The following is a 71,142-nucleotide window of genomic DNA, read 5'->3' as shown; positions in this document are numbered from 1 at the left end:
GGTGCGTGCCTGTAATCCTGGCTACTCGGGCAGGCTGAGGCAAGAGAATTGCTTGAACCCAGAGGGAGAGATTGCAGTGAGCTGAGAACATGCCATTGCTCTCCTGCCTGGACAACAGGAGTGAAACCGTCACACACACAAAAACTAAGATTCCCTTCACAGATTCTAGAGAGATTAAAATTTGGTCATATATTTTAGGAGAAAATAATGCACCTCACTACACCTTCTAATCATCATATTTTATCCACAGAATTGGCTGACAAATTAGGGGCATCTTTTAGTGTTCACAGCAGCAAAACCTGTCTGTATATAATAAAGGCAACCTCCAATATCCCAGAGCAGAAATTAATCTAAGAAATGCACCTGAACTTATTTTAAATATGCCTAGAATTCATAACTTCCTGATTATATGAAACCTCTGTTCAAGTAGTTATGTCAAGATATATATATATATATATTGAGACAGAGTTTAGCTCTTGTTACCCAGGCTGGAATGCAATGGCGCAATCTTGGCTCACTGCAACCTCCGCCTTCTGGGTTCAGGCAATTCTCCTGCCTCAGCCTCCCGAGTAGCTGGGATTACAGGCGTGTGCCACCATGCCCAGCTAATTTTTGTATTTTTATTAGAGACAGGGTTTCACCATGTTGACCAGGATGGTCTCGATCTGTCGACCTCGTGATCCACCCGCCTCGGCCTCCCAAAGTGCTGGCATTACAGGGATGAGGATATTTATAGTTAATAAATCTCTAAACCCATATCAGAGGCAATAACTTTCCTTTCCCAAACAATACACTTCAGCATCTCTGTGTATAAATAACCTTCGTAATTCAGGACCGTGAACGTAGCGGCAGGGATGGGATAATTCAATCTGAAGCACTGGAAGAGAAGAAAATGAAAAATGTTAAGTTTTGAAGTTTAGACACTGAAAAGAAAAACTGAATTGATATATTCTGACCACAGAAGAAACTGTGAGTGTCTACCGTCTGTTGAACAGAATATCAGAACACCAGCATAGTAGAGACGACACAGCTGAGTCTGAGCCTCATGAGAGCATGAGGAGAGAAGACGGCCAGCCTCCACCCCCACTAGCTCCCTGACAGGGGGCTGCAGCCTTCTTGAGTCTGTCACCCTTCCCTGGATGATACGTGAACTGGGAATTGGATGTAGAGATGGATGCCCGAAGCTGCTTGCCAGACACATCTTCTTCCTTGGTTTCTTTTGGGAATAGAATCTACCAATTCAATTATTTTCTTTCCTTCTAGTTCCTGAACTTTGAAAGCTGCATCTTTCAGCTGGACGTGTTGGCTCACGCCTGTAACCCCAGCACTTTGGGAGCCTGAGGCAGATGGATTCCCTGAGGTCAGGAGGTCAAGACCAGCCTGACCAACATGAAGAAACCCCATTTCTACTTAAAATACAGAATTAGCCGAGCGTGCTGGCAGGTGCCTCTAATCCCAGCTACTCAGGAGGCTGAGGCAGGAGAATCGCTTGAACCCGGGAGGTTGTGGTGAGCCGATATCATGCCACTGCACTCCAGCCTGGGCAACAAAAACCAAACTCCATCTCAAAAAAAAAAAAAAAAAAAAAAGGTAGAAAAGAAAAGAAACCTGCATCTTTCATGTTATCCTGGTTCGGCGTTTCTGTCTGAATTATTCCATCTCTGCTGCTGTTTTCCCTTTCGTAAATAAAGAAGGTTATTGATATTCTGAAATGCTGAAGTGTGTTCTTTGCAAACCCCAAGGATTGTTGATTTTCTAGAATTCACAGAAGTCAGTGTGTAGTCACACTCACAGCTATGATGTATTGTAGCCAAAGGACATGAAACAAAATGAACGAAGGGAAAATGCATATGGGGGAAAGCTGGGAGAACCGAGGTACAGTCTTCAGAGTCTCCGAGTGGAATCACACAGGATACAGCCAATCGTCCCAGCACCAGTCCTGATTCCCTAAGTCCAGTGCTGTCTAGCAGGGAAGCTCACTGGAGACTCAGCTTAGTTAGGGGCTGTTTATTACGGGCTGATCCCATAGGAAGCCACTGCCAAGCACCTCCCCAAATTCCAGGGTCCCTCCCACAAGGAAAGCAGGTGTTTGGGATAAGTCACGTTGTTTGGGATAAGTCACGTTGTTTGTGAAAATGTGACTCACTAGTTTACACGTAGTGAGGCACTCTTATCATTCAGGATGGTGAAACTTCTACATGAAAGTTCCCAGAAGCCAGCCCAGCCAAACTACCATGCTGCTCTATCCAAACAAAGCAGTTTTCCATTTACCGAAGCAACCCGATTACTACGTGCATACCCAGAGGATTACAAATCGCTCCATTATAAAGACACCTGCACACGTATGTTCATTGTGGCACTGTTTGCAATAGCAAAGACTTGGCACAGCCCAAATGCCCATCGATGATAGACTGGACAGGGAAAACGAGGCACACAGACACCACGGAATACTATGCAGCCCTGAAAAGGAAGAGTTCATGTTCTTTGTAGGGACATGGATGAATCTGGAAACCATCATTCTCAGCAAACTGACACAAGAACAGAAAACCAAACACCGCATATTCTCACTCACAGGTGGGTGTTGAACAATGAGAACACACGGACACAGGGAGGGGAGCATTGCACACTGGGGTCAGTTGGGGAAGGGGCTAAGGGAGGGACAGCAGGGGTGGGGAGCGGGGAGGGATAACATGGGGAGAAATGCCAGATATAGGTGATGGGGATGAAGGCAGCAAACCACCTTGCCATGTACGTGCCTATGCAACAATCCTGCATGATCTGCACATGTACCCCACAACCTAAAGTACAATTTAAAAAAAGAAAGCAGTTTTCTATATTAATTGATTAGTTTTTGAGACAAGACTGATCAGACAGACTCTTTGTAGCAGTAAGATACCAAATTCCCACCCAACTCACCACAGATAGCAGGACCTTAAAGAATCCACATTTTTCTGCAAAATGTACTCTCTTTTGCAATATCTTGGAACATGTCTGCAAAGCTGTCTCTTGCGGGGGAAATTTGCATTCTGTAGAGAATCCCTGTACTAATCTGTTCCCATGCTGCTAATAAAGACATAGCCAAGACTGGGGAATTGATAAAGAAAAAAGTTGAATGGACTCACAGTTTCACATGGCTGAGGAGACCTCACCATCATGGCTGAATTTGAAGGACGAGCAAAGGCACATCTTACATGGCGGCTGGCAGGAGAGAGCGTGTGTAGGGGAACTCCCCTTCATAAAACCATAAGATCTCACGAGATTTATTCACTATCATGAGAAAGGCATGGGAAACACCTGAGCCCATTATTCAATTACCTTCCACCAGGACTGTCCCATGACACCTGGGAATTATGGGAGCTGTGATTCAGGCTAAGATGTGTGTGGGGACACAATAAAACTATATCAACCCCTTTCCCATATCAGGTCTTCTCTGGAGAGTCCCACACATTTTGTGGTCTGCTAAGAGAGTCTTGGAAACTCAAACATTTCTCTCTGCTAAATGGAACAGAATATCCGAAAGTCCTTGAATCCACATATGACCCGGAGGTTGGAGCTGTATTGATGTATCTCTTTGTCACAGCTTATCTCTCCCTAAAATGTATGAACTCACTTTGGGCAATGTTGGAAACAGATGGTCAGTGCTACAAAGAAAAATCAGCACTGAGTTAAAATATCTCTCAGCAACACAGTTTTTACCTCTGGGCTGCAGGGAGGGGACCCTCACTAGCCATCGTGCCACGAGAGTACAATGAACAAAGGAAAACACACACATTTATCCCTGATGCATGTGGGGTCCTTCCTGCCGTGTCTGAGCTCCATGGGCTGGACCCAGACCTCACCATCTAAACTAAAACCTTACTGGCTGACAAGTTAAAACTTTTCTAAACAGGTGACAGCCACAGAGAGCTGGGGCACGCCTGTGAGCACGCCCAGCACTGATATCTTGGTGAAAGTACAAGGACGTAGAATGTCCTACGTGCCTGTGAGCTCGGCGTGTCTAACAGCTACTTAGGATGAGACTTCAGAAAGTTATCAGCACACTTATGATTTAACAAGAAAGGAAACTTTAAAAAGGAACTTTTCTACTTCCCACAACACATTTGTTTCGAAACCTCCTGAGACCGTATAACCAGTCATGCTCCTGAACCTCTGCACAATAAATGTCAATATTGATGAAACCTGTCTCTGATTGTTTTTGATTGACTGTTTCTACATGGCTGCCTTCTCTTTATATCTTCATGGGATTATCCCTCTGTGTGTGTCTGTTTCACAATCCCTGCTTTTTTTTTTTTTTTTTTGATACATAGTCTGGCTCTGTTGCCCAGCCTAGAGTGCAATGGTGCCATCTCATCTCACAGCAACCTCCGCCTCCCGGGTTCAAGCGATTCTCTGCCTCAGCCTCCCGAGTAGCTGGGATTACAGGTACCTGCCACCATCCCCGGCTAATTTTTGTATTTTTAGTAGAGACAGGCTTTCGCCATGCTGGCCAGGCTGGTCTCAAACTCCCGACCTCAAGTGATCCTCCCACCTCGGCATCCCAAAGTGCTGGGATTACAGGCGTGAACAGCCGCACACGGCCATGGGTGTCCTTTTCAGCAGAGGCAGTTGAAAGCTCCCAGCCTCCCATCGGAAGAAAACGCTCATGATTCCTTCTCTACTTCTTCATTGAGTCCTGCTCACCCCTCCTGGAATACAGGCACCCCCAGGTTGTCTATGACCCTTAAACTCACCCCAGAAACCCAAGGGGACCTATTATTCTCTCTGCTTGGGTGGTGCATCAAACAGGGAAACAGACGTATAAGTACACACGTAGACACCTTACAGAAAAACAGATTTAAAATAACTGGCTATGGCTTTTGTACATACATATAGATATTACATACATACATACACACACACACAAGGTAAAATTTAAGGAGTTGTCCATACAAGAGGTACGTATTGGCTTTATTCACACTTATATAGATACAGTTATTTATATACATATAGATAAATTGTAGAGAGAGAGAGACAAAGAGGCTTTTTGGTTTTTGTGTTTTTTTGAGATGGAGTCTCACTCTGTTGCCAGGCAGGAATGCAGTGGCGCAATTTCGGCTCACGCCAACCTCCGCTGCCTGGGTTCAAGCAATTCTCCTGCCTCAGCCTCCGAAGTAGCTGGGACTACAGGCACGCACCACCACACCCGGCTAATTTTTGTATTTTTAGTAGAGACAGGGTTTCACCACATTGGCCAGGCTGGTCTCTGACTCTTGACCTAGTGATCCACCCACCTCGGCCTCCCAAAGTGCTGGGATGACAGGTGTGAGCCACCGCGGCCGGCCAGGGAGGCGGAATCCCTTTGTCCTTGGAAAACTTCAGTCTTTGCTCTTAAGACCTTCAACTGATTGGATAAGGCCCACCCATGTTGTACGAGATGCTTCCCATTTCCCAGCACCATGTAGCCCAGTGTCTGACCAAATTTCAGGGACGGTGGACACAAAATTCACCCTTCCAGGCAATTCACTCTTGAAGATGTTGTGCCTGGCTGGCCCCTCACCACCGTCACCTGATGTTCCTTGAGAAGACTACACCCAGGAATCCACCCGTTCCCATCATACATTTCAAAGCATTTGCAAATTCCAAGATCTGAGTCTCAGCCTGAGCCCGAATACTGGAGTGCAGATTGTGAATTCCCTTTGGAAACGAAGTGAGGGGAGAGGTGAGGCATCTCTGAGGGTTCTACAAGAATGATTCTTATGAAAGGCCGGGCACAGTGGCTCATGCCGGTGATCGCACAGCTTTGGGAGGCCGAGGCCGGTGGATCAGGAGATCAGGAGTTCGAGACATGCCTGGCCAAGGTGGTGAAACCCCGTCTGTACTAAAAATACAAAAAATTAGCCACGTGTGGTGGTGCACACCTGTAATCCCAACTACTCGGGAGGCTGAGGCAGAGAATTGCTCACCCCTGGGAAGCAGAGGTTGCAGTGAGCTGAGATCACGCCACTGCACCCCAGCCTGGGTGCCAGAGTGAGATTCCATCTTAAGAATTAAAAATAAATAAAAATACAAAAAATCAGCTGCAGGTGGCGACGCACACCTGTAATCTCAGCTACTCAAGAGGCTGAGGCAGGAGAATCTCTTGACCTCAGGAGGCAGAGGTTGCAGTGAACGGAGGTGGTGCTACTGCAGTCCAGCCTGGGAAAGAGTGAGACTCCATCTCACACACACACACACACACACGCACATGCACACACACGCACGCACGCACACACGCGCGCACACATGCACACGCACACACGCACGCGCACGCACGCACACACACGCACACGCGCGCGCGCACACGCACACACACGCGCGCACACGCACACACATGCACTCACGCACGCACACACGCGCACACACGCACGCACACGCACGCACACGCACACGCACGCACACACACACGAATTGTTCTTGTGAAAGTTAGGACTCGGGGCCAGTACAGAGGCTCATGCCTGTAATCTCAGCACTTCGGGAGGCTGAGGAGGGAGGATCACTTGAACTCCAAGAGAGTTTGAGACAGCATGGGCAACATAGCAAGATCCTGTCTATTAAAAATTATTTTATTTTATGTATTTAGATTTCACGTCAGACAGGGTCTTGTTCTGTCACCCAGCCTGGAGGGCAATGCGACAATCCCGGCTCACCGCAGCCTCAACTTCCCAGGCTCAGGTGACCTCCCAGCTCAGCCTCCCTGAGTAGCCTGGACCACAGGTGTGCAGCAGCTCCCCCAGCTAAGTTCTGTATTTCTTGTACACATAAGGCTCTGCCACGTTGCCCGGGCTGGCCTCAAACCCTTGAGCTCAAGTGATGCTCCCACCTCGGCCTCCCAAAGTGCTGGGAATACAGGCGTGAGCCACTGCACCCAGTCCAAAAACTTTTAAAAACACCCAGCCAGGCATCTGTTTTATAATCGCAACTGCTGAGATGGCTGAGGCAGGAGGATTGCCTGAGCCCAGGGGTTTGAGACTGCAGTCAGCTAGGATTGTACCACTACACTGCAGCCGGGGCAACACAGCAAGATCCTGTGTCTGAAACAAATAAATCAATAAAAGTCAGCCATCAGTGTTTGCAAGACATTTAGAGTCTTCATTCATTCATTCATTAATTCATTTTCCCAATTATCAAATGTCCACCAAGAGATAGGGGCCACGCTGATGGGACCCCAAAAAATAATAATCAGTGCTCACGGAAATACCAAGTTCTCAGCTTCCCTCTCTCCTGCCTCTTATTTCGTCTCCAAATCTCTCACTCACATACCTCAGTCCACAGAAAGACTTACGGAAATTGTAAAGACTAGTGTTGGGTCTTTGGCTGTGATAGACACATGGAGACATATGAAAGGGACAGAGTTTCGCTCTTTTTGCCCAGGTTGGAGTGCAATGGCGTGATCTCGGCTCACCGCAACCTCCGCCTCCCAGATTCAAACGATTCTCCTGCCTCAACCTCCCAAGTAGCTGGGATTACAGGCTCCCGCCACCACACCCAGCTAGTTTTTGTATTTTTGGTAGAGACGGAATTTCACCATGTTGGCCAGGTTGGTCTCGAACTCCTGACCTCAGGTGATCCGCCTACCTCACCCTCCCAGGTGCTGTGGCTCACGCCTGTAATCCCAGCCCTTTGGGAGGCCTAGGCTGGCAGATTACGTGAGGCTGGGAGTTCGATACCAGCCTGACCAACATAGAGAAACCCCGGCAAAAATATAAAATCAGCCGGGCGTGGTGCTGCGTGTCTGTAGTCTCAGCTACTCAGGAGGCTGACACAGGAGAATCACTTGAACCCAGGAGGTGGAGGCTGCAGGGAGCTGAGATTGGGCCGTTGCACTGCAGCCTAGGCTACAAGAGCCAAACTCCATCAAAAAAAAAAAAAAGCATTTACTATCTTCATAAACTGATCATAAATTTGAAAAGTTGTTAATCAAACCATCATAAGTTGGAAAGCATCGGTATATATGCATGTGTACATACACTGTCATTACTAAAATATTGCAGTTGGCTGGGCACGGTGGCTCACGCCTGTAATCCCAGCACTTTGGGAGGCCGAGGCGTGTGGATCACGAGGTCAAGAGAACGAGACCATCCTGGTCAACATGGTGAAACCCCGTCTCTACTAAACATACAAAAAATTAGCCGGGCACGGTGGTGCATGCCTGTAATTCCAGCTACTCAGGAGGCTGAGGCAGGAGAACTGCTTGAACCCAGGAGGCAGAGGTTACCGTCTTACACAGTGGTTGAACTAATTGACACTCCTAGCAACAGTGTAAAAGCGTTCCTATTTCTCCACGTGCTCTCCAGCCTCTGTTGTTTTTTGATGTCTTTTTCTTTTCTTTTTTTTCTTTTTTTTTTTTTTTTTTTTGAGACGGAGTTTCGCTCTTATTTCCCAGGCTGGAGTGCAATGGCACCATCTCGGCTCACTGCAACCTCCACCTCCTGGGTTCAGGCAATTCTCCTGCCTCAGCCTCCCGAGTAGCTGGGATTACAGGCACGCGCCACCGTGCCCGGCTAATTTTTTGTATGTTTAGTAGAGACAGGGTTTCACCATGTTGACCGGGATGGTCTCGATCTCTTGACCTTGTGATCCACCCGCCTCGGCCTCCCAAAGTGCTGGGATTACAGGCGTGAGCCACCGCGCCCGGCCCGTTTTTTGAATTCTTAATGTTCAGCATTGTAACAGGCACCCAAGTCCTTCTGTAAGGAACGTGTGAGAGACTGGGCGGACCCCATCATCCAGAATCACGTCCCATCTCAAGGGCCTTAGTCCATCGCACGTGCAACATTCATTTTGCCCTGTGAGGTCACAGGTTCACAGCTGCAGGGACTCAGGAATCAGGAGGTGAACGTCGCCAGGGCTATGACTTTTCCTACCACCCTACCCCAACTCGAGGAATGAATGCCAGCTCCAAAGTGACGGTGAGAAGATTACCACCTGCCCTTGAAAACATCCAAAGTATTGAGTTTTAGAGCTTGCGAAGGATTCTTACCCACTTTGGGAGGCCAAGGTGGGCAGATCACCTGAGGTGTGGGGTTCGAGACCAGCCTGGCCGACATAGTGAAAGCCCGTCTCCACTAAAAATACAAAAATTAGCCAGGCGTGGTGGCACATGGTTACAGTCCCAGCTACTCAGGAGGCTGAGGCAGGAGAATCACTTGAACCTGGGAGGCAGAGGTTGCAGTGAGCCGAGATGGCACCATTGCATTCCAGTCTGGGTGACAGAAAAAGACTCCATCTCAAAAAAAAAAAAAAAAAAGAGGAATAAGGAAAAGAGAGTCATAAGACACACTCTCAAGTGGGTGGTTTTATTGTTTCTTTGTTTTGAGCCAGGGTCTCAGTCTGTCACCCAGGCTGGAATGCAGTGGCCTGCTCACCCTCACTGCAGCCTCAGCCTTTCAAGCCTCAGGTGATCCTCCTGCCTCAGCCTCCAGAATAGCCGGGACTACAGCTGTGCACCACCGCACTCAGCTGATTTTTGTGTTTTTAGTAGAGATGGGGTTTCGCCCTGTTGTCCGAGCTGCTGTTGAGTCCCTGACCTCAAGCGCTCCACCCACATTGGCCTCCCAAAGTGCGAACCACCATCCCCTGCCAGCTTTCACGTGAATAGCTATATTTGTAGGATTTGAATATGTGCTTTTGTTAACCTGACCTGCAATTCCCCAGAGCATATTTTAAATGCCTGCTTTATAAAATCTGAAGCCGAACGGAGAACTGCGTTGTATTTTTTTTATGTCTCTGAAACTGCCACACAAATGCACCACTTTAAAAGGCTTGAATCGTCAAATGCCCATGAAAACAAAATACAAAAACTCCTTGACCTAAAATGGCTCATGTTCTGATAACCCCATTGTAAGTTGAAAATATCTTTACTTGAAATGGCATTTAATACAGCCAGCAAACATCACAGCTTAGACTGCCTTAAACAAAGCACACACATATGTCTACAGTTGGGCAAAATCACCTAACACAGACTATTTTAGAATACAGTGTCGTCTGTGGCTGGAAATACACACTCGGTGCCACAAAGAAAAACCAGCACTGAGACTATGGATTTCTCAGCAAAGCAATTTTACTTCCTGGACAGCAGGAAGGGTCCCTTCTCTAGCCATCTTGCCAAAAGAGTACAATGAACAAAGGAAAACACTAACAAACATACGCACTCATACATATCCATGTCTACACACACACACACACACACACACACACACAGGCACACATACACCCCCAAATATACACAAGAACAAACAGAGTCACACAAATTCATACGAACACTAACAGGCACACACACTCATGCATATCCATAGCTACACACATGCACACACACACATGCACACATATATACACGCATACACAAATACACACATGCACAAATGCATTCACACAAATGCACACAACTGCTAACAAGCACACACATTCATGCACATCCATACCTACACACACATGCACAAATACATACACAAATAAGTGCATACACACTAGCATGCATGCACACACATGCACATGCACACACGCACACCCAAATGCACACATGCACCAACACATTCACACAAATGCATACAACTGCTAACAGGCACACACACTCATGCACATCCATACCTACACACACATGCACAAATACAAAAATAAGTGCATACACACTAGCATGCATACACACATGCACACATGCACACACCCACCCAAATACACACATGCACAAACTCATTCACACAAATGCATACAACTGCTAACAGGCACACACACTCATGCACATCCATACCTACACACACATGCACAAATACACAAGTGCATACACACTAGCATGCATACACACATGCACAGATACACACACACACCCAAATATACACATGCACAAACTCATTTGTGTACAAACACGTAATACACATACACACACAGACACAAATATAAAAATATAAACACATTCACACGCATACACACAAGCAGGCCAACACACAGCCAGTCATACATACACAAGCACACATACACAAAGACACATGCCTATGTACATACACAGTCAGAAGCAGAAGCACAGATAACACACCCAGAAATACACACACACTCATGAAGCCCTGCCCCGCTCCTAGCCAGACAAGCCTATGCAGACACATACACATTTCTTAGTTAAGAAAAATAGAGGGCGGGAGCCATGGCTGACACCTGTCATCCCAGCACTTTGGGAGGCTGAGGCAGGTGAATCACCTGAGGTCAGCAGTTCGAGACCGCTTGGCCAGCATGGTGAAACCCCATCTCTACTAAAAATACCAAAAAATTAGCCGGGCTTGGTGGCAGGTGCCTGTAATCCCAGCTACTCTGGAGGCTGAGGCAGAAGAGTTGCGGGAACCCGGGAGGTGGAGGTTTCAGTGAGCTGAGATCACACCACTGCACTCCAGCCTGGGCGACGGGCTGAGACTCCATTTGGGGCTTGCAGACCACACTGGACAACATAAATTATTGGGGTTTTCTACCCAGAAGACATAGAGATTTCTGGCTCTGAGATCAGGGCCCCGCCGCCGTGAGAGGCACCGCCTGCCCTGTTTGATAGTTTCATTGGGCACATCCGTTTGGGACTGTCACGCAGTTCCCAGGGCTCTCTGTAATCTCATTAACCTTCTCCACGTGTCCTCCCGGAGTGCGAGCTAATCTTCCTTAATGCAAGAGGACAGTGCAGCTTTGGAAAGGCCAGGGCAGCCGCACAGTGTAGTCTAATTCTGATGAACCATTTTAAAGGGAGCACGGGTACGAGCCGGCGTGTGGAGTGGGTAGTTTGGCAGGAAGGACAGTGATGGGCAGGTCAGAGCAGGTAAACGGGGGTCGGAGCAGGTGACCAGAGCATGTGAGCAGAGCAGGTGAGCGGACCAGGTGAGCAGACTAGGTGAGCAGACCAGGTGAGCAGAGCAGGTGAGCGGAGCAGGTGAGCACAGCAGGTGAGCGGACCAGGTGAGAGGAGCAGGTGAGCACAGCTGGTGAGCGGACCAGGTGAGCACAGCTGGTGAGCGGACCAGGTGAGTGGAGCAGGTGAGCGGAGCAGGTGAGCACAGCAGGTGAGCGGACCAGGTGAGCGGAGCAGGTGAGCGGAGCAGGTGAGCGGACCAGGTGAGCAGAGCAGGTGAGCGCAGCAGGTGAGCGGACCAGGTGAGCGGAGCAGGTGAGCGGAGCAGGTGAGCGGAGCAGGTGAGCGCAGCAGGTGAGCGGACCAGGTGAGCGGAGCAGGTGAGCGGAGCAGGTGAGCGGAGCAGGTGAGCGGACCAGGTGAGCGGAGCAGGTGAACGCAGCAGGTGAGCGGAGCAGGTGAACGCAGCAGGTGAGTGGACCAGGTGAGCGGAGCAGGTGAGCAGAGCAGGTGAGCGGACCAGGTGAGCGGAGCAGGTGAACACAGCAGGTGAGCGAACCAGGTGAGCGGAGCAGGTGAGCGGAGCAGGTGAACACAGCAGGTGAGCGAAGCAGGTGAGTGGAGCAGGTGAGCGGAGCAGGTGAGCGTACCAGGTGAGCGGAGCAGGTGAGCGGACCAGGTGAGCGGAGCAGGTGAACACAGCAGGTGAGCGGACCAGGTGAGCGGAGCAGGTGAGCAGAGCAGGTGAGTGGAGCAGGTGAGTGGAGCAGGTGAGCAGAGCAGGTGGCCAGGATCAGTCAGCACGGGGCAGGGGACAGGGGGAACAGACGTGAACTACCGATTCGAACCGGCGGGAAGGGTTGTCTACGGAAAGCACAAGGCACTAAACTTTAAGATACATAACTAAGAAACAAGAGAGGTGAACACACCAACACACGGATTATTTGAAGAGAATCCTGGGGTTCACCGTGGCTAACAGAAAAGGCAGCAGATGCCGCGTGTGACTTTTATAGGGAAACTTCCTTTTATAGGCTTACAGTGCTGAAGGGGAAACTGAGGTGGAACTACGTCACTGTCCATTGACTGGACTTCCGACCTCACAGTCCTTTGGGTTCATTGATTTGCTAGTTCCTATGCAGTGTTAGCGGGTACCCGCAGGGGAGGGGGCTTACAGAGACAGAACGAAAGCAATGAATTATTAGCTGGCAGAGGCGTTTCCAGGAGGGACCCTGGGCGGTGCAGACGTGGGGCCTGACCCAGAGCCGCTGGGCTCCAGCCGGCAGGGACAACCTTCATTTGTACCCCTTCCAAGGCTTACAGATCGCAGAGACACTGGGAACCACAATGGGAGTCATCTTCCCAGCTCCTTTTATTATTTTTTTAAATAAAGATGGGGTTTCTCCATGATGGCCAGGCTGGTCTTGAACTCCTGATCTCAGGTGATCCACCCACCTCGGCCCTGGTGGAGGGGAGGGGAGGGAGGAAAGGACGGAGGGAGTCTCCTCCCTCACTCTCTCTCTGACACCTGCGGGTGAAGACCAGCCAGGCAGCACACCCTGCTGTGAGAGAATTCAGCACACCCTGCTGTGAGAGAATTCAGCACACCCTGCTGTGAGAGAATTCAGCACACCCTGCTGTGAGTGAATTCGTGATGCCACCGCAGGCATGTGGGGACTTAGCTCACGGCTGAGGCTCTGACGTTCCAGCCAGAGTTAATGACCTCAAACACCCCCAGGACAGGAAGGCCAGGGGACCAGGGGACGGCTGCCTGGGCTTGTCTCAGACCCGGGAGAGGGAGGAGGCGATGAGAGGGAGGAGGAAGAAGGATGCCGCCCGCAGGGTGTGAGAGGACCTGAGTTACCACCTCTGTTCGTGCTCCCGTTGTTTCTGACTTTGGGGAACTTCACATCACACACAGTTTCCCATTTTATTTATTGATTTATTTATTTCAGACAAGCCTTCCCTCTTGCTGTATGGCTTGCAATGTTATGTATTTATGTATTTATTTATTTGAGACAAAGTTTCGCCCTTGTTGCCCAGACTGGCATGCAATGGTGCGATCTCCGCTCACCCCAACCTCCGCACCCCCCCGCCCCGGTTCAAGCGATTCTCCTGCCTCAGCCTCCGAAGTAGTTCCGACGGCAGGCACCCACCGCCACACCTGGCTAATTTTAGTATTTTTAGTAGCGATGGGGTCTCATCATATTGGCCAGGCTGGTCTCGAACTCCTGACCTCATGATCCACCCACCTCAGTCTCCCAAAGGACTGGGATTACGGGCATGACCCACGTGAGCCACGGCGCCCAGCCTATTTATTTATTTCAGACAAAGTTTTACTCTCGTTGCTCATGTTGCTCATGTAATTAATTAATCAATTTGAGATAAAGTTTCATTCTTGTTGCCCAGGCTGCAGTGCAATGGCACGATCTCGGCTCACCACAACCTCTGCCTTCCAGGTTCAAGCGATTCTCCTGCCTCAGCCTCCCGAGTAGCTGGGACTACAGGTGCCCACTACCATGCCCGACTAATTTTTGTATTTTTAGTAGAGACAGGGTTTCACCATGTGGGCCTGGCTGGTCTCGATCTCCTGACCTCAGGTGATCTGCCCGACTCGGCCTCCCAAGGTGCTGGAATTACAGGTGTGAGCCACGTCTCCTGGCCTATTTATGTATTTATTTATTTGAGACAAAGTTTCTCTCTTGTTGCCCAGGCTGGAGTGTGCAGTGGTGTGATGTCCGCTCACCGCAACCTCAGCCTCCCCGGTTCAGGCGATTCTCCTGCCTCAGCCTCCCGAGTAGCTGGGACTACAGGCACCTGCCACCACACCCGGCTAATTTGGTATTTTTAGTAAAGACAGCATTTCACCGTGTTGGCCAGGCTGGTCTCGAACTCCTGACCTCAGGTGAGCCGCCCACCTTGGCCTCCCAAAGTGCTGGGATGACAGGTGTGAGCCACCACGCCCGACCCAGAATATGTTTAAATCTACCCTCACTTGGAATCATCCGATCCTTCCAGATAGAACCAACGTACATCTTTTCTTTTTTTTTTTTTTTTGAGACGGAGTTTCGCTCTTGTTACCCAGGCTGGATTGCAATGGCACCATCTCAGCTCACTGCAACCTCCGCCTTCTGGGTTCAGGCAATTCTCCTGCCTCAGCCTCCTGAGTAGCTGGGACTACAGGTGCACACCACCATGCCCAGCTAATTTTTTGTATTTTTTTTTTTTTTAGTAGAGATGGGGTTTCACCATGTTGACCAGGATGGTCTCGATCTTTTGACCTCATGATCCACCCGCCTCTGACTCCCAAAGTGCTGGGATTACAGGCTTGAGCCACCGCGCCCGGCCAACGTACATCTTACATGTATTGATTGATGCCTCCCGTGTTCCTAAAATGTATAAAAGCAAGCTGTGCCCCGACCGCCTTGGGCACATGTCCTGGCATCCTCAACCTTGGCAAAGTAACCAAGGACTGAGACCAGCCTCCCATCCTCTCTTCGTTGCCGTCTGAAGCGACAGAAGGACGCTGGCTCCCCATAGTGGCAATCAGGAGAATGGCTTCTTCCATTCTAGACAAAGATTTTTCTTTCAGAGAAATCCCCTGTTGTGCATCATGTGGCTGGCCCGGATCTATGCTCTGGAAACATCCAGAAAAACCGCCTTCGTAATTTATCACATAAGAGTTCAGGGTTCAACACTGACACGTGATAAAGAGGGACCTGTGCCGGGCGCGGTGGCTCACTCCAGTAATCCCAGCACTTTGGGAGGCCAAGGCAGGTGGATCACAAGGTCAGGAGTTCGAGACCAGCCTGGCCCACATGGTGAAACCCTGTGTCTACTAAAAATACAAAAATTAGCTGGGCATGGTGGCGGGCACCTGTAATCCCGGCTGCTCAGGAGGTTGGGGCAGGAGAATTGCCTGAACCCAGGAGGCGGAGGTTGTGGTGAGCTGAGATCGCGCCATTGCACTCCAGCCTAGGCAACAAGAGTGAGACTCCATCTCAAAAAAAAAAAAAAAAGAAAGAAAGAAAGAAAAACAGAAAACTGTACAATCCCCTCTTCATGTCTGCTTTTAAATAATAAGGTACTCCCTGGGCGTGGTGGCTCACGCCTGTAATCCCAGCACTTTAGGAGGCCAAGGCAGGTGGATCTCTTGAGGTCAGGAGTTCAAGACCAGCCTCACCAAAACAGCAAAGCCCTGACTCTACTAAAAAAAAATACAAAAATAAGTCGGGGGTGGTGGCTGGTGCCTGAAATCCCAGCTACTCAAGAGACTGAGGCAGTACAATCGCTTGAACCCTGGAGGTTGAGGTTGTAGTGAGTGAGATCGTCCACTGAACTCTAGACTGAAACATCAGCCTCTGACGTTTCAATGTGTGATGAAAAGGTTTTTTGGGACATGGGATTGTTGTGTTATTTGTTGGTTTTTCAGACGGAGTCTGGGGAGTCTCGCTCTGTCACCCAGGCTGGAGTGCAATGCTGTGACCTTGGCCTACCTCAGCCTCCACCTCCCAGGCTCAAGCGATTCTCCTGCCTCAGCCTCCCACCAAGTAGCTGAGACTCTTGTCTCAAAAAAAAAAAGGAAAATCTCCTTCCCAAACCAGGAACCCACTTCCTCCTTCCAATCCAGAAACTCCCTCCTCAAGGGTAGAAGAAAAAGAAAACAATGTTATCAGGAAACAAGCATTACATTAGAATGTGATACACAACTCAGGCCCTCCGAGACCCATTCACTTTCTGAAACTAAACAATGACTCATTGTAACAGCAGGTAGAGGCTTTGCAATTTGGACTCAGGCGGCAGCTTAAATTAAGCTCTTCTCCCAGGACGCTGGGGAATGAGGCTTTTTGTTTTTACCACCCCCTCGGGATGGATCACATTTCAAAGAGTTTGGTCCCAGACACCGCAGGAAACCTTCCCGAGCTGTGAGGTGGGCCCTGGGGCCTGCTTAAAAAGATTTACATACATTTGAAAAGGACAGAGAAAGAACTTGAAACTGCAAGTTTGTTAGGGAAGAAAAAGAGAAAAAGTGGGAAAGTATCCCTCCCACGTTTTTCAGCAAGAGAAAAGTTACCCCGGCCCTGTGGCTCACACCTATAATCTCAGCACTTTGGGAGGCCGAGGCAAGTGGATCACGAGGTCAAGAGATCGAGACCCGTCTCTACTAAAAAATAAGCCGGGCATGGTGGTGCACACCTGTAGTCCCAGCTAGCTACTCGGGAGGCTGAGGCAGGAGAATTGCTTGAACCCAGGAAGCGGAGGCTGCAGTGAGCCGAGATTGCACCACTGCACTCCAGCATGGGAAAGAGTGGATCACCTGAGGTCGGGAGTTCCAGACCAGCCTCACCAACATCAGCCGGGTGTGGTGGCACATGCTGGTAATCCCAGCTACTCAGGAGGCTGAGGCAGGAGAATCGCTTGAACCTGGGAGGCAGAGGTTGCAGTGAGCCGAGATGGCGCCATTGCACTCCAGCCTGGGCAACAAGAGTGAGACATTGTCTCAAAAAAAAAAAAAAAAAAAAAATGCATCTACTATCTTGATAAACTGATCACAAATTTGAAAAGTAGTAAATCCAACCATCATCACCTGGAAACCATCTGTATCTATGTATCTATACACGCACTTTTATTATTAAAACATCGCAGTTGGCTGGGTACAGTGGCTCACGCCTATAATCCCAGCACCTTGGGAGGCCAAGGCGGGCAGATCACCTGAGGCTGGGAGTTCGAGACCAGCCTGACCGACGTAGAGAAACCCCAGCAAAAATACAAAATCAGCTGGGCGTGGTGGTGCGTGTCTGTCATCTCAGCTACTCAGGAGGCTGACACAGGAGAATCACTTGAACCCAGGAGGTGGAGGTTGCACTGAGCTGAGATCGGGCCGTTGCACTCCAGTCTAGGCTATAAGAGTGAAACTCCATTAAAAAAAAAAAAAAAGGCATTTACTATCTTGATAAATATCATAAAGTTGAAAAGCTGTACATCAAACCATCATAAGTTGGAAACCATCTGTATCTATGTATGTGTACACACACTTTCATTATTAAAATATTGCAGTTGGCTGGGTGTGGTGGCTCACACAGCACTTTGGGAGGTCGAGGTCGGGAGTTCAAGTCCAGCCCGACCAACATGGTGAAACACTGTTTCTACTAAAAATACAAAATAACATAGCCAGGCATGGTGGCAGGTGCCTGTAATCCCAGCTACTAGGGAAACTGAGGCAAGAGAATTGCTTGAACCCAGGAGGCAGAGGTTAGAGTTAGCGGAGATCACACCACTGCACTACAGCCTGGTGACAGAGCAAAACTCCGTCTAATTAAATATTATGTATACATAATACATACTTTATATTTTATATATATGTTTTACATATTTTACATATTGTATACATTTATACGTTATATATCATATACATGTATAACATATAAAAGCATAGCCATACATGTTACATGTCACACATAACATATACATTGCATACACCTTGTCACATATAACACACACGTCATACATGTTATATGCCACATATAGAAGATACATGTGTGATATAGCTAACTTAAGTTGGAACCTGTATACTGCCATCTTATAAAAGACAAAAATGTTTCCATTCTCCTCAAGGACTGCTAACCTTGGTTTCTGTAAATTGCTAGATCATTTGCAGGGTGCAAAGAGAGGTAAAGCTGCATACCTTCTCTTATCTGCCAGAATTGCTGGCCTTTGTTTCCCAGAGTAAGCACCCCCAGATCATTCCATCCTGGCGCCAAGCAACTGAAAATCTATGGATCCCACCCCTACCCAGACGATGTGTAAATGAATGCTAATCTTAGCATCTGTGAACCCTTAAATAACAATCAGAATGTCAAATAGTCCCCTGGCCCTTGAAATGTCCGGAACCCCCTCACCCTGCTCTCCGCCCAGAAGGTGATTTGAATCCACTGGCCCTCGGAATGTCTGAAGCCCCTCACCCTCGTCTTAGCCTGGGAGGTGATTGACAGCTTTCATTCCCATCTCCACCCCCACTCCCAAGGTGGTTTTGCGGGTATAAAAAGGTCTTGTTTCTTTTCATTCAGGGCCACGGGTTGGAGAGACGTGAGTCCTCCGTGGTCGCCGGCAATAAACCCTGCAATTTGGCATACTTTTGTTCTGGTGTTGACTTTCTGTGCTAAGTTCAATGCAACACATGTCATACATGCTATGTGTCACGTGTCGCATACACATATACATGCTATGTCATATACAACGTGTCATACATGCCTTATATGTCGCACATGGCATGCATGACATGTCACATGTGACATAATGTGCATTCATGCCATATATGACATGTATGGTGTGTGCTGTGTAAAACATGTAGCACTTACGACACGCATGTGCTACGTGTGGCATGCAACATGTATGTTGTGTGTGGCACATGCATGTGACATGTGTATGACGTGGGTAACAGCATGTGTGGCATATGACATATAGCAGGCATGTTACATGTAACATAACATGACGTGTATATGCAGGATAGCATGTGTGGCATGTATGTTATTTGCAGTCATAGGCAACATATAGCATGTATGCCATATGTCACGTGTGACAGGTATGGCGTGTGTCGTATAACATGTATGACATGTGTGTTGTGTATGTCATGTGTTTTGTGTCACATATAACATGTGCATGTATGTGTGTTTTGTTACATAGACATGAGCGTCATGCATGTTATATGTTGCATGTGACATGCATGTCATGTGTGACATACACACTATACATGTTATGTGTTACATATAGAGTGCATGTTGTCACATATAACATATGCATGCCATACCTGTTACGTGTCACATGTCACACATACATCATACATGCCACACATGCTATGTGTTACATATACATGTCTTGTCACTTTTGAAATGGCATCACTACTCTGGGCGTGGTGGATCATGCCTGTAATCCCGGCACTTTGGGAGGCCAAGGCAAGCGGATCACGAGGTCAGGAGATAGAGACCATCCTGGTCAACATGGTGAAACCCCGTCTCTACTAAAAATACAACAAAAAATGGCCAGGCATGCTGGTATGCACCTGTAGTCCCAACTGCTCAGGAGGCTGAGGCAGGAGAATTGCTTGAACCCAGGAGGCAGAGGTTGCAGTGAGCAGAAATCATGCCACTGCACTTGACCCTGGGCAACAGAGTAGACTCCGTCAGTAAAAAGAAAGAAGAAATGGCCTCACTAATAAGTCACAGAGCTGTAGAAAGCAGCCTGAAAGGACAGCCTTCTGCTTCATAGATACCCATAGGCACCACCTCCAGCACTGGTGCCAAAGTTCTGTTGTTCAGGGTGAAGCTGCTTCCTTTTTTTTAGATGGAGTCTCACTCTTGTTGCCCAGGCTGTAGTGCAATGACACGATCTTGGCTCACTGAAACCACCGCCTCCCAGGTTCAAGCGATTCTCCTGCCTGAGCCTCCTGAGTGGCTGCGATTACAGGCATGCGCCACCACGCCCAGCTAATTTTTGTATTTTTAGTAGAGATGCGGTTTCACCCTGTTACTCAGGCTGGTCTCGAACTCCTGACCTTGTGTTCCACCTGCCTCGGCCTCCCAGAGTGATGGAATTACAGGCGTGAGTCACCGTGCCCGGCTTCAGGGTGAAGCTTCTAACAGACATCTATCAAGGCGAACACAGGATCCCCTCCCTCCTTACAGCAAGAAGAGGACCAAAACTTTGCCTACAGTCAATGCCAATGCCAAACTCACAATCCCCCCATCAGCCTGGTACTGACTGAAGCAGAGGCAGTCACACCCTGTCCACATAAACCTCCTGTCACTCGTCATGTCACCAAGAAGAAGGCAGTGGAGATACATCTCTTTATTATTATGGCTTGTACGCTTCAACGGTTTCTGAGACCAGCTCGGTCGTGGAGACTCAAACCCAGGTGGCACTGCAGGAATTAAGAAACACACACAAAGACACAGAGCAAAAGTGGCAATCAGAGTGTGACATCAGGGGGGCTGACAGCATCTCCCAGCTGACAGCACAGAGCAGACTCTCACCCATGTATTTATGCTTTTGAGAACAGGTGATCATTTTTAATAAGCAGGTGCTCAATATTCCTTCTCAGAATAAAGAGACTCAACAGGCAGATAGGGCGTGTTCACTAGTAAAATAGAAATAAGCCAGAAAGCACTCTGCCAGTCGCCAATGGGGACAAGATCATGTATCCAGTGTTTCGGGAGTTGGTTTAGCAAGTGCATGACCAGCACATACAGTTCAGTCTTCTAGAACACTCTGAACAGTTTTCTGCCTGGGGACACACGGAGTTTCTTGCCACCGTTTCTCAGTAAACAATATACAACCCATCACACGTATGTCAAGACCTTTTCCCAGCAGATGGTCATTTCCGATGACAAGGAAAGTTATTTCCTGGCTAAAATGGCATCATAAATCACCCCCGTTTTTTTAAACTGGAAGTCTCTGAAGCCAGCAGAAGACAGGAGCTCATGGTAGTGGCTGGGTGTCCTCTCCTGGCCTTCCGTCTGCACAAGCATGTTCAGAGAGTAGAGCTGCGTGAGGAGAGGACCTCGCCTGTCTTCATCCAGGAGGCTTTCAATGACTAGAATGCCACCACCTAGAAAGGGACAGGCACAGTCCATATGACACACAAGCGCATGGCAAGCTGTGTGTGATGAGGACAGTGCCCCAGGGACTTCTGGGGTCCACTCATCTTCATGGCCCATGAGGACATGGCACAGCCTGTGTGTGTGTGATGGGAACAGTGCCCCAGGGACTTCTGAGGTCCACACATCTTCATGGTCCATGAGGATGTGGGCACAGCCTCTGTGTGTGGGGGGACAGAGCCCCAGTGACTTCAGAGGTCCACCCATCTTGATGTTTCATTAGAATGTGGGCACAGCCACTGTGTGTGTGATGGGGACAGAGCCACAGTGACTTCTGAGGTCCACTCATCATGGACCATGAGGATGTTGGCACAGCCTGTGTGTGTGTGATGAGGACAGTGCCCCAGGGACTTCTGAGGTCCACCCATCTTGATGATCCGTGAGGACATGGACACAGCCACTGTGTGTGTGATGGGGACAGTGCCCCAGGGACTTCTGAGGTCCACTCATCTTGATGGTCCATGAGGACATGGACACAGCCACTGTGTGTGTGATGGGGACAGTGCCCCAGGGACTTCTGAGGTCCACTCATGTTGATGGTCCATGAGGACATGGCACAGCCTGTGTGTGTGTGATGGGGACAGTGCCCCAGGGACTTCTGAGGTCCACCCATCTTCATGGTCCATGAGGACATGGCACAGCCTCTGTGTGTGTGATGGGAACAGTGCCCCAGGGACTTCTGAGGTCCACCCATCTTCATGGTCCATGAGGACGTGGACCCAGCCTCTGTGTGTGTGATGGGGACAGAGCCACAGTGACTTCTGAAGTCCACCTGTCTTCATGGTTCATGAAGATATGGGACAGCCTCTGTGTGTGTGGGGACAGAGCCCCAGTAACTTCAGAGGTCCACCCATCTTGATGGTTTATTAGGATGTGGGCACAGCCTGTGTGTGTGTGTTGGGGACAGTGCCCCTGTGTCCTGTGAGGTCCACTATTCTGATGATCCATGATGACGTGGGCACAGCTTCTGTGTATGTGATACAGACAGTGCCCTGTGTCCTGTAAGGTCCTTCCATCCTGATGGTCCATGAGGACATGGGCACAGCCTTTGTCTGTGATGGGGACAGAGGACATGGGCACTGCCTCTGTTTGTGTGTGAAAGAGACAGAGGAGGTGTGCACTGCCTGTGTGTGTGTGAAGGGGACAGAGGACATGGGCACTGCCCCTGTGCATGTGTGAAGGGGACAGAAGACGTGGGCACTGCCACTGTGTGTGTGAAGGGGACAGAGGAGGTGTGCACTGCCTCTGTGCAAGTGTGAAGGAGACAGAGGACATGGGCACTGCCTCTGTGTGAGTGTGAAGGGGACAGAGGACATGGGCACTGCCTCTGTGTGAGTGTGAAGGGGACAGAGGACATGGGCACTGCCTCTGTGTGAGTGTGAAGGGGACAGAGGACATGGGCACTGCCTCTGTGTGAGTGTGAAGGGGACAAAGGAGGTGGGCACTGCCTCTGTGTGTGAAGAGGACAGAGGAGGTGGGCACTGCCTCTGTGTGTGTGTGAAGGGGACAGAGGACATGGGCACTGCCTCTGTGTGAGTGTGAAGGGGACAGAGGACATGGGCACTGCCTCTGTTTGTGTGTGAAAGAGACAGAGGAGGTGTGCACTGCCTCTGTGTGTGTGTGAAGGGGACAGAGGACATGGGCACTGCCCCTGTGCATGTGTGAAGGGGACAGAAGACATGGGCACTGCCACTGTGTGTGTGAAGAGGACAGAGGAGGTGGGCACTGCCTCTGTGTGAGTGTGAAGGGGACAGAGGACATGGGCACTGCCTCTGTGTGTGAAGAGGACAGAAGACGTGGGCACTGCCTCTGTGTGTGTATGAAGGGGACAGAGGACGTGGGCACTGCCTCTGTGTGTGTATGAAGGGGACAGAGGACATGGGCACTGCCTCTGTGTGTGAAGAGGACAAAGGAAGTGGGCACTGCCTCTGTGTGTGTGTGAAGGGGACACAGGTGGTGGGCACTGCCTCTCTGTGTGTGCGAAGGGGACAGAGGTCGTGGGCACTGCCTCTGTGTGTGTGATGGGGACAGAGGACATGGGCACTGCCTCTGGATGTGTGTGAAGGGGACAGTGTCTGTGCTGTCTATTCTGTGAGGTCCATACATTCTGATATTCCATGAAGAGCTAGGCACAGCCTCTGAGTGTATGACGGGGACAGTGCCCCACCTTCCTCTGAGGTCTGGCCATCCTTATGGTCTGTGAAATATAGGAAGGGTCCCATACAGGAGAGACAGATAGGACTGACTGAGGCAGAAAGAGAGAGACAGAAAGCCTCTTTCTTTCCACATCCTTGTGGACCATCAGGATGGGTGGACCTCACAGGACACAGGGGACACTGTCCCCATCACACAAACACACACAAACACACACACAGAGGCTGTGCACATGTCCTCATGGACCATGAAGATGCATGGACCTCAGAAGTCACTGGGACACTGTCCCCAAAACACACAGACACTGTGCCCACATCCTCATGGGCCATCAGGATGGCTGGACCTCACAGGACACAGGGGACACTGTTCCCATCACACACACGCACGCGCGCGCACACACACACACACACACACACAGAGACGCTGTGCCCACGTCCTCATGGACCATGAAGATGGGTGGACCTCAGAAGTTACTGGGGCACTGTCCCCAAAACACACAGATGCTGTGCCCACATCCTCATGGACCATCAGGATGGGTGGACCTCACAGGACACGGGGCACTGTTCCCATCACACACACAGAGGCTGTGCGCATGTCCTCATGGACCATCACGATGGGTGGACCTCACAGGACACACGGGCATTGCCCCCATCACTCACACAGAGGCTGTGCCACATCCTCATGGACCATCAGGATGGGTGGACCTCAAAGGACACACAGGCATAGTCCCCGTCACACACACAGAAGCTGTGTCACGTTCTCACGGACCATCAGGTTGGGAGGACCTCGGAAGTCAGTGGGGCACTGTTTTCATCACCCAAACAAATACTAGCCTAATTCGGAAAGAATTTCAGCAAAGCGAGACCGTTCTGAGACATTTCACAAAACGTTTCACTTTTTCCATCTTTCTGTGGTTCTCTCAATAGATAGAAATTAGGAGCCTATTTATGGTAGGTCTAAAAAGAAATCTATTGGCAAGACGTCTACGCTTACCCGTGGGACGAGTTCAGTCCCTGCCTTCTAAATATCACTCCTGCAGCTCTGCCCTGAGTCACTCACATGCTGAAATGCAACCCCACCGCTCACCCGGCTTGCAAGACTGGTAGACCCTCTCCAGCAGCTGTGAGCATTTTCCATCCGCCCAGTCGTGGAGGATCCTGGCCAGGATGTACAAGTCTGCTTCCGGAAGACGGTCTTTGAAGAAATCCCCTGGAACATATGGCAGGCACCCCAACGTCAGCCCATAATCCAGCCCCATGTGACTAAACCCAGGTACCAAAGGTCAGCTGCACGGGTCATGCCTTCCCCGGGTCTTCCAGGCTAGTGACCTGCAGAGCGAGTCTTCAAAACCAAAAAGGCTCAGAAGGAAAATCAGAACATACTGAGTGATACGTGTGTCCTCTTTCTCTCCTTCTCCTTTGAAAAATCATGTTATTGGCAGGGCGCGGTGGCTCACACCTGTAATCGCAGCACTACCAAAGTGAAGCACGAGGTCAGGAGTTCGAGACCAGCCTGGTCAATGTGGGGAAACTCCATCTCTACTAGAAATACAAAAATTTAGCCAGGCATGGTGGCACATGCCTGTAATTCCAGCTACACATGAGGCTGAGGTCACAGGGTCACTTCTCAGCCTGGGAGGTGGAGGCTGCGGTGAGCTAATGGTCATATCACTGCTCTCCAGCCTGGGAGACAGAATCATACCCTGTCTCCAAAAAAAAAAAAAACGGTAGAAATGTGTTTTCTCTCGTTTCTACAAGCAGCTACTTAACTATTCTCAGTTCCGCCTCTGGGGCTGCAAAAGATACAATATTTATCCTGTGGATCGTTCTAGAAAAAGTCTGAAGATTCCGGTGAGAGTGGGTGGTGCTGCTCTGGGGAAGCCAGTTAGTAGGCTGGCATTTGCAATCAAAGCTGTTCGCTTAGTCAGTCGGTCACACCATCATATGGTCATTTGAAAGACTTCTTTTTTTTTTTTTTGAGACGGAGTTTCGCTCTTGTTTCCCAGGCTGGAGTGCAATGGCGTGATCTCGGCTCACCGCAACTTCCGCCTCCTGGGTTCAGGCAATTCTCCTGCCTCAGCCTCCCGAGTAGCTGGGATTACAGGCATGCGCCACCGTGCCCAGCTAATTTTTTGTATTTTTAGTAGAGATGGAGTTTCACCATGTTGACCAGGATGGTCTCGATCTCTTGACCTTGTGATCCACCTGCCTCGGCCTCCCAAAGTGCTGGGATTACAGGCATGAGCCACCACGCCCAGCTAATTTTTATATTTTTAGTAGAGATGGGGTTTCACCATGTTGGCCAGGCTGGTCTCAAACTCCTGACCTCAGGTGATCCGCCCGCCTCGGCCTCCCAAAGTGCTGGGATGACAGGTGTGAGCCACAGCGCCCTGCTAAAATGACTCCTTTTTTCTTTATTACTTTTTTTTTAGACGGAGTCTCACTCTGTCCCCCAGGCTGGAGTGCAGTGGCGTGATGGCGGCTCACTGCAACCTCCGCCTCCCAGGCTCAAGTGGTTCTCCTGCCTCAGCCTCCCGAGTAGCTGTGAGGCCCCAGGTGCCTGCAGTAAAGCCTCTCTAACTGGAGAGCTGAGGCGGGCAGATCACAAGGTCAAGAGTTTGAGACCATCCTGGCAAACATGGAGAAACCCCGTCTCTACTAAAAATACAAAAAAATTAGCCAGGCGCGGTGGTGCCGCGTGCCTGTAATCCCAGCTACTAGTGAGGCTGAGGCAGGAGAATCACTTGAACCCATGAGGTGGAGGCTGCAGTGAGCTGAGATTGCGCCACTGTGCTCCAGCCTGGGCGACAGAGCCAGAGTCTGTGCCAAAAAAAATAAAAATCAAAGAAGTCTTCAGACATGTCTATGCTTCCCCGAGAGACACAAACCCACCTTCCTGGAAGCCGATCTGCTCTTCCTCCGGGAGTGAGAGGTGCTCCTCTGCCGTCCTCACCACTTCTGGGAGGTCAAAAACGGTGATGTGACATCCAGGGTACAGACAAAGGCACTGCTTGGCCAGAGCCCCAGCCCCACCTGCGGTGAAGTGGACAAGGTGTGTTTGAGCCTCAGAGGTGAACCCATCAGACGCTGCTCACCCTCCATCCACCATGGACTCGTGAAGAATCCGACCTGGGACACTGGGTCCGTCCGCCGTGTCTGGGATGGATGGTAACGTGACTGCCTGCGGGCCCCTGAACTCGTCTGGTCTTCCTGGCTGCGCTGACCCACGTGGACGCTGAGTTACCGTGTGATCTTGTGGCTGGCGCAGCGGCCCAGCCAAGCACGGCCAACAGGTATGAAGGGCGCCGTGGCAAGGCCCAGGTACACGAAGTCCAAGGAGGACCACAGACAGCTCCGGCCCGTGCTCCTTCTCGGTGATTTTCTTCCCAAGCTCCTCCCCAGGCAAGGGGGACCTTGACCTCTATCATCTCCCTCTACTCACAGTGACTGATGGCCATCACCTTGAAGAAGCTCCCCACCCTGCAAAGAGCCTTCTACCAGCCAGGAGCTGCTCCGGGGACCCGTGCAGTAAGAGGACCACACAGGGCAGGGGGGTCACGGCCCAGAGCCTGACAGCTTTATGGGCTGGACGAGGTGCTCCAGGTGTGAGCTCAGGTTTGTGGGGTTTGTATTTGAAAAGCATGTCCAGTCAGGGTGCACTGGCTCACTCCTATAATCCCAGCACTTTGGGAGGCCGAGGCGGCGAGATCACCTGAGGTCAGGAGTTTGAGACCAGCCTGGCCAACATGGTTAAACCTCCTCTCTACTAAAAATACCAAACATTAGCCGGGTGTCGTGGTGGGTGTCTGTAATCCCAGCTACTCAGGAGGCTGAGGCAAGAGGATCACTTGAACATGGGAGGTGGAGGTTGCGGTGAGCTGCACTCCAGGCTGGCGACAGAGCGAGACTTCATCTCAAAAAAGAACAGAAAAGAGAAGTGAAGGGGAGGGGAGGGGAGGGGAGGGGATGGGAGGGGAGGTCAGAACCCATCAGCAACAGAACAAGCCCTGATGGAAAAGGACTCATCAGCAACCGAACAAGCCCTGATGGAAAAGGACTCATCAGTAACGGAACAAGCCCTGATGGAAAAGGACTGTGTTCCATTATCTGAAGTAGGCTTTAAAAGGTGGATGATAAGAAACTTCTGGGAGTTAAAGGAACTCGTTCTAACCCAATGTAAAGAAACTAAGAACTTGGAAAAAAGGTTAGATGAAATGTTGAAAAGAATAGACAATATAGAGAGGAATATAAATGAACTTATGGAGTTGAAAAATACAACACGAGAACTTAGTGAAACATGTACAAGCTTAAACAGCCGAATGGATCAAGCAGAAGAAAGGGTATCAGCGGTCGAAGATCAACTTAATGAAACAAAACAACAAGACAAGAATAGAGAAAAAAGGATAAAAAGGAATGAGCAAAGTCTCCAAGCAATATGGGACTATGTGAAAAGACCTAATATACGCTTGATTGGTGTACCTGAATGTGACGGAGAGAATGAATTCAAGCTGGAAAATACTCTCCAGGACATTATCCAAGAAAATTTTCCTAATTTAGCAAAGCAGGACACTATTCAACCCCAGGCAATACAGAGAACACCACAAAGATATTCCTCAAGAAGACCAACCCCAAGGCACATAATCGTTAGATTCACCAAGATCGAAACGAAGGAGAAAATATTAAGGGCAGCCAGAGAGAAAGATCAAGTTACCCATAAAGGTAAGCCTATTAGGCTTACAGCAGATCTCTCAACGGAAATCTTACAAGCTAGAAGAGAGTGGGGGCCAATATTCAATATACTTAATCAACAGAACTTTCAGCCCAGAATTTCATATCCTGCCAATTTAAGCTTTACATTTGAAGGAAAAATAAAATTTTTTAGGAACAAGCAAGTACTCAGAGATTTTATTACCACCAGGCCTGCTTTACAAGAACTTCTAAAAGAAGCATTATACACAGAAAGGAACAACCAGTATGACCCTTTCTAAAAATACACCAAAAAGTAAAGAGCATTAACATAAAGAAGAATTTTTATCAACAAAAGGACAAAATAGCCAGTTAATATCAAACGGCAGCAACCCTAAATTTAAATCGACCAAATCTCCCAATCAAAAGATACAGACAAAATCTAACGGTATATCCAGAGATATACATAGACTCAAAATAAAGGGTTGGAAAAAAAAACGTACCAACCAAATGGAGAGCAAAAATAAATAAATAAAAAGCAGGAGCTGCAATTTTCACATTTGACAAAATAGATTTCAAAGCTACAAGGATAAAAGGATTAATGTAATAATAAGAGATCTTAACACCCAGATACATAAGACCCATAATGAGATTTAGATTCAACGAGACAGAAAATTGATAACGATATCCGGGACTGGAACTAAGATCCAGAACAAATAAACTCAATAGAGCTCTCCATTTTAAACACATAAAATATACATTATCCACAAAATCTAACCATATATCTAAAGATATACAAAGACTCAAAACAAGGGGATGGAAAAAAATTCACCAACCAAATGGAGAGCAAAAATAAATAAATAAAAAGCAGGAGTTGCAATTCTCACACTTAATAAAATAGATTTCAAAGCTACAAGGATGCAAGGGTAAAAGGATTAATGCAACAATAAGAGATCTTAACACCCAGATACATAAGACACATAATGAGATTTAGATTCAACGAGACAACAAATTGATAACGGTATTCAGGACTTGAACTCAGAGCCAGAACAAATAAACACAATAGAGGTCTCCATTTTAAACACATAAAATATGCATTAACCACTTTAAACACTCAAAATATTGATCTGCCATTATTGAAACCCATTTTAGGAATGAAGTAATATTCCTTTTTCCCTCTTTTTAAAAAAAAAAAAAAAAAGAACAGAAAAGAGAAGTGAAGGGGAGGGGAGGGGAGGGGAACAGAGGGGAGGGGAGGAGATGGGAGGGGAGGGGAGGGGAAGGGAGGAAAGCGGAACAGAGGGGAGGGGAGGGAGGGGAGGTAGGGGATGGAAAGGGAGGGGAGGGGAGGGGAGGAGAGGGGAACAGAGGGGAGGGGAGTGAGGGGATTGAAAGGGAGGGGAGGGAAGGGGAACAGGGGGGAAGGAAAGAGAGGGGAGGGGAGGGGAAGAGAGGGGAGGGGAGGAGAAGAGAGGGGAGGGAAGGGGAGGGGAATGCAGGGGAGGGGAGGGGAATGGAGGGGAAGGGAAGGGCATGGAGGGGAGGGGAGGGGAGGGGAGGGGAATGGAGGGGAGGGGAGGGGAGGGGAGGGGAATGGAGGGGAGGGGAGGGGAATGGAGGGGAGGGGAATGGAGGGGAGGGGAATGGAGGGGAGGGAAGGGGAGGGGAGGGGAGGAAAGGGCACCCAGCCTGGGAGTTTAAGGCTGCAGTGAGCTATCATCACACCACTGCACTCCAGCCTGGGTGACAAAAATTTTTTATAAGAAAACTTGTATTGAATGAATAAGCAAAGGCTATTCTCGAAAAAAAAAATGCGGAAAATAAAGGACACTATGAACACACTCTCCATACAGAACAAGAGAAACAGGTCTGAGGTTTTCTGCGTGGAGGATACTTACCACCGAGGTCGCACACGAGCGGGAACAGAGACAGGTCGAACGCGGTGAGCACGCTTCTCCCGTGCACGCTCCACACCTCCCGCAGAGCTTGCATGAACTGCACTCGCTCGCCCTCGGACCTGCTGTGCAGAAGCAAGCTTGTAAAAGGTGGCGAAGATTCAGGCAAGCGTCCAGAGCAGAGACGTGGAGAACCCCCTGCCAAGAACAGAGCTGTGTGCCACGCCGGTGCTCCTGGCAGTCTTGCATACTTGTGCCACGTGGGTGCGCCTGGCAGCCTTGCATGTGACACAGAGAGATAAGTGACTGGAGACGGGGGAACCCTAGGTCAGCCACCAAAATGTACCCAGTTCCGGGAGAACCTGGAGTCCCATCAGAACAGACCATAGTTCTCTGGAAGCCACCATCGGTATAGATTTCTATCCGAAGAGGAGTTAGGATGTTTACTGTGGGAAGCAGAAAAGGTCCTTTTTAAAGTTTCCTGTCTTGTTAAGGAGTAAGTGTGTTGGCCGGGCGCGGTGGCTCACGCCTGTAATCCCAGCACTTTGGGAGGCCGAGGCAGGTGAATTTCAAGAACAGGAGATCAAGACCATCCTGGCCAACATGGTGAAATCCCGTCTCTACTAAAAATACAAAAATTAGCTGGGCATGGTGGCGCTCGCCTGTAATCCCAGCTACTTTGGAGAGGCTGAGGCAGGAGAATTGCCTGAACCCAGGAGGCGGAGGTTGCAGTGAGCCGAGATCGCGCCATTGCACTCCAGCCTGGGTAACAAGAGCGAAACTCTGTCTCAAAAATAATAATAATAATAATAATAATAACTGTGCTAATAACTCTCTGTGAAGCCCCATCCTACGTAGCTGTTAGACACGCCGAGCTCACAGGCACGTAGGACATTCTACGTCCTTGTACTTTCACCGAGATATCTGAGCTGGACGTGCTCACAGGCGGGTCCCAGCTCTCCGTGGCTGTCACCTGTTTAGAAAAGTTTTAAGTTGTCAGCCAGTCGGGTTTTAGTTTAAATGCTGAGGTCTGGCTCAGGCCCACGGAGCTCAGACACGGCAGGAAGGACGACCCCACGTGCGTCAGGGATACATGTGTGTGTTTTCCTTTGTTCATTGTACTCTCGTGGCACGATGGCTAGTGAGGGTCCCCTCCCTGCTGCCCGGGAAGTAAAAACTGCGTTGCTGAGGGATCCTCTGTCTCAGGGCTGATGTTTCTTTGCCACACTGAGCGTCTATTTCCAACATTTAAGAAGAAAGTCAATAATATGTCCCCCCACCGACCCACCCACAGAGCTCAGCTCCAGAGGACGAATCCGGGAAGTGGGGGAGTCTTCACATCCTGGGGCATGGGTCCCAGAAAGTGGGAATTCAGGTTGGGGAGAGGAGGTTAGAGAAAAGGCAGAATGGCCAGGCAAGGTGGCTCACACCTGTAATCCCAGCACTTTGGGAGGCTGCGGCGGGCAGATCACCTGAGGTCAGGAATTCGAGACAAGCCTGGCCAACATGGTGAAACCCCATCTCTACTAAAAAGAACAATATTTAGCTGGATGTGGTGCTGTGCACCTGTTGTCCCAGCTACTTGGGAGGCTGAGGCAGGAGAATCAGTTGAACCCAGGAGGCAGAGGTTGCAGTGAGCTGAGATCACACCATTGCACTCCAGCCTGGGTGACAGAGCGACACTTCATCTAAAAAAAAAAAAAAGAGAGAGAGAGAGACAGAAAAGGCAGAAACTAGGAATGAAGGAAGGTGAGATGGAGGCAGGAAGGATGGGTGGACACAGAGGCGGACAGAGCTGTGGTGTCGGGAGGGTTCTTCCTTCTCCTCCCCAGAGCTCCTGGGACTGCTGACCTCGTGGTCCACCCACCTCGGCCTCTCAAAGTGCTGGGATTACAGGCATGAACCATCACTCCCGGCCTTTTTTTTTTTTTTTTAAACGGAGTCTTGCTAAGTGTCCAGGCTGGAGTACAGTGGTGCCGTATCAACTCACTGCAACCTCAGACTCCCATGTTTAAGTGGGTCTCCAGCCTGATCCTCCTGAGTAGCTGGGATTACAGGCACTCACCACCACGCCCAGCTAATTTTTGTATTTTTAGTATAGATGGGGTTTCTCCAGGTTGGCCTGGCTGGTCTCAAACTCCCGACCTCAGGTGATCCACCCACCTCGGCCTCCCAAAGTGCTGGGATTACAGGCGTGAGACCCCGCATCCGGCCAAATAAACACACGTGAGTTGGTTTTGAAGTGACGGACGTTACCGGTAGATGGCTGTAAAAAGCTCTTCTGCGGGAACTCCGAAGGTCCGCAGATACTGGTTCTTGCCTTCTCTAAGAAAAGAGAGAAAACAGTGCTGCAATGTGCATTCGTGTGCATGTGTCCTTATAGTAGAACAATTTATAATCCCCTGGATATATACCCAGTCATGGGATTGCTGGGTCAATTGGAATTTCTATTTCTAGGTCCTTGAGGAATCGCCACACCGTCTTCCACAATGGTTGAACTAATTTACACTCCCACCAGCAGTGTAAAAGTGTGCCTATTTCTCCACATTCTCTCCAGCATCTGTTGTCTCCAGATTTTTTAATGATCGCCATTCTAACTGGTGTGAGATGGTATCTCAATGTGGTTTTGATTTCCATTTTTCATCGATGATAGACTGGACAGGGAAAATGTGGCACATATACACCATGGAATATTATGCAGCCATAAAAAATGATGACTTCATGTTCTTTGCAGGGACATGGATGAACCTGGAAACCATCATTCTCAGCAAACTGACCCAAGAACAGAGAACCAAACACCACATGTTCTCACTCATAGGCGGGTGTTGAACAATGAGAACACATGGACACAGGGAGGGGAGCATCACACACTGGGGTCTGTTGGAGAGAAATAGGGGACGGACAGTGCGGGATGAGGAGTTCGGGAGAGATAGCATGGGGAGAAATGCCAGATATAGGTGAAGGGGAGGAAGGCAGCAAATCACACTGCCATGTGTCTACCTATGCAACTATCTTGCATGTTCTTCACATGTACCCCAAAACCTAAAATGCAATTAAAAAATTAAAAAGAAAAGAGAGAAAAGGCTGTTGCCTGTTTCAATCTGAAGACGAACTCTGATCTTTTTCTTCCTTGCCCAAATTCCTATCTAAGGGGCCTGTGGAGTCACCCCTTATAAACCATAACGTCTCATAAAATGGATTTTATTTTATTTTATTTTAGAGACAGAGTCTCGCTCTGTCACCCAGGCTGGAGTGCAATGGTGCAATCTCAGCTCTCCATAAACAACCTCTGCCTCCCAGGTTCAAGTGATTCTCCTGCCTCAGCCTCCTGAGTAGCTGGGATTACAGGCATCCGCCACCACACCCCAGTAATTTTTGTATTTTTAGTAGAGACGGGGTTTCACCAAGTTGGCCAGGCTGGTCTTGAACTCCTGACCTCACGCGATCCACCCGCCTCGGCCTCCCAAAGTCCTGGGATATCAAGTGTGAATCACTGCACCAGGCCTACCATTACTTTTAATGGCAAAAAAAAAAAAAAAAACAATTACATTGTTTGTTTTTGAGATGGAGTCTCATTCTGTCTCCCAGGCTGGAGTGCAGTGGTGAGATCTTGGCTCACTGCAACCTCCACCTCCCGAATTCAAGTGATTCTCTTGCCTCAGCCTCCCGAGTAGTTGGGATTATAGGTCCCCACCACCGTGCCAGGCTGATTTTTGTATTTTTGGTACAGTGTTTCACTATGTTGCCCAGGCTGGTCTCAAACTCCTGACCTCTGGTAATCCACCCGCCTCAACCTCCCAAAGTGCTGGAATTACAGACGTGAGCCACTGCACATGGCGTAAAAACTCAACTACCTGTGCACCAGCCTAGAACAATTCAAGCCACCCCTGTTCTGAATCCTCTTCCTTCTCTTCCTTTCTCCTTCTGCCAAAGCAGCACGAATGACTTTCACCTGGGGGCACATCCCTGCACATCCCAGCAGAAACGGGTGAGCTCTGTCAGCCAACACCAAGTCATTTCTGCCACCTGCTCTGGGTGAGCAATTCTAGCAAGGTCATGTTTGCTCCTGCAGGAAACCTGCCATTTTACCTCCTCCAGGCGCTCACCTGCAATGCCAGCACTTTGGGAGGCCAAGGCAGGCAGATCACTTGAGGTCAGGAGTTCGAGACCAGCGTGGCCAACATGGCAAAACCCCTCTTTAGTAAAAATACAAAAGTTAGCTGGGTGTGGTGGCGGGTGCCTGTAATCCCAGCTACTCATGAGGCCAAGACGAGAGAATCTTTTTTTTTTTTTTTTCTGAGAGTTTCGCTCTTTTTGCACAAGCTGGAGTGCAATGGCGTGATCTCGGCTCACTGCAACCTCCACCTCGCAGATTCAAGCGATTCTCCTGTCTCACCCTCCCAAGTAGCTGGGATTACAGGCATGCACCACCACGCCTGGCTAATTTTTGTATTTTTACTAGAGACGGGGTTTCTCCACGTTAGTCACACTGGTCTCGAACTCCCCGCCTCGGGTGATCCATCCGCCTCGGCCTCCCAAAGTGCTGGGATTACAGGCGTGAGCCATCGCACCTGGCCAGGAGAACCTCTTGAACCCAGGAGGTGGAGGTTGCAGTGAGCCCCTTCACGAGCCCCCCAGGGGGAGTCCTGAGACTCGGTCACTGCCTGGATACAATCCCTACCTCACAGCCTGTGCCAGGTGGCCCCAGCAATGGTAAGTGGTCCTGGCCATGTACAGCAGCATACTGCACTGTGAGGTCGGGCTGACCCTGCTCAGGTAGACTCTGGACATCTCCGTGTTCCCATAGAAAGCTGAAAAACACACAAAGAAAATGGAGAAAAAGCAGTGAGATTCCAAGTCCCTGCTGGGCGGACGCTCCCCAGCACGCCAGCACGGAGACTTCCACATAATCTTCACCTGGGAGCGCCGACGCCCCTACCTACATCCAGGGGCTTCTACGGAAGGCACAAAGGGGACCCCGGGCAGCTGGCACCCCAAGTGGGTTCAGCTTCTACAAATCCCATTGAGAGTTTGGGTGGAGCGAGTACAAACGAAGATGAGCCATAAGAGAAAACACATCATATTCCACAGAACGTTTAAAATAACTTAGTGACCCCAGGCACGGTGGCTCACACCTGTCATCCCACCCCTTTGGGAGGGCGAGGCGGACAGATCACTTGAGGTCAGGAGTTCGAGACCAGGCTGGCCAACATGGCGAAACCCCGTCTCTACTAAAAATGCCAATATTAGCCAGGCGTGGTGGTACATGCCTGTAGTGTCAGCTTCTCGGGAGGCTGAGGCAGGAGAATCATTTGAGTCCAGGAGGTGGAGACTACACAGTGACCCGAGATCGTGCCACTGCACTCCCGCCTGGGCGGCAGAGTGAGACTCCATCCCCCTCCCCCTGCCAAAAAAAAAAAGATATACTAGAGAAAGAAGTCAAATAGTCAAATATGCATTTCGGCCAGGCGAGGTGGCTCATGCCTGTAATCCCAGCCACTTTAGATTCTGGGGCAGGAAAATCGCTCGAACCCGGGAGCCAGAGGTTGCAGTGAGCCGAGATTGTGCCACTGCACTCCAGCCTGGGCAACAAGACTGAAACTTATCTCACAAAAAAAATAAAAATAAACAAAAAATCCAGCCAACCCTATCATTCACATAAATGGCGGGTTTTTGTTCTTGATTTTTCTTTTTTTCTTTTTTTTTTTTTTTTTGAGACGGAGTTTCGCTCTTGTTACCCAGGCTGGAGTGCAATGGCGCGATCTCGGCTCACCGCAACCTCCGCCTCCTGGGTTCAGGCAATTCTCCTGCCTCAGTCTCCCGAGTAGCTGGGACTACAGGTGCGCACCACCATGCCCAGCTAATTTTTTGTATTTTTAGTAGAGACGGGGTTTCACCATGTTGACCGGGATGGTCTCGATATCTTGACCTCATGATCCACCCGCCTCGGCCTCCCAAAGTGCTGGGATTACAGGCGTGAGCCACCACGCCCGGCCCTGGATTTTTCTTTTGACACAGGGTCTTCCTCTGTTGCCGAGGCTGGAGTGTAGTGGTATGATCACAGCTCTCTGAAGCCTCGAACCCCTGGGCTCAGGCGATCCTCCCGCCTCAGCCTTTTGCTGAGGTAGTTAGGACCACAGGCTCGTGCCGCATGCCTGGCTAAGTCTGTATTTTTTGTAGAGATGGGATCTTGCTATGTTGCCCTGGCTCATCTTGAACTCCTGGGCTCAAGCAATCCTCCTGCCTCAGCCTTGAGAGTAGCTGGAACCACACTTGTGTACCACCACCCCCAGTTAATGTTTGTATTTTTTTTTTCTTGAGATAGAGTCTTGTTCTGTCACCCAGGCTGCAGTGGCGCGATCTCCGCTCACTGCAACCTCCACCTCCCAGGTTTAAGCAATTGTCTGCCTCCGCCTCCTGAGTAGCTGGGATTACAGGCGCCCACCACCACGCCCAGCTAATTTTTGTATTTTTATTAGAGTCAGGGTTTCACCATATTGACCAGGATGGCCTCTATCTCCTGAGTTCAAGTGATTCCCCTGCCTCAGCCTCCCAACTAGCTGGGATTACAGACTCATGCCACCACGCCTAGATAATTTTTTTTTTTTTTTTTTTGTATTTTGGTATAGATGGGGTTTCACCATGTTGACCAGGATGATCTCAATCTCCTGACGTCGCGATCTGCCTGCTTCGACCTCACAAAGTGCTGGGATCACAGGTATGAGCCACCATGCCCGGCCAGTTTTTGTATTTTTTTAATTAGAGAAGGGATTTCACTGTGTTGGCCAGGCTGGTCTCGAACTGCCGACCCCAGGTGATCCGCCCGCCTTGGACTCCCAAAGTGCTGGTAGGCACCGCTCCCGACCTGGGAGCTTTTACAGAACACGTGGGACGCCGAGGGTGCCCACTTACACGGCCTCCTCCAAAGCGCCCGTGTCCTCACCTTGTCCTCCCCTCATCTCCACCTCCAGCAGCTTCAGGGACACGCAGGCGTCCAGCAGGCGCTCCATGGCGTGGGAGCTGGCTCCCACTCCTGCAGCCACGGCAGCCACGGCCAGGGGCCCTGGGGCCTCTGCGAGGAGGTCAAACACTCCCAGCTCACAGGCAGCAAAGAGAACCTTCCGGAAGGGACAGAAATAAAAGGTCAGCACTCAGCCTCTTGGGAACCAGAGTTGTAGAAACGCACGCCATGTCGGGCTGGGGAGGGAGGTGTTTTTAATTTTTATTTTTGTTTATTTATTTATTTTTTAAATTGCATTTTAGGTTTTGGGGTACATGTGCAGAACATGCAAGACATTTGCATAGGTACACACATGGCAGTGTGTTTTGCTGCCTTCCTCCCCTTCACCCATATTTGGCCCTTCTCCCCAGGCTATCCCTCCCCAGGCTATCCCTCCCCAGGCTATCCCTCCCCAGCTCCCCCCTCCCCAGGCTATCCCTCCCCAGGCTATCCCTCCCCAGGCTATCCCTCCCCAGCTCCCCCCCCCCAGGCTATCCCTCCCCAGCTCCCTCCCTCCCCAGCTCCCCCCCTCCCCAGGCTATCCCTCCCCAGGCTATCCCTCCCCAGCTCCCCCCTCCCCAGCTCCCCCCCTCCCCAGGCTATCCCTCCCCAGGCTATCCCTCCCCAGGCTATCCCCCAGGCTATCCCTCCCCAGCTCCCCCTCTCCCCAGGCTATCCCTCCCCAGGCTATCCCTCCCCAGCTCCCCCCTCCCCCCGCTGTCCCTTGTCTATTTATTTTTGAGACATAGTCAAATGAGACTATACCACTATGGAAAACAGGCATTTTTATTTTTACTCATCTTTTAAAAATCATTGATTTTGGGGGGGAACGGAGTCTCACTCTGTCTCCCAGGCTGGAGTGCAGTGGCGTGATCTCGGCTCAGCGTAACCTCCACCTCCCGGGTTCAAGCAACACTTCTGCCTCAGGCTCCAGAGTATCAGGGATTACAGGCACGCGCCACCATGCCCTGCTAGTTTGGGTATTTTTAATGGAGATGGGCTTTCTCACCATGTTGGCCATGCTGGTCTCGAACTCCTGACCTCAGGTGATCCACACACCTCAGCCTCCTAAAGTGCTGGGATTATAGGCGTGAGGCACTGCGCCCGGCCTGGACGCAATTCTTAGCACCTGATAAGACTTGAGTCTGTATAACAAGCGTATTTTCAACCTTATGATCAGTTTATCAAGATAGTAAATGCTTTTTCTTTCTCTTTTCTTTTTTTTTTTTTTTTTTTGATGGAGTGTCGCTCTTGTAGCCCAGGCTGGAGTGCAATGGCCCAATCTCAGCTCACCTCAACCTCCACCTCCTGGGTTCAAGTGATTCTCCTGTGTCAGCCTCCTGAGTAGCTGAGATTACAGACATGCATCACCACACCCAGCTGATTTTGTATTATTTATTTATTTATTTATTTGAGACAGAGTTTCACTCTTGTTGCCCAGGCTGGAGTGCAATGGCGCGATCTCGGCTCACCGCAGCCTCTGCTTCCTGGGTTCAAGCAATTCTCCTGCCTCAGCCTCCTGAGTAGCTGGGACTACAGACGCGCACCACCATGCCCAGCTAATTTTTGTATTTTTAGTAGGGACGGGGTTTCACCATGTTGACCGGGATGGTCTCGATCTCTTGACCTCGTGATCCACCCGCCTCAGCCTCCCAAAGTGCTGGGATTACAGGCCTGCGCCACCGCGCCCGGCTTGATTTTGTATTTTTGCCGGGGTTTCTCTATGTTGGTCAGGCTGGTCTCAAACTCCCAGCCTCATGTAATCTGCCCGCCTTGGCCTCCCAAAGTGCTGGGATTACAGGCGTGAACCACAGCACCCGGCAGATTATTTTAATTTCAATTGAATTTTCATATCTAGCTGTAGGGTACATGTACAGTGTGTGCAGGTTTGTTACATTTGTAAAGGTGTGCCGTGGTGGTTTGCCACTCAGATCAATTAATCACCTAGGTATCAAGCCCAGCATGTATTAGCTTTTTTTCTGATGCTCTCCCACCTCCTGCCCCCGCAAACGGGTCCAGTGTGTGATGTTCCCCTCCCTGTGGCCATGTGTTCTCATTCTTCAACTCCCGCTTATCAGTGAGAACATGTGGTATTTGGTTTTCTGCTCCTGTGTTATTTGCTGGGGATAATGGCTTCCAGCTCCATCTGTGTTCCTGCAAACAACATGATCTCGTTCCTTTTCATGGGTGTATAGTATTTCACAATGTATATCTACCACATTTTCTCTCTCCAATCTATCCTTGATGGGCATTTGGGTGGTGACCATTGTTCCTTCTGTCTTTATAAATTTGTTTATTCTAGATTAAACTGTGACATGTATATTGCAGTTTATATGTATACAAATTATACATATATAATATAATAATGTAATATATATTATATAGATAAAATAGTATATATAAAATATGTGGTATCATGTGCACTGAAGTGACTTTTCTCCCAAGATTTGGAACCCACGTGTGTGTGATGTTCCCCTCCCTCTGTCCCTATGTTCTCACTGTTCAACACCCACTTATGAGTGAGAACATGTGGTGTTTGGTTTTCTGTCCTTGTGTGAGTTTGCTTAGAATGATGGTTTCCAGCTTCATCCCTGTCCCTGCAAAGGACGTGAACTCATCCTTTTTCATGGCTGCATAGTATTCCATGGTGTCTATGTGGCACATTTTCTTTATCTAGTCTATCACTGATGGGAATTTCTTAGGGGAGGAATAGCAGGAGGTGGGGGGCTAGGGGAGGATTAGCAGCGGATGGGGGATTGGTGAGGGAGAGCATTAGGAGCAACACCTAACAGAGATGATGGGGGGACGGATGCAGCAAACCAGCATGGCATGTGTGTACCTATTAACAGTCCTGTATGATCTGCACATGGACCCCAGAACTTAAAGTATTATTAATAATTTTTTTTTAAAGAAAGAACCCAACAAACCACCCCCCTGAACACCACTGTGAACCACTGGCTGGCTTTGAACCAGCGGTCAGCAGCCCCAGCGGGCCGCAGGTGTTCAAACGAGGCAAAGGCAGGCTGCTGTTAGCACACTTACTGTTCAACAGGAAAGGAAACTTCAAAAAGGAACTTTTCTACTTCCCACAATGTCTCAGGTCTCCCCAAAGTGTATAAAACCAAGCCACGCCCCGACCACCTTGGGGATATGGTCTCAGGACCCCCTGAGGCTGTGTCACGGGTGCACACCTTTAACGTGGGCTAATAAACCTGCTAAAATGATTGACACTCGTCATTTTTCCTGATCGATGCTCCCAATAGTGGAACATGAGTGTGATGAACGGAAGTCTATCCCCTCCTCCACGTCGCACACAGGATAGCTGTGGGAAGCACAAAGGTTCCTTCTTAAAGTTTCCTTTCTTGTTAAAGAATAAGTGTGCTAATAACTCTCTGTGAAGCCCCATCCTATGTGGCTGTTAGACACTCGAGCTCACAGGCACGTAGGACATTCTACGTCCTTGTACTTTCACCGAGATATCAGAGCTGGACGTGCTCACAGGCGGGTCCCAGCTCTCCGTGGCTGTCACCTGTTTAGAAAAGTTTTAAGTTTTCAGCCAGTCGGGTTTTAGTTTAGATGCTGAGGTCTGGCTCCGGCCCAAGGAACTCAGACATGGCAGGAAGGACGACCCCACATGCGTCAGGGATACATGTGTGTGTTTTCCTTTGTTCATTGTACTCTCGTGGCACGATGGCCAGCGAGGGTCCCCTTCCTGCAGCCCTGGATGTAAAAACTGCCTTGCTAAGGGATTCTTTGTCTCGGTGCTGATGTTTCTTTGCAGCACCGAGTCTGTGTCCAGCATCTATTTGCAGAAATGTCCTACCTGTGACACCATGAAGCCGTTTGCGTAGTCAGTGAGGAGGCGATAGCAGTGATCCTCCGAGGAACTCATGTTCTCTGCAATCCAGCAGTGGCCTCCGGAGTCCCCGCAATGTTTGCTTCAAGGCGCACGGAGCCTGCTACCAAGCTGGTAACAGCCTGCCAGCCACCTGCTCACGGAGGCTGCCTGAAGCTCCCTGCCAGCTGCCCAGTAATGAAACAAACACAGATCGCTCCAGAAATTTCCATTAAGCTTATTAGGGGATCAGGAAGCGTGTGGGAATTCCCTGGCTTCTTGCGTACGTTTCTGCAGCCCTAAATAATCTCCATGAATCCTTGAGTCATCGGGTGGAGAACTCATCCCAAACCAATAAGCTCAGCGGTCACGAGCCCGAAGTAATCGTCTTAGGGATTGAACAGGTTCTGTGTTCATTTGTGGGGCTCCTGTGAATTTCCACTAACTGGCTGGCTCAAAACCCAGTTCTCCCACAGTTCCAGAGGCTGGAAGACCAATAGCAAAATGTCAGCAGCCCAGCCTGGGAAACATACTGAGACCCATTCTTTTTTTTGAGACAGAATCTCACTCTGTCACCCCAGGCTGGAGTGCAATGGCAAGATCTCCGTTCACTGCAACCTCCACTTCCTGGGTTCAAGCAATTCTCCTGCCTCAGCCTCCTGGATAGCTGGGATTACAGGCATGCACCACCACGCCCAGCCATTTTTCAGGTTTTTAGTAGAGATAGGATTTCACCATGTTGGTCAGACTGGTCTCAAACTCCTGACCTCAAGTGATCCATCCGCCTCGTCCTCCCAAAGTGCCGGGATTACAGGTGTGAGCCACCACACCTGGCTAATTTTTCAATTCTTTGTACATATGGGGGTCTCACTACGTTGCCAAGGCTGGTCTCAAACGCCTGACCTCAGGGGATCCTCCCACTGGACGGTTCGGTGGCTTATAATCCCAGCACTTTTGGAGACCGAGGCGGGTGAATCACCTGAGGCCAGGAGTTCAAGACCAGCCTGGTCAACATGGCAAAACCCCATCTCTACATAAAATACAAAAAGATTAGCAGAGCATGATGGCGCACAGCTAGGATTCCAGCTACTTGGGAGACTGAAGTAGGAGAATCGCTAGAACTCGGGAGGCGGGGGTTGCAGTGAGCAGAGATTGCGTCACTGCACTCCAGCCTGGTTGACAGAGTGAGACTCTGCCTCAAAAAAAAAAAAAAAATCGTCCCACTTCAGCCTAGACGTCTTGCAACTTTTATTTGGACAATTGAAATGCCTGCATATAATTAAAATGTGACCGTGGCAGGTCTCTGCCCCATTTCTGAGGACATGTGTCATGTTGTGGGGGGTGAAGAAAAGGTTCATAGTATGAGCTCAGCTCCATCTTGTCAAGAATGCCTGTTTGTTTTGTGGTTGGATAGAAAGTGGAGTGTAATATACCCAGAGTGATTTTCTAGGGGAAGGATATAAGTACAGGCTTGGCCGCGCATGGTGGCTCAAGCCTGTCATCCCAGCAATGTAAGAGGCTGAGGTGGGCAGATCACCTGAGGTCGGGAGTTCGAGACCAGCCTGGGCAACATGGCGTAACCCTGTCTCTACTAAAAGTACAAAAATTAGCCTGGCGTGGTGGCACGTGTCTGTAATCCCAGCACTTTGGGAGGCTGAGGCGGGTGGATCAGTTAAAGTCAGGAGTTCGAGACTAGCCTGGGCAACATGATGAAAACCTATCTCTACTAAAAATACAAAAATTAGCTGGACATGATGGCTGTCCCCTGTCATCCGAGGTACTTGGGAGGCTGAGGCAGGAGAGTCTTTTGAACCCGGGAGGCAGAGGTTGCAGTGAGCCGAGATCGCACCACTGCAAAAATTAGCCGGGCGTGGTGGCTCACATCTGTCATCCCAGCACTTCGGGAGGCCAAGGCAGGAGGATCACTTGAGGTCAGGAGATGGAGACCAACCTGGTTAACACGGTGAAACCCCATCTCTACTAAAAATACAAAAATTAGCCGGGCGTGGTGGCGTGTGCCAATAATCTCAGCTACTCAGGAGGCTGAAGCAGGAGAATCATTTGAACCCGGGAGGTGGAGGTTGCAGTGAGCCGAGATCGCAGCAGCCTGGGCAACAGAGTGAGACTCTGTCTCCAAAATAACTAAATAATAAATAAAAATAAATAATAAATTAGCATGTCCTTGAAGTTTAGGGCAATGAAGCATCCTCGGGGGCACTTTACCAGGGGACAGAAGGGGCTGGCCTCCGATCCCATGTGCTTAATGTAACCCCACAGTGACTCAGGAGATCAAGTCCCTGCCTGCTGCTGTCGGATTTCGCAGGGATCTCAGTTAAGGCGATTGCCTTAGGGATTGAGAAGGGCTGAGAACACAGTCGTGTCGGAGGGGAGCCTTTTCCAAAGCTCACGAACAGACACGCTTCAAAAGAAGACACGCACGTGGCTAGGAGGCATGTCTATCAGTCCGTTTTCCTGCTATTGATAAACACATCCCCAAGACTGTGTCATTTATAAAGAAAACAGACTTTAGCCAGGCGCGGCGGCTCACACCTGTCATCCCAGCACTTTGGGAGGCCGAGGCGGCAGATCACCTGAGGTCAGGAGTTCAAGACCAGCCTGACCAACATGGTGAAACCCTTTCTCTACCAAAAATTAAAAAAAAAAAAAAATTAGGCACAGTGTCTCACACCTGTAATCCCAGCTACTTGGGAGGCTGAGGCTGCAGAATCCCTTGAATTCGGGAGGCGGAGGTTGCAGTGAGCCAAGATCGTGCCACTGCAGTCCAGCCTGTTCAACAAGAACAAAACTCCATCTCAAAACAAAAAGAGAGAAAAAGAGATTTAATGGACTCACAGTTCCACATGGCCGGGGAGGCCACGCAATCATGTTGGAAGTCAAGGAGGATGAAAGGCATGTCTTATATGGCGGCAGGCAAGGGAATGTGTGCAGGGGAACTGCCCTTTATAAAACCATCATATCTCAGCTGCGCTCAGGCTCACATGTGTAATCCCAGCACTTTAAGAGGCTGAGGCGGGTGGATCGCCTGAGGTCATGAGCTTGAGACCAGCCTGGCCAACATGGAGAAACCCCATCTCTACTAAAAATACAAAAAATTAGCCCGGCATGGTGGCAGACGCCTGTAATCCCAGCTAATCGGGAGACTGAAGCAGGAGAATCGCTTGAACCCGGGAGGCGGAGGTTGCAGTGAGCTGAGATGGCGCCATTGCACTCCAACCTGGGTAACAAGAGTGAAACTCCGTCTCAAAAAATAAATAAATAAATAAAACCATCAGATCCCATGAGACTATTTCAGTATCATGAGAAGAGCAGAGAAAAGACCAGCCCTCCCACAGGATTCAATTACCTCTCACATGGGAATTGTGGGAGTTACAATTCAACATGAGTTTTGGGTGGGGACGCAGCCTGACCATGTAACGTATGAAACAAGGGCCAGCATCACTGATCATCAGGGACACCCACATCAAAACCAGACCAAGGCCGGTCGCGGTGCCTCACACCTGTCATCCCAGCGTTTCGGGAGGCCAAGGCGGGCGGATCACCTGAGGTGGAGAGTTCGAGACCAGCCTGGGCCACGTGGTGAAACCCTGTCTCTACTAAAAATACAAAGATTAGCCGGGTGTGGTGGAGTGCACCTGTAATCCCAGCACTTTGGGAAGCTAAAGCGGGTGAATCACCTGAGGTCTCAAGTTCAAGACCAGCCTGACTGACATGGAGAAATCCCATCTCCACTAAAACAGATGCAAAATTAGCCGGCCATGATAGTGGGTGCCTGTAATCCCAGCTACTCCAGAGGCTGAGGCAGGAGAATCGCTTGAACCCGGGAGGCGGAGTTTGCGGTGAGCCGAGATCACACCATTGCACTCCAGCCTGGGCAACAAGAGCAAAACTCGGTCAGGAAAAACAACACCACATTTTCCTGGTCCCTGTCTCCTGTGAGTATAACTCGGTTAGACAGCAGCTGTATAGTATGTGTTTTTGTTCGTATTTTACTGGAAGTTTTGGGACACACGTGTCAGGACAGGTACACATGTGCCATGGGGGTTGGAGCCACCAACCCATCATCCAGGTTTTAAGCCCCACGTGCTAGAAGGTGATGGGCGCTGTGGACAGAAGGGGACGGGAGGGAGAGCTGAATTGTGGGGTGGAGGGGGTTGGGGAAGTCTTTGAGATCTGAGGCAGCACAGAGCGGTGGGTGCTCCCCAGAAACAGCAGCAGGAGCTGCAGGTACCCTGCAGGACCAGCCCTGCCTCCAGCCTGTTCAAAGAAGGGCTGTGAGCCCCGTGAGGCTAGAGTATCTGGAAAGACGGAGGGAGGACAGGGGCGGTGGACAGAAGAGACTGTAGCATTAAACCCTCAGGGGCATTGCAGGAACCCCCCCCCCACAACCTTGGGACACGGTCTGGCAGAAGGGTGTCGGGAGGGGCATTCGTGGCCTGCACACAGTCAGCAGCTGGCATTTGGGGACGAGATGTGGCGGACACAGAGTCGGCCAGAAAGTCTAGGAGGTTCTGTACCACTCAGGTGAGTGTGACACTCAGGAAGCTGGGCTGAGGTAGGACGGGGTGACCTGGAGTCTTGGCCAGGGTAGGGACGGGGTGACCCGGAGTCTTGGCCCGAGTAGGGATGGGGTGACCCAGAGCCTTGGCTGGAGGAGGGATGGGGTGTCCCGGAGTCCTGGCTGGGGGAGGGATGGGGTGTCCTGGAGTCTTGGCTGGGGGAGGGATGGGGTGTCCTGGAGTACTCGCTGGAGGAAGGACGGGGTGTCTTGGAGTCTTGGCTGGGGGAGGGACGGGGTGACCTGGAGTCTTGGCTGGAGGAGGGACGGGGTGTCCTGGAGTCTTGGCTGGGGGAGGGACGGGGTGACCTGGAGTCTTGGCTGGGGGAGGGACGGGGTGTCCTGGAGTCTTGGCTGGGGGAGGGACGGGGTGACCTGGAGTCTTGGCTGGGGGAGGGACGGGGTGTCCTGGAGTCTTGGCTGGGGGAGGGACGGGGTGTCTTGGAGGAAGCAACCAGCATAGGGTTCATGTCCTTCAGCAGGTGAGAAGGAAGGAGAGCCAGGGAGGACAGGCAGGTTCCCAGAAGGGAGGTGTGGGGGGACCATTCCAGCCTGGACACCTGGGCAACGCCACTCCACCTGCCCCTGCCCCAGGGGGCCTGTCCGCCGGCAGCTTCTGCAGTCCCCGGGGAGACGCCGCAGGACTGCTGAATGGGACCCTAAACCCAGCCCACCTAGACATCGCCACCTGGACATCCAAGGCTGTGGCCGACGGCTGGGGTCTGTCCTATGCCCCCTCATGACTGTTTTTTTATTGTATTTTTTAAGTTATTTTTTGAGAGACAGAAGGTCTCTCTTTTAGACATAGGGTCTCACTCTGTCGCCCAGGCTGGACTGCAGTGGCACAATCATTGCTCACTGTAGCCTTGAACTCCTGGGCTCAAGCGATCCTCCCGCCTCAGCCTCCCGAGTAGCTGGGGCCGCAAGTATTCAACACCATGCTCAGCAATTTTTTTTCTTTTTTTTTGAGATGGAGTCTTGCTGTGTTGCCCAGGCTGGAGTGCAGTGGTGCAATCTCAGCTCACCGCAACCTATTCCTCCTGGGTTCAAGCGATTCTCCTGCCTCAGACTCCTGAGTAGCTGGAATTACAGGTGCACCACCACGCCCAGCTAATTGTTCTGTATTTTTAGTAGAGACGCGGTTTCACCGTGTTGGCCAGGCTGGTCTCGAACTCCTGACTTTGTCATCCTCCTGCCTCTGCCTCCCCAAGTGCTGGGATTACAGGCCTCAGCCACTGCACCCGGCCATGTGCAGCTGGTTTAAAAACTTAAAAGGTTTTGTATTTTCGCTAGAGACAAGCCCTCGCAACATTGTCCAGGCTGGTCTCGAACTCCTGGGCTCAATGAGTCCTCCTGTGCCAGCCTTCTGAGTAGCTGGGACTACAGGTGCCCACCAAGGCTGACTAATGCTTTATTTTTGCAGAGATGGGGTCTTGCTATGTTGCCCAGGCTGGTCTTGAACTCCTGACCTCGTGATCCGCCCGCCTTGGCCTCCCACAGTGCAGGGATTACAGGCATGAACCACCGTATGCATGTGTAATATTCATCTAAAATGTTTCAAAAATGCAGACAGTGCTATTTTACACATAGAATAGATGATGTTTCAAAATACCTTTGCTTCATCTGTCGGCTGGGGGCCCATGGAATTTGAACCATAGCGTTCTGACAACCATATTCATCCATTTCAACAGTACACGTGAACGAATTAACGACAGTTCATGCCATATTGACACTTTTGAAATTTTTTTTTTTACTTTTTTTAAAGACAGAGTCTTGCTCTGTCCCCCAGGCTGGAGTGCAGTGGCGCAATCTCGGCTCACTGCAACCTCCGCCTCTGGGGTTCAAACGATTCTCCTGCCTCAGCCTCCCCAGTAGCCGGAATTACAGGTGCACGCCACCACGCCCAGCTAATTTTTGTATTTTTAGTAGAGAGAGGGTTTCACCATGTTGGCCAGGCTGGTCTCGAACTCCCGACCTCAGGTGATCCACCTGCCTCCCAAAGTGCTGGGATTACAGGCATGAACCACCGTGCCTGGCCATTCTGCAATTCCAGCCGGAAGGAGAGCGGAGATGCGGGTGCATGTAGAAAAAGCAGCCATGTGTCTATGGTGACAGTCTCTGTGCCCACATGGACCCATTATTCAGCGCCCACTCATAAGTGAGAACAGGCTGCATTTGCCGTTCTGTGTGTCACGGCCTCCAAGGTGACAAAACCGCATTTCTATGCCCTAAATCTATAAAAACACATAAAGCTTTAAAAAATGGGCCAGGTGCAGTGGCTCAGGCCTGTCATCCCAGCACTTCAGGAGGCTGAGGCGGGCGGATCACGAGGTCAGGAGTTTGAGACCAGCCTGGCCAACATGGTGAAACCCTGTCTCTACTAAAAATACAGAAAAATTAGCAGGGCATGGTGGCAGGTGCCTGAAGTCCCAGCTGTTCAGGAGGCTGAGGCAGGAGAATCGCTTGAACCCGGGAGGTGGAGGTTGCGGTGAGCTGAGATCGCACCACCACTGCACTCGGCCTGGGCAATAAGAATGAAACTCAAAAAAAAAAAAAAAAAAAAAAGGAAAGAAGAGAGAGAGAGAAAACGCCTTTTTCTAGGCTGGGAGAGGGGAAAAAGGACGGAGAAATTGGGAAGGCCTTTCTCTGGAGCATGGGTTCAAGAATGGCTTTACACGTCATATGCAGCCAATTCCCATAAACCTGGGGGTGTGGCAAGAACAGAGGCCTGATGTAAGCCGGGGGTGGAGGCTCCTGCCTGTCATCCCAGCGCTTTGGGAGGCTGAGGTGGGTTGATCACGAGGTCGGGAGTTCGAGGCCAGCCCGGCCAATATGGTGAAACCCCATCTCTACTAATAAGACAAAAATTACCTGGGCATGGTGGTGGGTGGGTGCCTGTAGTCCCAGCTACTCGGGAGGCTGGGGCAGGAGAATGGATTGAACCCGGCAGGCGGAGGTTACATTGAGCCGAGATGGCGCCACTGCACTCCAGCCTGGGTGACAGAGCAAGACTCTATCTCAAAACTAAACACAAAAAATAAAATAGAAACAGAGTTCGCAGGTGTATCGCGCAGGTCTTCTCCGAGCCTTGGCTAAAAGTTCCTTGGTTCCTCATTTCCCCTCAGCCCCTGCAGCTCTAGACCCACAAGACAGCGCCTCAAAGAGGCCTCTCTAAGGAGCATTCCCAGGATACTCGGCGGCCTCCCTAGGCCACCAAACATCCCAGGACTGACAATGTCTTGCCTCCGTCCCTTCACCAGAGGCCAGCAGAAGAAATACACTCTTGCCCTGGGGCAGTGGCTCACGCCTGTCATCCCAGCACTTTGGGTGGCTGAGGTGGGCAGATCACGAAATCAGGAGTTCAAGACCAGCCCGATCAACACTGGGAAACCCTGTCTCTACTAATAATGCAAAAATTAGTCGGGCGTGGTGGCGCATGCCTGTAATCCCACCTAATCAGGAGACTGAGGCAGGAGAATCGCTTGAACCTGGGAGGCAGAGGTTGCAGTGAGCCAAGATGCCACCAGTGCACTCCAGCCTCGGTGACAGAGTGAGACTCGGAGTCAAAAAAAGAAAAGGAAAGCAGACACTAGGAAGGCCAAGGGCAGGAGAGTTTATGGCCAACATGAGAAAGATAAACCATAACAGGGGCAGCCTCAATAGGGGGTGGGGGCAAAAAAGGAAAACAGAAGAACCCCAGAATGGTCGCCGTGACACAGGCCACCTCAATATTGGGGGGGACTCACAGGTGAAAACATGGAAGGAGGCCTGGATGGTCACCATGACACACGCCGCACTCAACAGGGAAGTCTCATTTTTTCTTTTTTTTTTTTGAGACAGAGTCTCAGGCTGGAATGCAGTGGCACAATCTCAGCTCACTGCAACCTCCGCCTCCCAAATTCAAGCAATTCTCCTGCCTCAGCCTCCCAAGTAGCTGGGATTACAGGCACAAGTCACCACGCCCGGCTAGTGTTTTTGTATTTTTGTATTTCTAGTAGAGATGGGGTTTCAGCATGTTGGTCAGGCTGGTCTTGAACTCCTGACGTCATGACCCACCTCAGCCTCCCAGAGTGTTGGGATTACAGGCGTGAGCTGCTGCACCCAGGCAGAAGTTTGATTTTTTTTTTTCTTTTTACCAAAAGAGACCCTAAGATCTCAACTGAACAGAAGCAAACCGGTTCAGAGATAAGCCTCATAAAAGGTATGAATCAGAGAATCACACTTTCTCCTATTGTGGAATAACCATTCCTTCTCTGTTCTGCCCGGTGGAATTCAAATCTATTGTGGATAGTTTTTTTTGTTTTGTTTACGGATTCTTGGATTCTCACACAGGCTGGAGTGCAGTGATGCGATCTCGGCTCACTGCAACCTCCGCCTCCCGAATTCAAGCAATTCTCCTGCCTCAGCCTCCCAAGTAGCTGGGATTACAGGCACGTGTCATCACGCCCGGCTAGTGTTTTTGTATTTCTAGAAGAGATGGGGTTTCAGCATGTTGGTCAGGCTGGTCTTGAACTCCTGACCTCGCGACCTACCTCACCCTCCCACAGTGCTGGGATTACAGGCATGAGCCACCTCGCCCAGCTGATACCCATTGCTATAGGCCAAAGGGTGGTGCTCTGCAACTTGTCTAGACAGCCTGCATCCAATTTATCACGAGGCAACAGGTACCACCACGCCTGGCTAATTTTTTGTTAATTTTAGTAGAGATGGGGTTTCAACATGTTGGCCAGGCTGGTCTCAAACTCCTGACCTCAGGTGAGATCCACCTGCCTTGGACTCCCAAAGTGCCAGGATGACAGGTGTGAGCCACTGCACTCGGCCCTGGTGACATTCTTACAGCCGCTGAACAGGCAGAAACTCAGGACCGGGCTGTGCAGACTGAGGAAGATGCACAGAACTGTGAGGGGCCCATGTTTCCAGTCAGCTTCTGGGCAGACAGGACAGAGCCATCTGAGAGAAAGGCTGTCTCTGCAGCCCTCATCCGCTAGTGATACGAGATTGGGGGTTGGAGAGGCGCGTGTCCAGACCTCCAATCACCAAGGTTTTTTTTTCTTTCTGAGATGGAGTCCCCTGTCACTCAGGCTGCAGTTCAGTGGCGCGATCTCAGTTCACAGCGACCTCAACCTCCCGAGTTCAAGCGATTCTCCTGCCTAAGCCACCAGACTCGCTGGGATTACAAGCACCCACCACCACACCATGCCAGTTTTCTATTTCGGGGTTTTACCATGTTGGCCAGGCTGGTCTCGATCTCCTGACCTGAAGTGATCCACCCTCCTCGGCCTCTCAAAGTGCTGGGATGACAGGCGTGAGGCAACGCCTGGCGGAAGGTTTGTGTTTTAATTCCACAGCGGAAGGGACTATTCCACCCCGCTCAGGTTAAGCAGGCGGCATGTACACTACCTGTGACCACACTTCAGGCGGGAAAAAGAACATCCATTGTTTAAACCTGCTTTTCGAGATTTGCTAACTTGCTGGTTCTCAGCAAAGAACATCCTAAGCCGCCTCTTAGGACGGAGACGGAGTCTCACGCTGTCGCCAGGCTGGAGTGCAGTGCAGTGGCGTGATCTCGGCTCACTGCAGCGTCCACCTCCCGGGCTCAAGCGATTCTCCTTCCCCAGCCTCCCGAGTAGCTGGGATTACAGGCGCCTGCCACCACACCTGGCCCCTTTCGTGTATTTTCAGTAGAGAAGGCAAAAGCTGTGGGATGATCATGACTCAGCAGTTCTGGAAAACGCCCATGATTTCTATTGGTGTGAGACGCCCTTGGCTACCTTTACCTCAACAAGGGACTCCAAGGAACAGAAAAACACAAAGATCGTAACTTTAGCTCACTGGAAAAAGATTTTATTTCACCATAAAAATGCAAATTGGAATAAACACCATCTTTCCGACCGCGAACGTTACAGGTGTGTGTGTTTCTGAGCCTGGCTTTGAGGAGCCGAATGTAAAACTTAACAAGTTTGCAGCCTTAAATCTGTGTGAAACATTCCAGTAAAAATAATTTAGCCAAACAGCTTCTTAAAAAAACACACACGCACACTAACCTTTACTAGAAACCAAAGCTTCGAACCAACCTGTTTTCTGCTAAATTCCTTCAAGTTGTAAAAAGTGAATGTGTCTGATGTTAAGGAGCATCAGACCGTGGGCAGCACTGCCCCCTCCGACACCTTAGAAGGAGCAGCGCCTGAGTTTGATCTTGAAGGACCTGCGCCTTCCTCATCCCTGACTCAATGTGACAGTACCACATTTCGGCACCCCACGCAAACTGCACTTCTCAGTCAAAATTACAATCAGGGGTAAATCACCAGGGTGAGGCCTCTTTTCGATGCCCGGTATCTGCTGCTCCAGTCCTTTGGCGACTCTCCGCTGCCTCCTGTGTCGCGTGCACATCCTCAGCTGTGCGCGGCGGGAGGTCGCCGAGCTGACGCAGAAACCTCACATGTGCGGGGGACACAGCAGCTCCGCCATCCTCACAACGGCAGGTATGCGCGGTTTTCCTGACACAGCGAGGACTGGCCGTGTTAAAGCTATCGGATCGAGTTCTGAAGGGCGGGTGTGCGGAACCGAAGCGCCAAGCGTGCGGCGGTGGAGGAAGATGAGTGCTCAGGGTTGGCGTCGTCCTTCTTGCCGGCGGGCTTCTTGGACATTCGTGGCTGCAGAAGGGTCTTGGCTTTGCAGGGCTGGACGGAGAGTGGAGGAGGAGGAGGAGGAGGAGGAGGAGGAGGAGGAGGAGGAGCGGCCGGGGCGCTGGAGCTGCTCCTGTCTTTCCGCGGGACAGGCCCTGCGGAGGCCACGGGCCTTCATTACCTGTTCCAGGCACTGCGGTGCCTGCTCGGGGACCGGGAGCGTGAGCGCTCGCTCCTGCGGCGGTGGCGGCTGCGCTTCCTGCTGGTGCTGCCCCTGCGCTCCCGGCTGCGCTCCCGGCGGTGCCTGTCTTTGCTGTGGGACCTGCGGGTACGCGCATGGTCGGCACTGTCGCTGCGCCGGCGGGGGCTGCCGTCCTTGTGCACGTGCTTCTTGTGGGTCCGCCGCTCCTTGCGCGGCCTCCCGTCCCCCCGGCTGGTGGCCCGCCTGGCGCGGCTCCTGTCGCGCTTGTGCCGCTCGTCGAGCGTGTCTCCGCCGGCCCGGCCCCGGCCCTTGCTGGGCTCTCGGTTGCACTTGTCCTGTTCCGAGCAGGAGTCTTTTTTGGAGACGTTCTGCTCGCAGGTGGGGAGGCCCTTGGGCTGCTGGTTGTTGTCGGGGATGCAGGAGAGGACGCCGGGGCACCTCTTCTCCGGGGATCCATCCTCGGGGGCCATGCGACAAGCGCTCTGACCCTCGTTGCCCGGGGCGTCCTCGGCCATGCTCCCGTTCACGCTTTTGGGGGCGCCGTCAGCCTCCGCGAGGGCCGGGGTCTCCCTGGGGGCGCCGGCTGGGGGCTGGCCCGCGAGGGGGTGCAGCGTGGCGGGGCCCACACAGCCGGAGGACACGGTGTGCAGGATGTCCAGCACGGGCTGCAGCAGCTCATCGTGCGCGTGGGCGTCGTCCGGCTTCTTGCTCAGCAGGATGCTCAGCAGCCGTTCGCGCAGCTCCCGCTCCTTCCGCTGCAGCCCCAGCGCGCGCTCCTTCTCCTCCTCCACGCGCCGCAGCTCCGCCTCCTGCAGCCGCCGCCGCTCCTCTTGCTGCTGCAGCCGCAGCTTCTCCTCCTTCCGCTCCTGCTCCTGGAGCTTCACGGCCTGCAGGGAAGAGGAAAGCGCCGCTGAGCCACGGTCTGGAGCGCACTAGACGCCGGGAGAGGAGCTGCGCAGGTGTTTGCAGGCCCCGTGGTCGGGGTTGCAGGGGCAGCCGCGTGGCTGGACTCCAGCCCCGGGGTGGAGGCATCTCCTCTGAGCCAGGTCCGGCCTGTCCATCCCTCAGCTCCCTTGGCCACGGCTGGGCCATCACGCCTCTGAGTGACAAGGAAACCCCTTGGCGAAGCGACTCGGCGCTGCCCCGGGGCGGGCCTCTGGGGCAGAGCCAGGCCTTGCCGCGGGGTCCCCAGCCATGTCGCACACAGGCGCCTGCAGTTAGGTCACAAGCGGCCGCCAGCAACAGGGAGCTGAGAGGACGCCGCAGACACACGCGTGGCCGCCGCACGGGGCGAGCCCGGCCTAGCCTGGGTTAGTGTCTTCAATATTCACCATGAGGAAAGGACTGGGCTGCCACATGTCTCAGCCTCTTGTCAGACTCCTTCCCGGGGACTTATCACAACTGTAATCAGACAACAGGTTATGGGGTGGCCCCGCGCTGGACTGCAGGGGGACGCAGCCCTCCTGGGGACACGGAGCGTGCTCGGGAGGTCTGTCTGGGGAGGTCTGCCTGGCTGCCTGTGAGCCCTTGCCGTGGGCTCATGGGGGTTACCAGTCCCCCGTGCATGAGGGGCAAGGAGGCTCTCAGCGCCGAGGGATCCTGAGTACCGGCTCTGGGGAGACCTGCAGGCTCACACTGTGGAGGTGGGACCCAGCCCGCTGTAGGCCCCTAAGTGCCCAGCCCTCTGCCCAGCCCGCCCTGTCCTTCTGCTCTGGGCCACTGGGACACGGACAGCCTCTGCCCCGGTCCCCCTGGAGGCGGCTAGCCTGCACCTGGGGAACTGGGATGCACGAGCTTTGCAAAAGCTCTGATACCATCTGGCACGACAGAGGACTGCCTCAGCCTACCGGGCAGGAGCTGCCATCCTCGGCATCAAGGCTGGTTTGTGTGCAGCGGCGGCCAGCGGGGAGACAGCGCCGTGACAGCACCCGCGTGTTAGGGGAGGCGCGGCTGGCGGCTGCGGGGGCCCGGCGGCGGGTACCTTGGCTCTGCTGAGCAGCTCGGCAATGAGCCGGATGGACTGCAGATTCCTCTGGGCCAGAAGCAGCTTGCGTTCCTCCAGCCTGATCTTCTCCTGCAGCTGCTTCTGCTCCTCCGCCTGCAGCTTCTCCAGCCTCTTCTGGCTGCGGCGCAGCTCGCGCTCCCGCTGCTTCTGCTCCCTCTTACGCAGCTTCTCTTCCCTTTTCCTCTCTCGCTCCAGCTCTTCCAGCTCCTTCTGTTTCCTGCGTGGGACACACCGGGGGTTCGTCACAGACAGCGCGCGGCAGCCAACACCACACACCACAGCAGCCTTCCACACGGCAGGCAAAGAGGACGCGTGGTCAGGCCCGGAACTTTATCCCAACGTGGACTTCCGCTGGCGCAAAGCAGCCCCAGAACAGGAAGGAGTGAGTCCGGCGAGGACCTCCGTGACCTTCCAACGCCGACCTGCTGAGTGTGACCGAGCCATGAAACCCCCACACACCCCCACATCAGAAGCCACGCCCCCCACCAGCCAGGGGAAAGAGGGACAGACAGACGGGGGAAACAGCTTCGGCAACAACGCGAGATACCAGTGACGATTCTGGGGGTGACATCTGTGGCCGCCACTGAGGGAAGGCCAGCGCCCCAGGGGATAAGCAGAGCATGGGAGAAGCACACAGACGGCCACGAAGCCACGTGAGGCACCCGGCTTCAGCCAGTGCATCCATCCAGAACACAGCACCCAGCCCAAACTGCAGGGAGACAGGTGGCAGCTCCACAGGAAAGCTTTCTAAAAATCACACGTGAAGCCCAGAATGTGCACAGGCAGGAAGGAAGCCCCAGACAGCAGCAGCTCTCGCGGAGAGGAGGCAGCACGTGGGCCGTGCACAGCCGCGCACGAGAGCCTAGTGGACGATCCGGCCTTGAGGATGACGGACCGCACACATCCATGTTCTATGAAATTCTAGAAAGGGCACACCCACGATGGCGGAAAACCACCAGCCCAGCTGCCTGGAGCTGCAGAGAGGGTGACGAGTGAGCAGGGCAGGAGGGGCCCTTCCCAGGTGATGGGGCACGTGGCGTCGTCCGACCGCACCCAACGCCAGTACAGTTCTCCACGTGATGACCACCCGGGACCTCAACGAGCAGAGGGGCGACCACACACGCAGATGCACACAGACGGACCCGTCCCAGCAGCCTGGTGGCGGCGAAACACAGCAGGACCTCCTAAGAGTGGCCAGGGCTGGGCAAGGTGGCTCATGCCTATAATCCCAGCACTTTGGGAGGCCCGGGCGGACAGATCACGAGGTCAGGAGTTCTGGCCACCACGGTGAAACCCCGTCTCTACTACAAATACAAAAATCACCTGGCCGCGGTGGCGCGCGTCTGTAATTCACAGCTACTCCTGAGGCTAAGGCAGGAGAATCGCCTGAACCCGGGAAGGGGAGGCTGCAGTGAGCCGAGACTGCGCCACTGCACTCCGGCCTGGGGGGACAGAGTGACACTCTGTCTCAAAAAAAGAAAGAAAAGTGCAGCCCAGAAGCCGTGCGTGCAGCTCTCACTAGCACCGGAGAACGCAAGCAGGCCTGAGGCAGCCGAGGAAAACACAGCGGCACGACGGCGGGGGGGGGGGGGGGGGGGGGCGGCGGCGTTTCAGCCCACCACGGAGGGGCCGCGCTGGGTGAGTCCACGTGGTGCAGGAATCCCGTGAGGGCCCTGCACAGCGCTGGCACGGGGCAGCCTCCCTCTAAAGAAATACAGCCACGCCACGCAGCTCCTCACACTTCTAAAGACCGAGGCATCCTGGAAACGAGGGTGAACGGCACAGCCCCCAGAGTCCGCCAGAGACGCGGGGAGCTCCCCAGCTCACCCTCCCTGGCCCTGCAGCTCTCAAATTATTTAAACCGCCACCAGACACCGGAACAGGCAGGACACGGAGGCTGAGACTTCTGACGCCTGGGTGGGTGGGGGGGGGGCGCCAACAACTGCCTGGTGAGGCAGCGAAGCCCGCTGGGGTGACGCAGACACCGAGAGGACACACAGGGACGAGGAGGAGCAGGCCAGGAGGAAAGGCATCCTGAGCTCCGCCTCCCCAAGAAGGGATGCAGTCAGGCGCCGAGGCCCAGGCAGAGATCCACACCAAACAGTCGTGGGCAGCCAGGACAAGGCCCTCAGGTGGGGGTGTGCTCAAGGTTTAACTGTCCTGTGAGCTGTCACGCCCCACACTCACGCTCAGAAGTGCGGCCTTAGGCGGGACTCACACCCATACTTCAAGGCTGGGCAGCCTTCAGAGGACAGCTCTCACCAACTCCAAGTTACACGTGGGGGCTCTACAAGCAAACACGCACCATCTCCACCCACCAGTAAAAACACGGGGGGCCGCCCTGGACTTCCCCCACGCTCAGGCCCTGAGGAAGGACAGTGGGGCCAGCGGGGGCCAGCACGGCCCTGCGTGGGGAAGCACAGCCCCACGGGCCACCCTGGAGCCCTCCCACCAGCTCCCCTAGACCACAGGCCTGCCCCAAGCCAGGGCTGCAGCCACAGCGAGATGCCGTCCTGCCATCCACAACACAGGGCCTCGCCCCGCTGCCCACAAAAGCCCTGTGGTCTGGCCAGGCGGACGGGGCCACTTCCCGTCACACACTTCACTGCTCCTACGTCCGTCTCCCCGCAGGGCAAGGCCACGATGCGGCTTCTGCTCCTGACCCCCAAGCTGCTTTCTGAAAGGTTGCGGGGAAACTCCTGCAGGGCTGAGGGGTCTGAGACTCCAGGCCCCACTGTACGCTTCCAGAACCCACGCGGACAGGCCCCGCCATATGTGCACATTGGAAGACGCCCCTGTCATGTCCCGGGACAGTCTCCCACCTCGGGTGTCCCGGTCGGCTTGACAACAGCTGACACGGAGGACCTGACTCAACCCCACAATAAAACAGCGTCTCCTAGGGGCTGCCTCCCAGGATGGCCACGGAATAGCACGTCCCTCCCTCCCAAGGCGTCGGCCTCTCTACTGCCTGCTTTGGGTCCCGGCCCCCAAACCCCGGCCCCATTCACGGCCACTCGCTCACACACAGTGCCTGCCCCTTCTAAGGAGGCCCCTGAAGTTCAGCTCCAGAGGCCGACAGCCCAACTCACCCTTGGGGAGGCCGGGGGTGTGTGTAGAACAAACCGCCCGCAGGATAGGGAGTTCAGTGCTGGGGCTCTCAGCAAAGATCAGCCACGTGCGTCAACACACTGTTTAGTGTTTTGTATCACAAAACACAGTGCCAGTTAAAGCATGAGGAAAAGAAATGACGCGAACCAATTCGGCCACCCCAGAGGCCGTCCAGGAGCCCCCCGCCAAGTCAGATGGAGCACAACGTGCGGGACGCACAGGCGTCACAGGAGGGTGGGGGGGAATGGAGGGGGGTGGCTCCCCACCCCCCACTCATACCTTCTGCAATGCTAAGAAGATGGAACGAGCTACAAACGCTGCTTTTTGTTTTTTTAAACCTGGCCATCATCATCAACGCCCTACTTCCTTTTTAACACAGCCTCTACCTACATGCAAAATTGCAAAGGGCCAAGGCATTCTGTTAGTATCAGCAGAATACGTGAGCGCCTGTGCAGGGAGAACGGGTGGCTCTTCGGGAAAGGCGTGGTTGTGGGAGCTGGCGGACACCGTGTCACACCACAACATCTGACAGGAACACAGAAACACGCACGCTCTCACGCAGGTCCTCACACGCACACACACATCCACACGTGCACAAGGACACGCACAGGTCCACAGGCTCACCTGTGCACCGGTGCAGAGGCAATCACACGTGGGCACACATGCGTACACACGCACGCACACGAGTACACACAAGCTCACAGGCACACACACGCAGGCAAGTGTGCAGATGCACAGGGACACACACTCGGGTCCACACGCATACATGCAAAGTACACACACTGGTTCACAGGCACGAAGGTCCACGGGCAGAGATGTGTACATGCGCACGGGGGCACACACTAGCTTTCAGGCACGCGCACACACATTCATGGGGGTACACACATACGCAGGTACACACAACCTCACAGGGACGCATGCACACACAGACACGTGTGCAGATGCACATGCACACACATTGGGGTCCACATGCATACATGCAAAGTACACACCAGCTCACAGGCACACATGCATAGACGCACATAGGTACACGAGCTCACAAGCACGCAGGCACACACACCTGCACGGGCATGTACGCGCACACACCTACAAGGAATACACGCGCACACACTTGCACGGGAGTACACGTGTGCACACACCTCCACAGGCGTACACGCGCACACTTGCACGGGAGTACACGCGCACATACACGTGGCACAGGAGTACACGCGCACACACACACACACACACAGGCAGGTGCCAGGCACCCGCGCCGACGGCCCGCTCCCACAGAAGGTACCTTTCCTCCGCTCGCTGCCTCTCCTCCGCTTCCTTCTCTCTGCGCTTCTGCTCTTCTCTCTGCTGCTCCAGCTCCTGAAGTTTCTGCCGCTCCAGCTGCCGCTTCTTAATTGATGCATCACTCAGGTGTTTGGTGGAATCAAAAGAAACCTTTAAGAGCCAAAAACAGCGTGAGATGGGCTTCCCGCAAAGCCCCCCGACACACGGCCCGGAGCCCTCTCCCGCGGGGTGGCCTCAGGGCCTGAGCGCCCTCAGCACTCACAAGGGACAGCAAGCAGCCCTCACCGGTGAGCAAACACAAGTGACGCACCATCGCTGCCGGACGCGGCTTCCCTTCCGCCACCCGGCCCCACCATTCCCTGTGGTCACGTTCACCAAGCGCGCCACATGCACATATGCAAAGTGCACACACAACACACCAGTTCACAGGCAGCGGAACACCTGCTACGGGCACACGTGCACACACGCAGACAGGCACACACACGAGCTCACAGGGCCCCCTGCCCACACCCACGGGGCACATCTTAAGGCCACAAAACCTCCCTCCTGGAGACCGGCTCATCTGTCACCCGGAAGCCAGCACGGGTCACAGCACACGAGGCTAAAGGGAACATTAAGGCCTTGTTTCAAGGCGCATTCAGGGAAGGCCAGGTTCTCCTGGTTCTGTCATGGTTCAAATCCCTGCCAGGGCTCCCGAGGGCCCGCCCCTCACCCGCTATGTGCTGTGTGGCTGCTCCTCCTATTTCATGAGATACAGAATTTGCAAAACCACAGCACAGGTCCCCTACTCAACCTCACGCCTGGGTCTCTGAAATTCTACAGGGTCCAGGGCAGCCGCTGTCATTCTACGTAGGGGAGGTCCCTGCAGCCTAAGGGGTGTAGCTGAGAGCTCCGGGCCGCCCCTGCCCAAGGCAGCCTCGGAGTGGGAGGGGCTCACCTTGATGTTGCAGGCCACGGCCTTGCCGTCCTCGCCCTTGTACATGAGCTTCATGCCGCGCAGGGCGCTCATGGCCTGGATGAAGCCCGCGTACTCGCGGTACTGCACGTAGGCCTCGAAGTTCAGGTGCCCCCCGAAGCTGAAGGTGTGGAAGTTGCGGCCCGTCATCTCCTCGCGGTACGGATCCAGCATGGGGATGTCCACGTTCCGGATCTCCCCGAACCTGGCGAACACCTTCACCAGGACCTCCTCGCTGGGCTTCTCGGAGCCCGACTCCTTCAGGGCGAACCACTTGCACGGCAGCCCCTCCAGGTGGATGGTGTCTGGCCTCTCGCCCGGCAGGGTCTCGTTCATGTCCTTGGCGTCGCGGAAGAAAGAGTCCCAGTCGTGCCGCGTGGGGAAGTCGATCTTGAACTCGGCCGCGCGCACCTTCAGGATGTCGGAGAAGCCGCTGAGCTTGATGGTCTTGCCGTCCAGGCAGGCCAGGAAGGACTTGACCAGGCTCTTGTTCTCCACCTCGCCCTCGAAGCGGATGAAGTCCATGGTGCTCTTGGAGATGCGCAGCGTGGAGAACTGGTGGCTGTGCACCATGGCCTTCAGCCTCTCCATCACCTCCCAGTTGGAGATGGACTTCCCCGGCTGCTTCAGCTGCGGCAGCGCCACACTGATGGTCATCTTGGTGATGGGCTTCAGGTACAAGCCGTACGCGGGGCACAGCTCCACGGCCTCAGACGTGTCGTGCACGATGGTAGCCGCTGCCATAGCCTCTGGGACCTGGGACCTGAAAAGTGAAACGCAGATGGTCAGCGCCAGCACGTCCACCTCCCCCTCGCCCTTTCACCCCTCCCCACGCCATGAAGACCGGCACTTTGGACCCAGAGGACAGAAACTGCAGTGTCTCTCTGCAGTGTCAGACTGCTTTCTAGCTTGGAAAAACCCTTGTCAACAGAGTTCCTTTCTTTTAGAAACCATTAAGGGTACACTAAAGGGGAAAGAGCCAAGCTGATAGAAAGCCTCAGAGAACAGGTCAGTGTCAAAGCCTCGGGCACCCCTACCCGACACCCAGCACCCAGCACGCAACACCCAGCACCCAGCAGCTCCCAAGGCCTGCAGGACAGGAAGCCGAGCACGACCAGGCCCCTGGCACCGGTCAAGTAGGAAGAGAGAAGGTACAAACGCCGTGCTCCTCGCGTGGGCACTGAAAGACCCTGGGGAAGGAAAGCCAAGGGGCAGGGACGGCACAGCTGACGGCTTCTGGGAAGGTTTTGGGCAGGAGGCAGCGGCGGCCACTATTTGCACTCACAAAACAGGAAGTCTCGGGCTACAAAAACAATCCAGAGCCGTGAACCCTAACAATCTCTGACGGCCAGACGCCTCCTGGCTTTACCCACTCAAAGCCAAAAAGTACGAGGGCCTTTCCAAAAGTTGGGGCCTGGAGCTCGCACATCTGCACCTTCCTCAACCCACCTCTTCCCTACTGGGCCGACAGGCAGCCACTTCCTGAAGGCCCAGTCCGGGCAGAGGAAGCTTGACTCACAGAAACCTGAACGAACATCCCAGGTGACTGCCCACGGCCCTGCCGCCCACCACATCAACCAGGAGGCTTCCTACCAGGCCCAGGCCCGAGGCAAGTGGCGTCAAACAAGTGCTGGAGGGTGGAGAAGCCAGCGGAGAGGGTCAGTGGGGCACAAGGGAGGGGGTCCAGTCTGTTTAGGGACCAGTGACCCTCCCCCAGAGCCCAGGACGCCCCAGGCAACTTCACCACCGAGGAAACCTCCCGACTCTGGCCTCCAGCGCCCCGCGACCACGCCGGTGCACTTGGCTGCGCAGCCCCCGGGACCGGCACTGTCCTTGGCAGTTGCATCTGCCCCATCTCCCCCGAGCACAGCCTCAGGCCGCCCCTCCTAGCCCCTCAAGGGCCCCACACTTTCCCAGGCCCCGGGCCAATAGGCACCCCCAGCACCCCGCAACGCGCTGCACTCCTGGATGAGCCGCAATGCCCCCACCTACACAGCAGTCCCAGCCTCCGAAACCCCTCTACAGCCCCCTGCCTCCCAGAATAGATCTAGGAACCACGCCAGCGCCCCGTCCCCCAGCCCAAGGCCCCTCCAGTCTCCCGCCCGCAGAACCCTGGGGATCCCCATCCGGTCCCCCGAGCTCCCAGCCCTCCGAAACCGCTGCAGGGCCCAGCTCCTTCGCTGGTGTCCCAGGAACAGCTCCAGCCCGCACCCCTACTTCCAAGGGCCCCAGGACCCCGACCCCAGACCTCCCCAGCCCCCGGCTCCCCTGTACAGCCCCGGGAGCTCCCAGCGCCCTGGAGCCGCCCTACGTCCCCCAACCCAGCACCCTCACCTCCGAGACCACCCCGGCCCCGCCCCCAGACCCCGGCCCCCCGGGCCCGGCCCGCGGAGGGACGCGTTCGCGGGCTGCACCCAGGCCAGGGAGGCGCTCACCGGCGCGGGGCTTCGCCTGCGTCCCAGGCCGCCGCCGCCTCTGGCCCGAGCTCCCGCGGTCCCCCGACGACTCCCGGGCAGGCACGGCCTCCCCGCCCGGCGCCGCCACCGTCCTCCGAAGGACCCTCCGCAGCAGCCAACCGCCGCCAACCGCCGCCAACCGCCGCCAACCGCCGCCACCACCGTCACCGCCCCGCCCTCTGTGACGCACTTCCGCTTCCGGTGGGCGCGGTCGCGGAAGCGGCCGCGCGGCGGCACCGGGCTTCTCCTTCTTGCCCTGGCCCCGCCCCAGGGAGGCGGGACTTCCTGGAGCCCTGGCTTTTGCACTGCGCGTGCGCGAGCCCACCGCGCCCTCGTGCCGCCACCTGCCTGCAGGTAACCAAGGGACAAAGGTGGGCTGGGGTCTGCGCACATCGCCCTTAAGCCAAAAAGGACGGGGTCCGGTGTGGGGTCCAAATTCCAATTACGGTCACGAATATGTATAATAAAATTCCAAAATGTCATATGATCCTACAACGGGATTCTATACTATTATGTGTAATATACTTACGTAACTTATGCATAAGTTGGATATCATATTCTATGACATAATAACAGAATTGTATACTATGCATTGCTAGTTAATTGTTAATTGAATTGTTAGTAATTATGAATTCTATTATTAATAATTAATGCATACCATTGGGTAATGTAACTATGAAATAACAAATGATAATTTGTAACGGTATTATGAAATGAATGATAATTATATTGTAATTAGGAAATGATATTTTGTAATGTAACAGTATAATAATACATGATCGGCCTGGCGCGGTGACTCACGACTGTAATCCCAGCTACTCAGGAGGCTGAGGCAGGAGAATTGCCTGAACCTTGGAGGCGGAGGTTGCAGTGAGCCAAGATGGTGCCACTGCACTTCAGCCTGGGCGAGAGAGTGAGACTTCGTTTAAAAAAAAAATAAAAATAAATAAATGTCATTTGTAATGTAATTACGAAGCAATAAATGATAATTTACAACGTAATTACAAAATAAATGATAATCTATAAGGTAATCATGAAACAAATGACAATCTATAATATAATCTAAAATAAATAATTTATAATGTAATTATGAAATAATAACCATAATGTAATTTTGAAATGATGTAATTATAAAATGAATGATCATTTATAATGTGATTATGAAATAATGAATGACAATTTATCATGTAATTATATCATAATAAATGAGGCGGGATGAGGCCGGGCGCAGTGGCTCACACCTGTAATCCCAGCACTTTTGGTGGCCGAAGCAGGCAGATACCTGAGGTGAGGAGTTCAAGACCAGCGTGGCCAGCATGGTGAAACCCCCATCTCTACTAAAACTATAAAAAATTAGCTGGCCGTGGTGGAGGCCGCCTATAATCCCAGCTACTCGGGAAGCTGAGGCAGGAGAATCGCTGGAACCCAGGAATCAGAGGTTGCAGTGAGCGGAGATTGCACCACTGCACTCCAGCCTGGGCAACGGAGCGAGACTCTGTCTCAAAATAAATAAGTAAATAATAAATAAGTAGATACATAAAATGAATTAAATAATAAATGACAATTTATAATGCAGTATTCATTTTTATTTATTGTAATTTATCATTTATTAAATATGCCAGGCTCCATGTGAGACATCTCAAATATATCACAGTTCCCCACACTGGAAATCCAGGGTCAGAGAATCAGAGCAGGAACCTTGCATTGGTCAACATCACCTGGTGACAGAGGAGAAAATGAACTCACCAGGGTCCCCGGGAAGGGGGGAGCTTCTGTGAACCCAGGTGGGCTCAGGGGGGCCAGGCTGTGTGAGAGGCTGCGGTGGTTTCAATGCTTGTGTTTCTGTAAAAGCCAAGTTCAAACTCAGTTCCCGCCGCCACCGTGTGAGAGGTGGGGCTTTTATAGGTTAATCACCTCCTAAAAGTCATGAGTGGGATTTGCGCCCTTAAAAGAGATGCCCCACTGAGCTCCCTCGTCCCTTCCATCCTGTGAGTACACAGCCAGAAGGCAAGGTCTGTGAACCGGGAAGCAGGTCCCCAGCAGACACTGAACCTGTCACGCCTTCAGCTGGCAATCCCAGCCTCCAGAACCATCAGGCAGAAAAGTTTAGTGGGTTAGTTTGGGCGCCGTGGCTCAGGCCTCTCATCCCAGCACTTTGGGAGGCCCAGGCGGTTGGATCACCTGAGACCAGGAGTTCGAGACCAGCCTGGCCAACATGGTGAAAACCTGTCTCTACTAAAAGTACAAAAATTAGCTGGGCGTGGTGGCAGTCACCTGTAGTCCCAGCTACTCAGGAGGCTGAGGCAGGGGAATCGCTTGAACCCAGGAGGCAGAGGTTGCAGTGAGCTGAGATCATGCCACTGCACTCCATCCTGGGCAACAAGAGAACAAGTCCACGTCAAAAAAAAAAAAGAGAGAGATAGAGAAGAGAAGTGAAGGGGAGGGGAAGGGAGGGAAGGGAAGGGGAGGGGAAGGGAAGGGAAGAGGAGGGGAAGGAAGGGAGGGGGAGGGAAAGGGAGGGGAAGGGAAGGGAGGGGAGGGAAGGGGAGGGGAGGGGAAGGGAAGGGAGGGGGAGGGAAGGGGAGGGGAAGGAAGGGAGGGGGAGGGAAAGGGAGGGGAAGGTAAGGGAGGGGAGGGAAGGGGAGGGGAGGGAAGGGGAGGGGAGGGGAAGGGAGGGGGAGGGAAGGGGAGGGGAAGGAAGGGAGGGGGAGGGAAAGGGAGGGGAAGGTAAGGGAGGGGAGGGAAGGGGAGGGGAGGGGAAGGGAAGGGAGGGGGAGGGAAGGGGAGGGGAAGGGAAGGGAGGGAAGGGAAGGGGAGGGGAAGGGAGGGGGAGGGAAGGGGAGGGGAAGGGAAGGGAGGGAAGGGAAGGGGAGGGGAAGGGAAGGGAAGGGAGGGGGAGGGGAAGGGAAGGGAAGGGGAGGGGAAGGGAAGGGAGGGAAGGGGAGGGGAAGGGAAGGGGAGGGGAGGGGAAGGGAAGGGAAGGGAGGGGGAGGGGAAGGGAAGGGAGGGAAGGGAAGGGGAGGGGAAGGGAAGGGAGGGAAGGGAAGGGGAGGGGAAGGGAAGGGGAGGGGAGGGGAAGGGAAGGGAGGGAAGGGAAGGGGAGGGGAGGGGAAGGGAAGGGAGGGAAGGGAAGGGGAGGGGAAGGGAAGGGGAGGGGAAGGGAAGAGAAGGGAGGGAAGGGAAGGGGAGGTGAGGGGAGGGGAGGGGTGGGGAGGAGAGAAGAGAAATGGGTAACCAGAAGAGGTGGCTCACACCTATAACCCCAACACTTTGGGAGGCCGAGGTGGGTGGATCCCTTGAGGTCAGGAATTCAAGACCATCATGGCCAACATGGTGAAAACCCATCTCTACTAAAAATACAAAAAATTATTCAGGCGTGGTGACAGTCACCTGTAATCCCAGCTTCCCGGGAGGCTCAGGCAGGAGGATTGCGTGAACCCGGGAGGCAGAGGTTGCGGTGAGCTGAGGTCACGCCAGCGCACTCCAGCCTGGGCGACAAAAGTGAAACTCCATCTCAAAAAAAAGAAAAAGGAAAGAAAAGGAAAAGAGAAGAGGAGAGGGAAGGGGAGAGAAGAGAATAAAAGAAAGGGGCTTGTGGGTACTTGGGGGGCATTTCCCGTGTGTGACCCAGGTGCTCATAAAGGCGTAGGGTGAGTGTTAGGGATCCGGAGTCTTTACGTGCCAAAGGTGAAAATGAAGCTCCAGGTGCCCCAGGAAGGGGGGGCATTCTGTGAACCCAGGCGGGCTTCTCAGAGAGACACAACCCTTTGCTGCCTTCCGTACACCCTCCTTAGGGACACCGAAGCATTTGGGGTTCTCTTCAAAATTATTTTCCAACGGCTGCTTTGCCTACCATCGCTGTGTGTCTCCCCCAAGAGCTGTTAGATTTGGAAACCCCTTCTCCACTCACCTGAAGGTGTTTGCAAAGTCGGAATGAGACACCCCGTCCTTCAGAACCAGCAAGCGCCAAGGGAGGATGGTGATCATTTAGAAAACATTTAAGGAAAATGCTTGGCCTCCCGAAGCATTTTTGAGCAAAACATCCCTCTCCTGAATGGACCCCAGAAAGAGAAAAACAACATCCTCTGATGTCTGCAGCCCTGATTCTTGGTCACAGGGAGGTAGCCGTGATTCTTGGTGGGTACATCCGTGTATAATTTCCATGCATTAAACATGAAAGGGCAACCAATATATGATGGGATATGGCTCCCACACTGCTGTGGCAAAGGTGCAGGAGCTTTCCAGGTGGAATTAAGGTCTCTAACCAGTTAACTTTGAGCTACTCAAACAGGAGAGTGTGCTCTGGGTGGGCCTGGCTTATCAGGTGACCACTGTTTTGTTTTGTTTTGTTTTGTTTTGTTTTTGAGACAGAGTTTCGCTCTTGTTACCCAGGCTGGAGTGCAATGGCGCGATCTCGGCTCACCGCAACCTCCGCCTCCTGTGTTCAGGCAATTCTCCTGCCTCAGCCTCCTGAGTAGCTGGGATTACAGGCACGCGCCACCACGCCCAGCTAATTTTTGTATTTTTAGTAGAGATGGGGTTTCACCATGTTGACCAGGATGGTCTCGATCTCTTGACCTCGTGATCCACCCTCCTCGGCCTCCCAAAGTGCTGGGATTACAGGCGTGAGCCACCGCGCCCGGCCTGTGAACAAGGATTTTATGCCTCTGCACGCCAGCCTGGGCAACAGAACTGCACCCTGTTTCAAAAGGAAAAAAAAAAAAAGGTAACAGGTCAACCTCTTTTCCTGGAAAGATTACTGGAGCTCAGGAATTCAGGAGCAGCCTGGGCAACATACCAGGACTCCATCTCTACAAATAAAAAAAAAAAAAGTTACCCAAGTGTGGTCATGTTAAGACCCCCGGAACGTTCTAACGCAGGAGAGTGTCCTGGTTTGCACAGGGGGCTTGGTACCTGGGGAGTCTGACTCTGTGATTTATGCTGTGTTGGGAGGGCGCAGAGGAGGGGAGTCTTGGGACATGTAGTATCAGTTTCAACCTCCAGGAGGCGCTGGAGACTAAAGCTCAGAGGACCGCGGAAGGCCTGCGTCTCAGCTCCTCTTTGCCAAGCTGATGTCATTTAATTGAATTGATTGATTGATTGCTCTTCAGGCGGGGTCCCACGCTGTCTTAGCAATCTCTTTACTGGGCTATTATGTAATTAATTGATTGATTGATTTTCAGGTAGAGTCTCTTTTAGGCAGCTCTTTTCTTGGCTGATACTAATTAATTAATGATTGATTGAGGTAGGGTCTCTGTTTTATGCCCTCTTTTCTTGGCTGATGTTATTTATTAATTTAATTAATGATTGTGAGGTTGGTTCTCTGTTTTATGCCCGCTTTTCTTGGCTATTATTTAATTTAATTAATTGATTAATCATTAATTCATTCAATTAATGGTTGATTTTCAGGTAGGGTCTCTTTTATGCATCTCTTTTCTTGGCGATATTACTTAATCAACTGATTGACTGGTTTTGAGGCAAGGTCTTTTTTATACATCTCTTTGCTTGGCTGATATTTAGTTAAATTAATTGATTAATTAATTTAATTAAAACAGGTGTCTTAGGCACCGGTTTTCTTGGCTGATATTATTTAATTTAATTAATGATTGACTTTGAGGCAGGGTCTCTGTCTTAGGCGTCTCTTTTCTTGGCGATATTATTTAATTAATCAATTGATTGGTCTTGAGGCAAGGCGTTTCTCTCTTATACATCTCTTTGCTCGGCTGATGTTATTTAGTTAAGTGAATTGATTGATAGCTTTCGAGGCTGAGTCTCACGCTCTCTTTTGCATCTATTTTCCTGGCTGATGTTACTTAATTTAATTGATTGATTGATTGATTTTCAGGTAGGGTCTCTGTTTTATGCATCTATTTCCTTGGCTGATATGATTTAATTTATTATTTAATTTAATTAATGATTGTGAGGTAGGGTCTCTGTTTTATGCATCTCTTGAATGATATTAATTTATTAATTGATTGTGAGGCAGGGTCTCACTCTGTCTCAGGCATCCCTTGGCTGATATTATTTAATTGATTGATTGATTGGAGGTCGGGTCTCTGTTTATGCAAATCTTTTCTTTGCTGATATTATTTATTTGATTGATACATTTTGAGGGAGGGCCTCACTCTTTTATACATCTCTTTTCTTGACTGATATTATTCAATTTAATTGACTGATTTTGAGGCACAGTCTCGCTCTGTCTTAGGCGTCTCTTTTCTTGGCTGATATTAATTGATTGATTAATTCGTTTTGAGGCAGAGTCTCACTCTCTTATACATCTCTTTTCTTGGCTGATATTATTTAATTTAATTTAATTAATTGATTCATTGATTGTGTGGCAGGGTCTCACTCTGTCTTAGGTATCTCTTTTCTTGGCTGATGTTAATTAATTAATTGATTCATTGAGTTTTAGCAGAGTCTCACTGTGTCTTAGGTTATCTCTTTTCTTGGCTGACATTATTTGATTAATTAATTGATTTTGAGGCAAGGTGTCACTCATACTCCAGTTTTATTAGCTAATATTTAATTTAATTAATGGACTGATTTTGAGGAAGGGTCTCACTTTGTCTTATGCATCTGTTTTCTTGGCTATTGATTGATTGATTGATTGATTTTGAAGCAGGATCTCAGCCTATCTTATATGCATATTTTCTTGACTGATAGTGTTTAACTTCTTTAATTGATGGATTGATTGATTTTGAGTCAGGGTCTCACTCTGCTGCCCAGGCTGGAGTACAGCTCACCACAGCCTCAACCTCTGGGGCTCAGGCGATCTTCCTGACTCAGCCTCCTGAGTAGCTGGGGTGACAGACAAGTGCCACTACTCCCGGCTAATTTTTTTTATTTTTTATAGAGATGAGGTCTCTCTCTGTAGTCCAGGCTGGTCTCGAACTCCTGGGCTCAAGCGACCCTCCCACCTCAACCTTCCAAAAGTGTTGGGATTACAGGCATGAAGCCACGGCCCCCAGCTTGGCTGATTGTAATTTGTCTCTGTTCCCTGTAATCAGACTTTACTCACAAGCACGGTGTTTTTCTGAGTTCTTGTGAGTCCTTCTAGGACGTGATTCACCCCGAAAGTGGTCACTGCAACCCCACAAGTTTTAACCAGCTGGTCTGAAGTGAGGGTACTTCCCGGGACCCCTGAATTTGCAGCTGGTGACCGAAGTGAAGGAAATTGTTGGAGACTGCAGAAATAGAGACTCATGCATTTAGTGGGTGCACAGGTGCCCTGAGGCTGCCTTAACAATTTACCTGAGACTAAGGGGTTAAAACAAGAGAAGGGAATTATCTCAGGGTTCTGGAGACCAGAATCTGAGATCAAGGTGTGGGCACCCTTGGTTCCTTTCGAGGAATCTCCCACCAATTCCTGCCTCTCCCAGCTCCTGGGGACTCCAAGTGTCCTTGGCTTGTGGATGCATCACTCCGGCCTCTGCCTCCGTCTCTACGTGGCCTTCTCCTCTGTGTCTGTGTCTCCTCTCTGTGTCTTAGAAGGACACCTTTCATTGCATTTAGGGCTCACCCTACTCAAGATGAAGTCATCTCAAGATCCTTCACTAATCATGTCGGCAAAGACCCCATTTCCAAATAAGGTCTTGTTCACCGGGGGTAGGACTTAGACGTATGTCTTGCTGGGAAACAAAACTCAACCCACTATGGTGAGTAACTGGAGATGGTGGGAACAAGTTAAAAAAAAAAGTGTTGACCTTGATCAAACAAAGATCTTAGAACCAAGCATGGGGATTTCATTTTGAGACACAGAGTCCCAGGGGTGGCAGGTAGGAGAGAGAAGGCATCCCACCACGGCAAATGCCCTGGATGTCTGACTCGTGTGGCTGTCAGTTCATCCATCCATTCATCTATCCACCCACTCACTCATTCAGCCAATGATCAATCTACCTGTCAATCTGCTCATCCATTTGTCTACCATCCATCCATCCATCCACCCACTCACTCATCTATTCATCCATCCATCCATCCATCCACCCACCTATTTATCCATCCATCTATCTGTACATTCACCATTCAGCCAGTCCCCAATCTACCTGTCAATCCATTCATCCATCTACCCATACACCCATTCATTCACCCATCCATCCATCCACTCACCCATCCATCCACTCACCCATCCATTCATTCACCCATTCATTCATTAATCCACCCAACCATCCATCCACTCACCATCCATCAATTCATCCATCCATTCATCTATCCACCCACTCACTCATTCAGCCAATCATCAATCTACCTGTCAATCTGTTCATCCATTTGTCTGCCATCCATCCGTCCATCCATCCACCCACCCACTCATCTATCCATTCATCCATCCATCCATCCATCCGTCCGTCCATCCATCCACCCACCCACTCATCTATCCATTCATCCATCCATCCATCCATCCATCCATCCATCCATCCATCCATCCGTCCACTCACCCATCCATCCATTCACCCATCCATCCATTCACCCACTCATCTATCCATTCATTCATCCATCCATCCACCCACCTATTCATCCATCTATCTGTACATTCACCATTCAGCCAGTCCCCAATCTACCTGTCAATCCATTCATCCATCTACCCATCCACCCATTCATTCACCCAACCATCCATCCACTCACCCAACCATCGATTGATTCACCCATCCATCCATTCACCCATCCATTCATTAATCCACCCAACCATCCATCCATTTACCCACTCATCTATCCATTCATCCATCCATTCATCCACCCATCCATCTACTTGTTTATCCATCCATCTATCTACACATTCCCCATTCAGCCAGTCGCTAATCTTCCTGTCAATCTGTTCATCCATCTACCCATTCACTCATCTATCCATCCAGTTACCCATCCATCCATTCACCTATCCATCCATCAT

General features: G+C 51.8%; 2 protein-coding genes across 3 annotated transcripts; both read right to left on the bottom strand.

Moving 5' to 3' along the window:
- Positions 1–20,662: 20,662 nt before the first annotated feature.
- Positions 20,663–41,255, bottom strand: ASMT (acetylserotonin O-methyltransferase). 2 transcript variants are annotated; one of them, XM_078363253.1, is made up of 8 exons: positions 41,044–41,255; positions 37,164–37,338; positions 34,902–35,031; positions 32,477–32,545; positions 30,224–30,345; positions 26,532–26,672; positions 24,727–24,849; positions 20,663–21,437 (listed from the first exon to the last, which is right to left on the bottom strand). In XM_078363253.1, the coding sequence occupies exons 1-8, from the start codon at positions 41,110–41,112 to the stop codon at positions 21,226–21,228; spliced, it is 1,041 nt and encodes a 346-aa protein (XP_078219379.1). In that variant the 5' UTR covers positions 41,113–41,255; the 3' UTR covers positions 20,663–21,225. The 2 variants fall into 2 exon arrangements, with proteins under 2 accessions (XP_078219379.1, XP_078219380.1); XM_078363254.1 differs by having other exon boundaries at positions 30,224–30,342.
- Positions 41,256–51,453: 10,198 nt separating this feature from the next.
- AKAP17A (A-kinase anchoring protein 17A) lies at positions 51,454–62,447 on the bottom strand. The gene is made up of 5 exons (XM_035289873.3): positions 62,241–62,447; positions 59,788–60,568; positions 58,852–59,000; positions 54,441–54,681; positions 51,454–53,346 (listed from the first exon to the last, which is right to left on the bottom strand). The coding sequence occupies exons 2-5, from the start codon at positions 60,547–60,549 to the stop codon at positions 52,435–52,437; spliced, it is 2,064 nt and encodes a 687-aa protein (XP_035145764.2). The 5' UTR covers positions 60,550–60,568; positions 62,241–62,447; the 3' UTR covers positions 51,454–52,434.
- Between the last annotated feature and the right edge of the window lie 8,695 nt (positions 62,448–71,142).

This window comes from Callithrix jacchus, chromosome X, assembly GCF_049354715.1.
Source record: "Callithrix jacchus isolate 240 chromosome X, calJac240_pri, whole genome shotgun sequence".
Lineage (NCBI taxonomy): Eukaryota > Metazoa > Chordata > Mammalia > Primates > Cebidae > Callithrix > Callithrix jacchus.
The sequence above is the reverse complement of the archived record's forward strand: the minus strand, read 5'-3'. Positions and strand labels throughout refer to the sequence as shown.

Excerpts from the sequence above, each read along its gene's own strand:
- ASMT (XM_078363253.1), bottom strand. The coding sequence starts at position 41,112 with ATGAGTTCCTCGGAGGATCACTGCTATCGCCTCCTCACTGACTACGCA. Across the intron at positions 35,032-37,163 it reads GGAGATGAGGGGAGGACAAG|CTTTCTATGGGAACACGGAG; the intron begins GTGAGGACACGG and ends TGTGTTTTTCAG. Across the intron at positions 21,438-24,726 it reads CTACCAGTCTTGCAAGCCGG|GTGGTGGCATTCTAGTCATT; the intron begins GTGAGCGGTGGG and ends GTCCCTTTCTAG.
- AKAP17A (XM_035289873.3), bottom strand. The coding sequence starts at position 60,549 with ATGGCAGCGGCTACCATCGTGCACGACACGTCTGAGGCCGTGGAGCTG. Across the intron at positions 54,682-58,851 it reads AGGCAGCGAGCGGAGGAAAG|GAAACAGAAGGAGCTGGAAG; the intron begins GTACCTTCTGTG and ends TGTCCCACGCAG. Across the intron at positions 53,347-54,440 it reads AGCTGCTCAGCAGAGCCAAG|GCCGTGAAGCTCCAGGAGCA; the intron begins GTACCCGCCGCC and ends TCTTCCCTGCAG.